This window comes from Crocodylus siamensis, chromosome 5, assembly GCF_052110815.1.
Source record: "Crocodylus siamensis isolate JL-2025a chromosome 5, ASM5211081v1, whole genome shotgun sequence".
NCBI lineage: Eukaryota > Metazoa > Chordata > Crocodylia > Crocodylidae > Crocodylus > Crocodylus siamensis.
In genome coordinates this window covers 63,853,212-63,925,130 of record NC_143399.1, presented here as the reverse complement: position 1 = coordinate 63,925,130, position 71,919 = coordinate 63,853,212, and the positions used below count along the sequence as shown (strand labels likewise).

Here is a 71,919-nt window from a genome sequence, read left to right as displayed (position 1 = left end):
TTTATTATAATGTCACATTTACATGGGAGTTTATGACACTTAGAGGACTGAATGATATTGATCTGGAAACTCGGTTACATTTGTAACTCGTAATCAAGTTAGGGAGAGAAAACAAATATCACTGTTAACTGTTTGTACCTAGCCAAACATGATTGGAGTTTTGCAAAAGTGCCCCGATCACAATGACAATATTAGTATGGAGATTTTCTATTTTGTTTTTTAAAGCACACTTAATCCCTTTAAAATCACATAGAAACTTTTTTACCAGTTACAAAGAAACTTATAGCTTAAAGATGGCAACATTATTATGCTCACATATTGGTGGAAAATGCAATAAATGTGCATATGTTCATTACACTAAGATTTACACGTATACAAATCATTTAGTTCAATATTTTCTGGCCAGAGACTTCAGTAATTTTTTGTGTGTAGATAATCAATTGCAGGGGATTAACAAGAGCCACTTGATCCCTGGTAATGTCTCTGACAGCTAAGAGCTCCTAAATCGACAAAAACACTGAAGAGCACACAGATAAAAATACAGACACCATTTTTATTATACAAAAGAAGAATCACACATACACAATTTTTTTGTTTGTAAAATGATACTTAAAATGATATGTAGGTGACAAATTGGAAAAAAGGGAAAATATTTTAAATTTGAAGTATTTCTAAGCTTTTTCTAAATGTTGAAGGTATAATATGATCTCCTATGATGCCAAGGATGTTCTTAAACACTAAATATTACACGGATGGACAAGGCAGGAAGGAAATACCAGTTTTTGTCCAAAATACTGAACTTGATGAATCCTTGGTTTGATAACATAAGGTAAATCTTCCATTGTTTACATTTGTGGAAATAAATATTACAAACTCAAAAACAGTCCTGAACTGGAAAAAAATAAACCAAGAATAACATCTCCAAAACTGGGCATAAATCTGGATCTGAATCTGAGCTCTGATATGCAGACTCAGCAGTCTTAACTATAAACCAATTTGTTTACAAAAGGTAAGAAAGAAAGCAATGAAAATTTGGCACTTAAAACTGTTAAAGCTGAAAAAAGATTCGGTACCAAAAAAATATCTGGCTATGGTTGAAAAATTTGAAGCGTTAATTCACGTCTAATGAGAGTAATAAGGAATCAAGAAGAACAAGTGATTAGAATAAGACCTACTGAGTGTTGTAACAATTAGAAGTAGAAGAAGCACTGAAAGGTTTCAAAAACAAAACATTGTTGAAAAGAAAATGTGTAAAACTAAAATGACAACATTACTTACTAAATATAAGGAATTTAACAGACAGGCCTTTAACAGAAGTCCTTGTTACACATTAATTTTAGGCAGCTACTGGAGTTCTTAAGCCTGGACTGTCCACTCATTAACACCTGAAACAAGTTTTAAGCCCACTTCAGGCAGCTTAAAGTTATGCTGCTCCAGGGCTGGTTTATTTCTGATCTGTGTTACCCAACTCATGTTCCATTAATGTGTGGCCGCTCCCCACAGATGATCCGCCCAAGTTGCAGTCTTCCAACATCCCAGGATGCAGTGTATTGTCCCCTGTACAAGCAGCCTCCAGAGCACATGCCAGCCTACCAGGTCATATGGTATAAACAGGCCCAGGAGTGGGGGGCATAGGGGGGCTGAGGAAGGGAACAATGTTGGGGGGTTGGATGGGTTTCCCATGGGATACGGCTACTATTAGTGGTGTTTCATTTTAATCACAGAAAAATGTGGGTTTGGGATTATTTTTTGTGTCAGAAAATTTGGGATTTTTTATCAGAGAGAACCAGGATCCCTGCTAATCAGCTCCCCTCCCCACAGACCAATCCCAAATCCCTAATTATTAAAACAAGGAACCATCTTTATTTCTTCTCTTCTTTTAAACTTCTGTTTTTTGTTTTTTACTTTTTATTTTATTCTTCAGTAAACTAACTTCATTTCACCACCCTTCTCCCACCCCCATTTACTTTCCATCTCCCATTTTGTTTCCCACCCACATTCCATTAACTTTCTACCTCCCAGTATCATGTTGCTGTCCCACAACCCATGTCTCACCCCCATGATAGAAGCCTGCCCTGCCTCACCAGCCTTGCAAGTAGCAACTTGCAGCTGTAGCTCCTAGTCAGACCCTGCTTGCCAGTCCTCTAGTGGCAAGTCACAGCTGTGTAGGTGGGAGACGGTCAGAGAAGGTTTTTAGTCTTAAGGTGTGACTGCTCCAAACTCAAGCTAACATTAACACTGATTAACATTTAAGCAGCATAAAGTGTAACAAGCAACAAGGCCCTAAGTGTGGTGTATACTTATTGTAAGATCTCAGGGCCTTGTTACACCTTGTGCAGTATGTAAGTTTTCAGGGCCTTGTGCACAAATGTTAGTCAGTGTTAGGGTTACCATATTTCCAGGTCCAAACAAGAGGACACTAGTCACAGGGTGGGGAGGGATTTATGCAGTTCATGCATTCCCGGAGAATGGCGTACTGGACACCGAGCTTGTCTGGGCCTATGTGCAGTATTCAGATGACTAAATTATAATATTGGTGCCCTTTTGCACAAGAATGTAAACTCATGGCTGAGACCACCTGAAACATAACAATACAGTTAATCTCATCTCTGACTTTGGTATCAAGTACAAAATTCCTTGATCACTCTGATCACTCAAGGAATTTTGTGCATGTCAGTTTCACCCACAACAAGCAGAGATGGATCCAAAAGGCTAACATTTATTCCACAACTAAAGGACAATGACTTCCAATTGTCAGCTTTGTCTGGACCCTGATCTTCAAGCCATCAAGAAAAATATGCTTTGAAGAATGAATATAAGAGAAGGATGGAGCTGGCAGCAAGGCGTGCTCATCTCAGAAGGGGAACACCACACTGACCCATCATAACCTGCGCCCAGCTGATCTCCCTCGGTGACAGAGCCACACCTGGTGAGAGGCTGCAAAGATCATGACCGCTTCCTTGTTCGTGCTGATGAGAAAACTACTATTACGGCTAGGAATACACTGGAATTGATTATGGCTTGTTTTATTTGTAGATTGCAATAACCTACCTGTCATTTTCCTATATAGCTCATTGTTTAGTTAATAAAGCCTTTCTGCTTATTATCAATGGAAGTGTCATGTCAGTCTTCCTAAGCACTAAGCAACCCATTGTTAATTGCAACAGGCACATAAATCGAATTTGCATAAAGCGAACACAGTTTACAATGGAACAAATAGGGATACATTCTCACAGCGGTGAGGGAGTAGGGCTGGGAGTAGGGGAGGGGTGCAGCACAGTGCATTAGCAGTTCCAAGGGCTGCAGCAGGCAGCAAACCAGTGGGAACTGTGAGTGGGTGTAGGGTGCAGGATGGAGGGGCACAGCTCTTGCTGCTATGAGCCCTCTGGCAGGGGTGAGGGCTCAGGGGCTAAGGTCCCCAGATTTTCGTGCAGGATGATAGCAGGCTGCCGCAGCAGGCTGGGGCCAGCAGTGCCACTGGGCTCTTCCAGGCTCTCAGCAGGCAGGTTGTGGGGCTATGGTGAATTTTGGGGTGCTACCACCTCACTCCTGAAAGCAAGGCTGGGGCTGGCAGCAGCACTGGGCTCTTCCTGGTGCTCCAGGCAGGAGGCAGCACTGGGAGGGAGGCTGCTGTTACCTCAAAATTCACCATAGCCCCCCCTGCAACCTGCCCACCAGCAACCCAGTGGTGCCGCTGGGCTCAGCTTGCAGCAGCAGCCTGTTGTCCCACACGCAGATCTCGGGGCCTGCACCCTGCTGGGAAGAGCCTGATGCAGCCCCCCCAGCCCACAGCCCTCCCCGGAGGCACGTAGCAGCAAGAGCCATGCCTCCCCGTCTCGCACCCAGCACCCACTCATAGTTCCTGCTGCAGCCTGGGGCCTCTGCTTCTCCCCGCTCCCCCAGTCCCTGCTGCAGCACCTGCAGGAGCAGCTGATGCCAGCTGCCTGTAGCCGCTTGGCTGCACCGTGCCCTGAACCTCCTGGGGGTCTGCTTCTCCCGGCTCACCCCAGCTGCTGCAGCAGACCTAGGAACAGCCGACACCACCTGCCTGCATCACAGCATGGTGCAGCCCACCCCCAGGCTGGGGTGAGTGGGGACAAGCAGAGCCCCAATCGCGTAAGATTGAATTTACCTCACATATAAGGAATTTTGGGTAGAAAAATGTTGATTGCATATGAGTGAATTTGCATATATAGAACCTGCATAAATCGAGGGAAACCCGTGTATACATTTGTTATAATTTTTCATATATGGTATCTAATTATTGGAGTGTCATTTTAAACGCAATCTCCCACTGCTACAGCTGGGGGGGACAGGAGAGGGACAGGCAGTGGGTGTGGGGGGACAGGCAGTGCAGGGCAGGAGCAGGCAGGCAGTAGGGAGGCAGTGGGGGGGAGTCAAGCATTCTTCCCTCTGCCCTTGCCCTTCCACAACTTGCTGCCCCAAAACCTGCTTCCCCATGGTGCCTGCAGCCTCTCCCTGTTGCTTTTCTCTCCATACCTGCCAGGGTCCCCTGGCTTTTCTCTCCATACCTGCCAGGGTCCCCTGGCACTTTGCCCTCCTGTATCTGCCCTCCTTGGCAGCTCCCCTTTCTTCCCCCCCCCACAGCCTGTACCCTCATCCTTGATGCTGCTTATCCTTTGGCTCCACATCTGGCAGGGCTCCAGCTTGGGGCACAGAGCATGGGGCTGCTCTCAGGCCAGCCTGGTAACAGTTGTTCCAGTGGATGCAGCTTTGGCTGGGCCCTAGAGCCAGAGCTCAGGCCAAAGCCAGAGCTGCTGCTGCTGCTGCTGCTGCTGCTGCTGCCGCCATGGATACTTGGTGGGGCCAGAGCAACCCTGTGGTCTGTGCTCAGGGCTGGAGCAGGACAAGAGCTAGAAGGCAAGTGACAGCAGCAGTGAGTAGGGGAGATGGCTGGGAGGGCAGGGAGGCTGAAGCTGCTGAGGGGGCGGGGGCAGACAGAAGGCACTGGGGTGGGGAAGGCAACAGCTGCAACTCTTAGTCTGACCCTATGTCTGAGTCAGATTTGGAGCTGAAGCAGCAGCTTGCCCCTGCCACAACCTTGTAGTCAAATCTAAGACAAGGGTCTTCATGCATGTTAAATGAGTGGGGAAACCTTGTCTTGGATTTGAGTAAATACCATAACTCAAAATATCTAAAGAAAAACTTCAAGTTTGCCAAAATGTTTTTGTGGTGATAACTGTTTTTAGACCAACTACCTCACTGGGATATACTTAGACAAGCTTTTGAATGCAGTGAATGCAAAGCTTGTCTACATGTATTTCAACCATGCAATTGGTGCAATAAAAGATTGCATTCATAAAATCCTTGCCTCTTCCATATTTCCCAAAACACTGTGGCTACCACATCACTCCAGTGTTACTGAAGCGTGTCTTGATACTTTTAAAATGAAAAACGTAAATTTTCTTGTTAAAAAACAATGTATGGTTATGAAATATAAGATAAGCATAACAAATATGCTTGGGAATAAAAAGGTCAAAATGTAAAAGAAATATTTCCGTTCAAACTGGGATTGGTGGAGAGAACTGACACAAATATCGTCAAGATTTTGACTTTTTTTGCCTACTCAGAAGAGATTAAACTTTTGAAATTTCAGAAACTTCCATAAGAAACTAAAATAATTTCCTGTCCAGATCTACTTCCAGGGGTATCCTCCATACCATGGGTAAATGGATTTAACAACAGTGGGATTTGAATCTGCTTATCACAGGAAGCTGAGCTATTTGAAGTGTTACTGTAAATGGCACTAGTGCTCTAAACAAACTTTGTAGTGCTACAAAAAATGGTGTTATGGGACTACTTCCAAATGGCGGCAGCAGCTGATGGGGTTCTTTCTAAGCTACTAAACATCAGCCCCTACCACCACTGCAGCCTCATCACTGTTGCTGACAGACCTGCTTAGTCTCTGCAGGCCTTTTGACAGCTTCTCTTTGGGTGGGCTATAAGGGGGCCAGCTGCTGTTCCTCCCTCCTTGAGGTGGGGGGAAGAGGAACAGAGCAAGGTGGGATACTAGGGGTCAGAGAGACTCGGCCCTATGTTAAGTTTGTCATGGAAAAGCTTTCCATGACAAAGAAGTTGCTGTTTTCAGTGGATTGAGAGCCGGCCTTAGGGGTGGATGATGTGGATGACTGCCCAGGTTGTTGTGGCCGGGGAGGTGCCACACCCAGCAGCACTTGATCCCGGCCCTACCCCCCTGCCTCCAGCTGCTGTTCAGGAGGAGCCGTACGCAGCAGTGCAGCAGTGTAGGCTGCTCTGCTTCCCCACTGGACTGTGCCCCATGTTCCTGCCCACTTGCCTCTTCCTGCAGAAGTGCTGCTGACCTGGAGAGGGAACACGCCAAAGTACAAGTGTGCCCAGGGCACCATTTTCCCTAAGGCCAGCTCTGAGCAGATCTGCCACTTCATTTAGGATAACAGACATCTTTAAAAATTATTAGTCTTGGGATAAAATAACTACCGTGCTGTAAAAGAATTATTTTTAGTAATGTTTTCACTCAGCCACAAATGCCTAATTAAACAGTTCATAGAACTAAGTTTAGCAGAGCATTACACCTAATAACTTTGCAATAAGAGGTATCTATTTTGATAAATGCAGAAAGATCAGACAGTTGTACAGAAGTAATTTGCACTGTTGTACTGCCATTGATGGTTTCCATTACAAGAAGCCATTATGCTGCTGTCACACTTACACTGACATTTTAGTAACTCAGATGTCATTTCATTGCCACTATGACTTTTCATTTTTTTACTGCTGCTAATATAAATTTTTTAAAACATTGTTCAGTACCAGAGTCAGATATTTGTAATATAAAAACCTTAGCTGTTCATTCATGCACATTAAACCACTAACCAGGTGAATAACTATTATTTTTTCTGGTTATCTTGGGTTAGATAAAACCCTGTTTTAAATGCTGTGAATATTACATATTGCATACTCTAATCTCCATATTATAATGCTTTTAATTGACCTCTTTACATTGATGTGTAATTATAGTTGGCTATATTTTCACAGTTAATTTTTGTAATTGCCACTTAAAACTATAATTAAGGAATCAGATAATCAGTGTCTCATAAACTAAAGATAATCCTGAAACTCTTGACCTCAAGTATAGTAGATGCTTCAAAAATTGACATCCTGCTCATGCTTTTATTTATTAGCATTTCTTTCTTATAATGAGGTAATATGAGATGCAAGCTGTGTAACTATAGCCTCTTGGGCTGCATGTAACTAGGCTGCATAAATCAGAACACAGCAAAGCAGCTCAGATAAATATGCAGTGTTTCAATTACCTTAAAACATCCTATAGTTTCCAAATAATGTGCCTTAAGGAAAAACTGTATTGTAGATTAATATTCATATACTATATTTAATTTAAAATCAATATCATGTACAAGTTACATAGAACACGATTAAGGATGGCTGGCGCACAATAGAATTGCAATCTCCTTTTATGTTGTGAACCACCATGCCTTTCAAACGGAGAAATGAATTGTGATTGCTTGACAACTGTAACCATGTGAAGGTTTATCACAATGGATAGGAAAAAAGGTGCGAGAGCTGTCAAATACCTAGATAAAATCCAGAACTGGTAAACGTAGTGGACAAAATTTTACTCTATTCTAATTCATCTAACAACCATTAGTATTACATATGGATTATTATGGCAGAACATAGAGGTTTAGAAGCTATTATTTACATGTCATCTTACTGTGCTAATTTTTTGACTGAATGGCATTTTCTGCCTTGTTAAATATCTTACAATATTCAGCAATGACAAGCCTTGAGATTTTATTTTTAAGCATTAATGTTTAACTTTAATGAATCTTCAGAATTATTTCTAACAAATGAAAAGTATAGAGTGCATATGTAAGAGACTGAATTATATGCTGATTAACATCTGGCATGATCTTTTTACAAGGCATAGCTAAGTGCTGAGTTTGATGCAAGGTAGTCTGACAGCATATCAGGATGGAGATATATATACAGTAAAAGCTTTGTTATCCAGCATGAATGGGGTAACGGGGGTGCCAGTTATCAAAAAATTCTGGTTATCTGGGCTTGCACATGGAAGCAGCGTAGGGTGGTAGATGTAAACTCCTACTTCCTCCCCCCTCCCCGTGTCTGGCCAGGTGGACGGTGCTTGTGCGGCCTGCAGAGGGGAGCTGCTGCCCTTGCCTTCTCCCCCCTCCAGGCCCTGCTCAAGAAACAGTGCACATGCCAATAGGCTTGGCAAAGATTCCGGCTGCTAAAGTAAGGATTTGTATTGGGGGATATTGGAAATTCTGGTTAATAGAGTATTCCGGTTAGTAAAATGCTGGTTATCACAGCTCTTACCGTGTGTCTGTTTATATGTATGTACACACACACACACACACACACACATACACACACACAAAACCTGGGAGAATGACCAAATGCCTTTTAGTTTAACTGATGCAGAAATTATGTCTTTGACAAATTCATTATATGGTAGCTTTTTGTTGTAAGTATTCCTCAAGTAAGCACCTATTCAATACAATTTCCCCAAAGTGTGATACCACCAAAGTCTGGGAAAACTTAATTTGAGCACAATAAATTATAACACAGTAATAGCAGATTCTCTCCTTTTATACTGTAACAAGGTGCATGGCTCAGGGGCTGGAGCCCAGCGACAGTGAGTTAATAGCCTGCCTGCCTAGGTGTGCTAGGCCAGCTGATGGGGATGATTGGCTGTCCCTAGAGGAAGTTAAAAGCTCCCAGAGAGATGACGCTAGAGGAGAGGGAAGCTGAGAGGAAAGACAGCACTGAAGAACTGTGGTGAAGTCCTTGCCCTGGATAGGATGGGTTATTGATGTTTTGTTTATTCTGTTTAGTTGAGGTAGGAAAGGAGGAAGGCTCCTGGGCCTAGCTGAAGGAATACCTTGGGATGCAAATAGACAGTACAATTAATACAATCCTAATCATCCTGGTCTTTGACATTGATCAAAACAGACGTAGAACAGTCATTTACATGTGTAGTCGTTCCAAATTTCATTGATGCTCCTTTGCTAGTAGTGGTCTGAAAAAGCACACATCCTGGTCAGCTTCTTAGGGAATGACCCTCAATAACCTTACAGACACACAACACAGTGTTCTGGGAAAAAGTGGTAGCACATTTTTATCTCACATATTCAGCAGGACTTGAAGAGGGACAGTGGCCTTTTATGTTTGTAAGGTCCTTGGACAAAACCCTTCCTCCCAGGATAAATGCAATGCCTATTTATAGTGTTGGAGATAAAGTCCTACAACATACAGAGGAATTTCATAGTTCTATAAATTGGCCTAAGAGCATATCTGCACTTCCCACTGCAGTGGAGAGGACAGGTACCCAAACTAACGAATTAAATTGGATACTGGACTCAATCTAGTGGGGCAAATTAGTTAATTTCTAGGGTCTGTCCCTTAAAGCTCCATTCCATTAGCATAAAAAGATAGTTAGCCACATTAGCTAGAGGTCAGGCAGAAGCCAGGGTAGAATTGTACCTTATAGACTAATTTGGTGATGCATGAGCATTTGTAAGCAACAGATCACTTTCAAATTACTCTTTCTGTTTGAACACCTGCTCCCTGTATGTTTTTTCATACCATCTAATGAAGTGAGCTGTTGCTTATAAAAGCTATGCATCTTGGAATTAGTTAATCTATAAGGTGTGACTCTGCTCTGCTTTCTGCCTCAGTTACATTGCCATCTGATCTCAAAATAACTTAATGCCATGCTCCATAATATAGTAGAGAAGTACCAGGTTACTAAGTAGCCCAGACATCAGAAACAGTTTAGTTGCAGTAGGATAGAGCTTGTTTATCTAGTGCAGAGGTATGCAACCTCCAGCAGCATGCCAGAGCATGGCATGTGAAGGCATTTTGCTTGGCAAGTGCACCTCAGGGTGGATGGCACAGAAGGGGCAGGAGCTTTGCTGCCACAAGGATGGGCCCCTCACAGCTTTTCTGCTGTCTGCCTAGAGGTGCGTGTGCACCCACCATTGGAAATGAGCCAGGCCAGGGCTCCACAGACTTTGGGGCAGCTGGTTGTAGCCTCCTGCCACTTGCTGCAAGCAGCCTGAGCTCCCTGGTAGGTGGTAGAGGCTTGCCCAGAGCCCAGTCTGACTGTGGCAGGCTGCCAAGAGGCTGAAGGCCACTGCATTGAGGTCTGTGGAGCTCTGGCCCAGCTCATTGATAGCAGCAGATGGACACATGCCTCAGGGCAGATGGCAGCAAGCCATGAAGGGCCCAATCTTTGTTGTGGCAGTGCAGCTTCGCCCCTTCCCTGCTGTCTGCCCGGAGGCACACATGTACTTGCTGCCAGCAATGAGCAGGGCTGGAGCTCCGCAGACCTTGGTGAAATGGTTTGCAGCCTCACAGATGCCTCCCACGACTGTCTTGGGCCCTGGGAAGGCCCCTGACACCCACCAAGGATCCCAGGCTGCTCACACCAGGTGGGGCTGCAAGCTGGTGCACTGCTGTCTGCAGAGCCCCAGGCCAGTTCATTGCTGGAGGCAGGTACACATATGCCTCTGGGAGGACAGTGGGGACAGGGACAGGGATGCACTGCCGCAGCAAGGATTGCATCCCTTGTAACTTCCCTGCCATCCATCCCTAACACACCAACAACTTACAAGTCGAGATTAGGGTGTTTTTGGCACTGCCAAAAAATGTTGCTGACCCTGATCTAGTATCTCTTCACTAAACTGCAGAGTTCAGTGTATTAAATCATTTTGAGAACAAATGCCAATGGAATGGAGGTATATATCTACGGCAGGGGTTGAGAACATTTTTTGGCCAGAGTGCTGAAAAAAACACAGTGTCTACCTTGAAAGGTGCTGGAGTGCTGACGTGCCGGAGCACAGAGCAGCTGTTTGCAGCCTCCCAGCTGCAGCTGGCCCATGGAGTCCAGTCGGCTTGCAGCAGGGCTTGCAGCCTCCCAGCCACTTGCTGGGAGCTGCCTGGGCTCCGTGGCTGCTTAGAGCCCAAGCTGGTGGTGGTGTGTTGAGCAAAATGGCCTTGTGCACCATGCTTGGGGGTTGCTGACCCCTGATAGAAGGAACAGACTTCAGAGATGCATTTTCTTGCTTGCTTCATCTTTGTTGAATCAGGAACTTATATGCTATCCATGATCTCAATTCCAATTATTATGCCTATTATTAAAGCAGTCAAATTTATTCTCAAATATCAAAATAATTTACAAGTTGGAAGCTTTTGGTGTCCTTTAAGGACATGTAATCCAAAGCTTAAAGTCTTAAATATCAACATGTAATTTTTATCTGAGTTATAAAACACAACAGAACTTTTATCTTTATTACTCTATCACTAGAAGCTGAATAACTGGAGTGTGCCTCAGGTTTCTATATTAATAGTAGTAAATATATTGAAGGTAGCTTATTTTTAATTGTTGCAACACCTATTAAACATGATTTTGGATCAGATTTTAGTAATGAAGCAGATGGTTAGTGTTTAGTTAGTTGACTGGAGCTACGCCAGTGGAATTGACTGAAGACCAGTTTGCAGCATACAGAGTGATTTGAAAAAAAAAAAAATCACTAATCCTTAGATTTAGCTCCTAATTAATCCTTAGGATTAATCCACTCTACCTTTCTTTGGAAACAAAGTAGGTAGAGGAAAAAAGGAGACCAGGATGACTTTCAAGAATATGCCAGAGCACAACAGGCAGCACCAAAGCAGACTGTAGTACAGCCTCAACTTGTAAACCTAAGGGGTGAACAACTAACATTTCCTACTATTCAATAATATAATTGGACCTGTCAGCCAGGTATAGTTCCGGTTGATCAGACAAAATGACAAAGGCATCAGCTCTCTGTTACCCTTCGTTATGGAAATTCTTGTTGTATTATAACAGGGTCTCAGTGCACTGTTCATACCTGCAATTTTTGCAGGTCTCTTAATGTGCAATGCAGTGGGGGGATGCCATGCTCCTTCAGAGCCAAGACATGATTTCTGTAAGGATAGGCCTGGCTTTCATTTTCCATATTGAAAAATGACCTTTCTGATACCAGCAATGAGAGAGCAAATTTCCCAGTGCTGCATAACCTGTAGTGAAGAGGAAAGTGAATATAATCCCTGAATCTACTCTGCACAGCCTCAGTTCAGAGGGAAACTGCAGGAAGGCAGCTTCGATTTATCCTTGGAATCTGACATTCTTACGGCAGCAATCCCAAGGCCGAGCGTTTGCCACATCCCGTTTCTCTAACTCCACCCATGGGTCACAACCCAAAATTGGGTCGTAGTAATATATGAAAGGGTCACGAACAAGCTTTAAAAATGGATTCTCCCCAGAAATATTTGGGAAGCCCTGGCACTTCCCTTGCTGGCTGGCAGAGCTCCAACCTGCAAGGGGCTGCTTGGGGCCCTCCATGCCCCATACGGTGGGGCTGGGACCTGGAGGGGCACTGGGTCGGGACTGGCCATCCATGTTGACAAACGGTACAAAAAAAAGGTTGCGAATTAGTGCCCTAAGTCATCTACCCAGGCCCTGCACTCATCCTGCTGGGCACAAGCCACCCGCGTGGCTGAGGTGAAGTAGGCACAAAGTGACTTGAGAGCTTTCCCCTGGCTGCTGCGCGCGGAACGCACTAAATGAACTGAGAGGAACCAAGGGCCCACACGGGGGCATTGAAGTCACTATTCACTGCCTGCCGTTTATGCTGGACTGACCTCAGGTGCCCGAGCCGCGGACTCTCTCTAGAACTAAAACAGAAGACACCGGCAGAACCGCAGCACGCCCCGCTCGGCAGGGCAGAGCAGAGCAGAACAGAGCTGCGCATGCGCCTCCTTTGCCTCGCTTAGGCGCGATCTTGGTCTGGCTACTCGCTCGTGACGTCACGGAGAGGCCGGGAGCGGCCCGCGCGCACTGATCACGGCGGGAGCAAAGAGGCGGCCCCTGCGAGTGCTGCTGGGACGCGAGTGGACTGTACCAATGGTGAGGGGCGGGCTGTACCAAAGTGCGCTTCGGCGGCGGGTACGGGGGTGGTGGAACCCACCGAGCTGGACCCGAGCGCGGCGCGAGAAGCCGCTTGGTACGGGGGGAGGGGACAGGCGGCTCCCCCGGGGCCCGGCGCCGTTGCCGTCTTCCCCCCCCTCTCCCCGGGTGCGTGGGAGGCGCCGGGCCCGCGCGCTCGGAGCTCGCTCGGACGGAGCTGCCGCGCTTGGTGGCCTGGGTGAGGGGCTGGGCCGGGCCACGGGCCTCCCAGGTGAGCGTGAGCGCGAGGGGCTGGTGCAGGGTCCCTGGCTGCGGGGGAGCGGCGGCCCGGACCGGCGGGGCTGTGGAGATAGGCCTCTGCTTTATGCCCAAGCAGGGAGGAAGGGCCCCGCCCCCTCCCTTCCATATCCCTTTGCAAAGGCTTCTGTGCGCTGGGGAAGGGGTTTGATTCAGAAATGCCCTCCTGAGAGGGGCTTCTTTAACCTAAGTGTTTCTGTATCTCTGTAGCTGGTCCCGGGTAGCATTGGAAACCGCAGGCTTGGGGGCTGCTCGGGGTGGGGTAACTTCTCCAAAATACTGCAGTGTTGCAACCTCCAGTGTAAGAGGAGTAGACCCAAACCCCTCACCCCCACTGCGTTGTGCTATTCCTCTGTTGGAGCAAGGGGGATATCCCTTAGACATGCCCTCACTGAGGTGTTAGGCAGTTGGCAGCAGTTCTTATCTGTTGCTCTCTGGCAGATACTACAGTCATTGTGGCTCTGAATGTCTGGACTCGGTCTGGCCTTTGGATTATGTCTTGCTGGTCTAAAGTGGGGGTGGTAGGTCTTTGGCCAGCTTCAGTTTCTCCATACTGTTGCCTAGGTGCATGCATTGAAGGTCTTGGTGTGGTGGTCATAGACCTTTTTATGCATATGCCATGATCCAGAGGATTGATGGTTGCCTGTATATGCATACTTAAGCAGAAGGGAGGGTATAGTTGCACCTGATAGACTAAATCAGAAATGTAACATACTTTATGAAAGTAGGTATGTAATTGGGCACGTGAAAGATCTGGTCTCCAGTTCTGCTAAACCAGTGGTGCTCAACCCCTGGTCCCACGGGTCAAATCTGGTCTGCAGCACTGTGCCATCTGTGCCACAGGGCTCCATGTAGCTCCAGAAATGTGGTGTCAAGAGAGCAGTGGCACTTCTCCCACACAGTTAAATTTCCAGACCTGTGGGGACTCTCAGGCCAGGCAGTGGTGAACCTAGTGCCCAATCCTGGGATACAGGTGGCTGGGATGGAGTGGTACCAAATCCCCAGGACTCAGTCCCAGTGCATTGTGGTAGGAGGGGGCAGTGCCAGGCTCCTAGGGCCCAATCCCAGCATGCAGGGGTAGGAGGGAGCTGTGCTGGGCCCCAGCGCCTGTTCCTGACATGCAGGGCTCAATCTGGCTTGTCCCATCCTACTCATCTGGCCCACAGGGCCAAAAGGTTGAACACTACTATTGTAGACCATCTGTGGGGAGCTAGTACATAATCTGTGTTTCCCTCTGAATTTCACATTGCAGAACCATACAGCCCTCCTATTCATCTAAATGGCCAACATTTAAATGCCTCCAGACATGGTTACCCAGGCTTTCCATTTTAGCTTTCTGTACTAAGACACCCCTCTTTGCTCATAAGTCTGCTTCCCCCGACTGCCTAAAGTATATGCATCTTACCAGGACCTTTGACCTAAGCAGATAGATTTCTGGACAGCAATACAATGGCGCTCTTTCTCAAGTACTTTAGTCTAGTGGTTAGATTAGGACATAGGAGACCTGTGTTCTAGGCCATCTTCTGCCTGTCAGTAGTTTAAAGCCAACCCTCTTATATCCTAGCAGAGTGCCCTAACTGGCCAAGGTTTGGGACACAAACCTGCAAGCACCTTCTATGCCCATGTCCTCTTGAAGCTGAGTTGCTGGACAACCAATCGAAAGGAGAGCAAGCAAAAGGATGCTTCCCTCTGACCCTAGAGGGAGAGCACTGTCCTGAAAGAGAGGGGACCCAGGTTCTTGCTTCAGCTTCAAAGTTTGTTTATGCATTTTTCCCCATGACCTTTTAATTCAAAGTGTGTTATACAGACTGATGTGTATGTGCAGTCAGTGTAAGTCATGACTAGGGATCTCTGAAAATTTTGGAGGAAGTGCCCGCCATATCAGCTCCTGTAATTTGTTTAATTTCACAACTTGCTTTCCCTCCCCTCAGCTCTGATTGGTGGAGGGACCCTGATGGCCAGGCTGTTTGTCGCTGATCGCTGGGGAAATTGAAAACTGAGGTTTTAAATATGCTATGGTTTTTGCCTCCCTGGTGGTTAGCAACAAGCTGGCAGTGGGGGAGGGCGTCTCTGCAAATCAGCAGTGGGGAGGCAAAAACCACAGCATATTTAAAATTGCAGTTTTTGCTTCCCCAGCAGTCAGCAGCAAATGACCTGGCCAGCAGCAGGGCCTTTCCACGAGTCAGGGCTGGAGGGGGAGTGGCAAAATAAAAAAAATGAAAGAAGCTGCTGTGGGGACATTTAGCTCCGTGATTTATGGAGATTCCTAGTCATGACCCTATTTTGAATCATATTTTAGCAACATGGTGTAGACGTTTAGTGACATCTGCTCCAATGGAGCTACATCAGTGGACCTGACTGGAGACTAGTTTGCAATGTAACAGAGTGATTTGGGAAAAGAAAAATCACTAATCCTTAGATTAGTCCCCAATTAATCCTTAGGGTTAATCTAATTCTCCCTTCTGCAGAAACAGCATGTATGATTAGATGCGTCACAAATGTGTGATTTTAGAAGAGGCTTGATTGCTGGGACAGTCAGCTGGTGTCCCAGAAGATGAAGTGCAACTGTCTCTCCCAAGTCCTCAGCAGATTCTGTAGCTGCTGGTTAGAAAGTGGATACCACCACAACTTCAGTTTAGTGTCAAATTGTTGCAAGTTGTGGTTGCCTACAATGTCAGGGAGTTCTGCAGCACTCTGTCTATGTCTTGACTTTGATACTTTTGGGGAAGCACTGTGTTGCTTTTGAACATGCATAGTAGGAATGAACATAGTTGCGTAGGAGAAAACTGCAGCCATGAATGGCATTTAAGCATGTAAAATTGATTCAAGCTGTTATGCAAGATGAAGTAGAATATTGTTCAGTTGCTAAGACATTGGTTTCTAGACAGGTGAAGCTGTGTAAGTGACACTTACACATGTTATGTGTAAAATAGAATTGTGCTACTTGGTAACAAGAGCAAAGGACTACATATACCATCTTAGGTAAAATCTGCAGCAACATAAAAACATTGGAATGTTCCATTCTGAATTTCTACCTGATGTTTCCTGAAGAAGGGAAGATTTCAAAAATTTGTCTGTGAAGGTCTCATACTTGTAGCCTGCAAGCTCCAACTAGATCCAACTAGAGAGGCCTTCTTGACAACCCCACATATCCCAGGCTGCTTTCACAAAGGGGTTTTATCTCTTCATTCCCTTGGCGTCCCCACTGGCAGCTTGTTCTTGGGATAAGACCTTAGGCATGCTCAATCTTATACTTTTAAACAGAGATTTGGTATGGAAGCAGTGAGATCTCATAAACAGAGAATCCATAGTGCCATGCTTGCATGGCTTTTTTTCAGAGTAGGACTCACTAAATTGATTTTTACCCTTCCCTTTCTCCTCTCTCACCTGAAAACTTTTTTTTAACCTGGTTTTCTTACCTAAAACCAAAGTAGAAACTCATTTTTGCAGTTTGTATACAGTTTAACTATATATGTAATAGAAATCGTTCTTAAGAGCACACCACATTTTAATACAGTAGCTGCCACAAAGGAAATTAGTTTTGTTCTTTAGACAAGTATAAATAAGTGATTGTTTTATTATTCCTTCATGATGTTATTATTACCCTTCAAGGGCAGAAATAATAATGGAAGGAAGGAGGTTTCATATATTTCAAATATTATTTGAAATCTATCCCTCCATTTTAAAAATCTAATTTTATCTTATTCTATGAAAAACAACAGAAAGATAAATCCAAATATACTATACTGAAGAAATCAGTTACAATTAACTATCATAAATGGAAGGATTTAAAATATGTAATGAATGACAGAAGATAAACTATTAAGAAATGCTTCAACCTGCTTCTGTCAGTGCCTGAAAAAACATACAGGTAGTGCTTACCATAGTTCACAAAAAGCTACAGTCAATTTACAAATCACATCTATACAGGAGCCTATGGAAAAAAGCACAGAGTTCCACTAGAGGAATGTTGCTTTCAGAAGAGCATGCCCAGTATTCAGTATCACATGGTCACTAAGAATTAGATCTTTGTGGAGCAGTGAAATGATAGTTAACTGGAGTATGAATATTCTCTGATATGCTGACAAACTGCACCCCCAAGTGGATACATGGCTTGGCCATAGTACATTCATGTGTTTTGTCTGTATATTTTCCTATCTGAAAGCTTTAAAATAATAACAATCTCATACATATTTAATAAAAACTGCTTTGAAACCTTCAAGTGAAAGGCAGGGTATCTACCAAGTATTATTATTAACAAAAACTATACTTTTGCAAAAGAACTTTTGCAAGCACTTTTTAAGATGGGCAGCTGCATTAAGGACAGTATTACCTTTTTTGTATGCAAAGTATTTTTCTTTTTGTACATTAGAAGCCTGCCTTTTGTGGAATTCAGTTGGAGGTTCACATACACATAAATCAGTATGAAATGTGGCCATATATACTACACTAAAAATAGCTATGTGTAACAGATGGCAAGTTTTTATGTGGATTACCCCAATCAATATTTTTTTTGGTGGAAATGGTAAAACAGACTATCTAGACCAGTATTAAGATAGTTTTGTAACTAGATGCTCTCATGATTGTGACCCTGCAGGGTCTGGGTGTGCAGTTTCTTTGCCTCTGTTGCATTAGGTTCTGGTTGTTATCAGTTTTCCATTCAGGGTTAACAATGGGTATGTTGTCATTGTTTCACATTGCCTCATGTGTTTTAGTGGGACCTTGTACCAGTGGTTCTCAACCTTTTTTTACCAGGACCTATTTGTAAATATTGATGGCCAGTCCCGACCCAGTGCCCCTCACTCCCAACCCACTGCCCCCTCTCCTCAGCCCCCCATGTGTAGGGCAGGGGTTGGATGTTTGTGGTAGGGAGGGCCCCAACCAGCACCCTTGCAGGCTGGAACTGGAGTACTGTGTCCAGTTCTGGGCACTGCACTTCAACAAGGACATGAGAGAGTCCACCCGTACTCATGAGAGACATGAAGGGCCACCCGTATGATCAGAGACTTGTGTGGCAAGCCATACAAGGAAAGGCTAAGGGATCTGGGACTCTTCAGCCTGAAAAAAAGAAGGCTGAGAAGGGACTTGGTAGCAGCTTACCGCTACATCAGAGGTGTACATCAAGGGCTTGGTGAACAACTGTTCACCAGGACACCCTTGAGGAAAACTAGGAGTAATGGTCACAAACTCCTGGAATATTGTTTCAGACTCAGCGTTAGGAAAAACTACTTCACAACTAGTGTTCAGACTGTGGAATAAGCTCCCTCCAGAAGAGGTGGTGCAATCACCTACCCTGGAAATCTTCAAGAGGAGACTGGATGGTCACCTTGCTGGGGTCACCTGCTGTCTTCCCTGCTTGGTACAGGGGGGCTGGACCCGATGATCTTGTGAGGTTCCTTCCAGCCTTACAATCTATGAATCTGTGAACTCTGCCAGCCTGCAAGAGAAAAGTCACTGGTTTCCCACAGTTTTCTCCTTTAAAGGAGAATCCATTTTTAAAGTTTGTTGGGTCCTGGCTGTAACTATTACTGTTCTTTTGCAGATGATGAAAATTCTGTCACATATCGATTACAAAGGATCCAGGGCAGAAGCAGGTCTTCACTGGAATTAGTTATTAGCTACTTATGAAGGTCCTGATTTTAAGCTGGCGCTATTGCAATGAAGAAAAGGAGAAGGATCACTGCAAATCTGAATGAGAAAATACATCTTGGCCATGAGAGAGATGCTTCGGATCGGATCCTTGTAGTAGACTGTGAACAAGAAGTCATCACTAAGTCTGGATTGGCGTCTACAGACCAGCTTGAATGCACTCAAGAAGTTCCTCAATCACCAGAACAAAGAAAGCTCTTCAGCTCGCTGCAGTATAACAAAAATCTCCTTAAATATTTAAATGATGATAGACAGAAGCATCCATCTTTCTGTGACTTGCTTATAATAGTAGAAGGAAAAGAATTTAGTGCTCACAAAGTTGTTGTTGCTGTTGGCAGCAGTTATTTTCATGCTTGTTTGAGCAAAAACCCCAGCACAGATGTTGTCACACTGGACCATGTAACACATTCTGTCTTTCAACACTTGCTAGAATTTCTGTACACCTCTGAGTTCTTTGTATATAAAAATGAAATCCCTTTAGTTTTGGAAGCAGCAAAATTTTTAGATATTATAGATGCAGTCAAACTGCTGAATAATGAGGATGTTACTCCCATACAGTCTGAAGTAATAACTGAAGCCCCAATACCAGCTGAGACTTTCAATGACCTGACTAGTAAGCTATCAAATAGTCATCAGTGCACTTTTTGTGGTCGGAATTTCTGTTATAAAAAGTCCTTAGAAAACCACTTGGCTAAAGCGCACCGATCCTTTTCCTTGGAAAAAAAACATGAGTTAAAAATGGTTGAGAGAGCAGACTTTTCTACCAGAAGATCTACCAGAAATCGTAAATGCCCAGCCAAATTTGATAACAGTGATAATGAAAGTGGTGATGTATCTGACAGCAATTTTGATAAAGTCAGTTCTGACAAGGAAACATCTGATAAAAATGAGTTTGATGACAGTGGAAGTGAATACAATGTAGATGAAGCACAGGAAGAAGAAATGTCAGGTGAAGACTCTGAGACTGAAGAGCAAAGTGAAAAAGAACATGGAGCTGAAGAGAGTCCTGAGACAGTTGATTCTATAGGAAGTATTCCTGAAGGGTTAGCTCCAGTAATGATTCAGAGCAGTAGTAAAAAACTACTTCAGTGTCCCAAGTGTGACAAAACATTCGATCGAACAGGTAAGATCCATCAACGTTTTTCTTCTGCTTTACCACGTGGTGGTGCTGTTTAGATGCAAAACAGAGCTGTTTCCAAATTCCATATTTTCAGAGAATTGTTGCTGTGGCTGCAGCTTAGTATGAGATGTCAATTTTCATGTGTAATCAGAAATTACTATTGCTGTACCATTATTTTACAATTAAGACATAGATCAATGAGAATTCTATTAAACTGCAAATGACACTACTTTTCTCTCTCTTACTCTTGGTGCTTAGCATAAGAACAGTCCTGTCAGTCCTGAAAACAGGGAGGTGAAAAAAGCTCTTAGTAATATGTAAGGTACATAGTAGGAAATCTCAAACATGGCTTTGACTTTGTAATCATCTCTAACTGTAGGAGATCAAAGTAGCTGACTTTTCTATTACCACATGAAAGGCCATCAAAGGAATTATTGTTTACAGTAACAGTATTGTCTTCTGTAGTCATGCCTTCTTGAAGATCAAAATGCTAAATTATACAGCTATATAGTTCCAGTTAACATATCTTATCCATATTACTTACAAGATGCATTTAGTTAGTGCAATGCTAATATATTGATTGAAGAACATAATGAGAAAATGATGCAAAATTGATTGTGGGAAACTGTATTTCTTTCATAATGAGCTTTTCATGTTCGTACAAATCCAGTAACTGATTTTATAAGATGTTTCAATGCGTTCTTGTACTTCTTATAGCAGAATCGTACTAATTTCACTTCTGCTTGGAAACTAGGCAGTAGTATATAGCTGTTCCTGTAGTGATCTTAACTTCTGCCTTTGTTCAGATCTAAAATGTTGTTGTGTTACATGGGCACTGGTGATAGCTCTTAGCATAATTGCCTTTTTGACTTACGAATCGTATTCCACTGAAACTTTGTTGTCGAGTTTAATTTTATACCATTTACTTGCAAGATGACTTGGTTAGAATTCTGGTTGTGAGATTAACTTGCTCTGTAAAAATATTTTAATTTTATCTTTTATTTTTTTTGTTATACATGATGAGTGTTTCATACCCTTGTGAACAATGCCGTCTGTACCCAGAGCTTCACTTTGGGCAAAACAGAGCTATATCCCATAGTCTGCCCAAATGAGGATCAGATTCTGCCTATGCTGTTCCCACAAACACTCTCATTGGCCTCAAAGATGAGGATCTGGCTTTGGGCTTTTCTGTTTCTTTCAGCTGGGGTAATAAACACAATTTAGACTGGCTATAGGAGGAACTGAAGCTTTTCAATGATTTTTTAATTCAGAAAAGTTAGGAAAAGACAGCAAAACAGGATCAGGCTTTTTGGTATTGCTACAAGAGTTGAATTGTAATTTTTTTTCATACTGAAACCTCTAGAACTTATAGTGTTACCTTGGGGAGAAGTGATTTGTACATTTCTATACCTGTTGGTGCAAATCAAGCATACCTCTTATGATGATATGTGAATTTGAGCATTAGGACAATGGACTGTTCTAATTTTACAGTATCCTTGTAGTAGCTCACTTGAATATAGCTTACCAAATAATATCATATTTGTTAGTTAAATCTGATAACTTTTAATAGTGCTTTTCATTTTTAAAGCACTTTGCAAACATTAACTAGTTGATCCTAACAACAGCCTGGTAAGTACTATTATCCACATTTTACAGATGGGGATACTGACAGAGGTGAAATGAATTGTCCAAGGTCACAGATTATATAATATTAACTTTCAGCATAAAAAGGTGAGATTTATCTATCTTTGTAATGGAATGTTTAAAATAAGCCTTTATAGAAAATTCTCTCAATTTGACATCTTCCTGTTTTTAATGCCTAAAGGCTGGTGTACAGAGACTAAAGGCGTGTGAAGATTTACCATTTTTTTTTAAATGAACTAGTTTGAGTGATAGCATGTATACAAGCAGATCTGAAACCCTTTTCTCTTGCACTCTTCTAACTTAGAGCCACAGGTTTGTTCTGTTTAAAAACTTAGAAAGGAAAGCAAAAATGTGATAGCTGCTTCTTAAAATATCCCAGTTTCTGTTTTCAAAAACCACAATTTATTTCTTATAAAACTCTAAAACTCTGCTAGATCTGTGGAAAAGTAAAATAATATTAATAATAAAAATCCCTTCCACACTAAAGACATGACCATTTAATTGTCTTCATATGGGCAGACTGTTTGTTGCGTTATCTAAAATTAGACCTTCACTCTACATGAGTGGAAGTGGTAAATAAATTTGGGGTGGGGAAAGTATTATTATTATTTACTTCGCAGCAATAAATAATATCTGATAATAATTATCAGAGAACTCTGGTAATGGCTCATTTATCAGGGTATCTGTCATTTAGTTAGTCTTCAGCCATACCATGATACAGAACTTTAAGTTTTGTCTTTAAGTTGTCGGACTCTTCATAACTTTGCAGGCATTCTTTGTAAGTTAGTCTCTTTAAATGAAGAAATAAACTCATTACGATGGGTGATGAGAAATAAACTCATTACGATGGGTACCTTTACAGTGATGAATTCAAGAGCATATACATCCATGATAGCGACATCCAGAGATGGAGTGAAAACAAAATACTGCCATCTTGAAAGCAGTAAAGATGGGTATATACTGGAGATCCTTTGAGTAGCTGATATAAACATAGTACAGCTCAACAAAAATTAGTGAAAAAATATAATTCATATGTGGAATATGCCTAGATTTTCATAAATTTAGTTTGCATTACTATCAGGAAACCCAAACTTACATGACATTTAAATGAGAACTCTGTCAAGCTTTCTTTAAGATGTACTCCGTTGAGTGAGGTTTCCAATAACACAAAGAATTGACTGAAGGTGATGAATTATGCAACTTAACTTGTTTACTAGCCAGACTGCCTTTCAAGCTGTCTGTAACAGAAGATGCTCTGTTTTATTTCGTAGGCAAATATGAGAGTCACACACGTGTGCACACGGGTGAAAAGCCCTTTGAGTGTGATATTTGTCATCAGCACTACTCAACAAAATCCAACTTGACAGTTCACAGAAAGAAACACAACAGTAATACAGAATTTCATAAAAAGGAACACAAATGTCCATACTGTAATAAACTGCATGCAAGCAAGAAGACCCTAGCAAAACATGTCAAGAGGCAAGTATGAACAGGATTATATTATATATTTCTCTTTAATGTATTTTCCAACCCCAAAACTGTAGTATAAAATCAAAAGAAAACTGTTACATTTTGGTTGGTTTCTGGGAGTGTTTTTAAAAATCAGATCTTTTCAGAGGCCATAGGAAATTACTGTTAGTTATCACAAAAGCTTGTGTGAGGACAGATTGATCATCAGGTATCTTGGTTTCCTCTGTTAAAAAAAATCCAAAATTCTCTGATTTAAAAACCCCAAATCCAAGGTTTTCTGCAATTAAAATGAAACGCCACTATATATATATATATATATATAGGTACCAGTTGAACGCAATATTTTAATTGAAATATTTACAATTTTAAAGCAATTTGGAAGCCTACCAGTGCCTCAATCATTATAATAAAATAAATTCTAAATACCTATATATTTTGGCATTTGATTTCATTGTTTATCATGGAAAATCAGAGCTCCCCCTGTCCCCTTTGCTCACCAGGACATGGGTCCAGCTGTGGCTGTCCCCCCTGCTGCTTTGTGGGGCTGAGCAGCCCTGATACGCTGCAGGGGGGTTGTGGGGCAGGGGGTGTGTAAACATAGAAACATAGGTGATGCTGTTGAGGACATGGGGGAGCATGTACCCCCTCCCAGTTTTCTGTGCCAAAAGCAGGGTTCAGGGCACAGGGCTGCAGCTTGGTTGGACCAGCACCAGGTAGGAGCCACCTCTGCCACCCAGCAGGTGGGACCCGGTGTAGGAGGGCAGAGTAGGACAGGGAGACTTGGCGCTGTTGCAGCTGCAAGCCCTGTGCAAGCCACCAAGGCCATCAAGGTGGGGCAGCAGGCGGGGTGATGGCAGCAGCAGCGTGGAGTTGTGCCCCTCCACTGCAGCGGTGACATAGGCAAAGCATAAGTGCAAACACTGAAGGAAATGAGGCAACTGTAGGGGTAAGCCCCATGCTCCAGGGCAGGGGAGAGGCAGTATGTGTGCAGCAGGGCTGAGGGACTGGGGCTGATTTGAAGGGCCCCGCCTCAAGCATCTGCTGTCAGCCATCAAGCACTGGGGCACTTGGAAGCCCCACATTCCACCCTAGCAGACAAATGGCTTGCACCAGGTGTCCTGGTCCTGTGTGGACTCATGAGATGGTAGTCTGCAGCAGCACAGCAGGGACAGCTTCCAGCAAGAGGTGCACGTAGCACACTATGGTGTGGAAGCACAGGCAGCAGCTGGGGCATCATATGCTGGCCCATGCCACAGGCTGGGGCTGGGGAGGCAGTACAGTGGGGAAGATGAGCAGCAGCATGAAGCTCAATGTAGCTGTGGCCTGGGCCACACTGTGGGCAGCAGAAGGTGGGCAAGAAGCTTCAGGTAGCGTTTGTCCTGCCTGCGGCAGCTACAGTAACTCTGACTTGTGCAGATGGTGATGGAGTGAGTCTTGCCCCAGTGTGGGTTGGAGGGAGGAGGAAGGGATGCCTGGGGCAGGCCCCTGTCCTGGCTAGGACTCCCATGTTGCACCAGGCAGCCTGGCCACAGCCCTCCCTCCTCCAGGCAGCATTTCCCAGTTGCCCTGTCCCTGAGAGCATAGGTACTGGCTCCCAGCATTGCTGACCTGGCCTCATAGCTCCCCGCTGCCTCCAAAGGGCCCCCCCACCGCTTCCTCTATATATTGCAACATGTCATGTGTTCAGCAGATTTATTGGTGAAAGAAGCCGTAAAGATGTTTTGCATATAATAGTAGAATATCTTTTTGTGGTTGGTTTGTATGGAGACTTAAATTGAACATGTGACATGGATGCCAGACCTTGGGCTTCCCTCTTTTATGCCAACAATATAATTACTGGCATTGGGCCCAAACTGTGTGTGTGTATGTAGGGGTGCCCTACCACAAGGCTGACAATCAGCTGATCATCAGCATCAGGACTGGAGAGCCCTGGGTCCCAAACTGGGGTTAGTATGTGGGCAGCCTTGTCCTGTAGTTTCCATAGGGCCTGCAGGCCAAGGCTATACACATGCCGAGTTTGTGGGGAGCTCTGTCTTCAGGATTGGATAGAGGCAGCCCCTGGATCTGGGACATGGTACACCCCTGCCTGATCTCCAAGACTGGGATCAGTACTGACCCCTGCCCTTACTGGGGTCATGGACATAACCATTTTCTTCCTGATCCCTAGAATCAAGGACAGGGCAGCCCCAAGGTCTGAATGGCAGCCTTCCCCTTTTCAGTAGACTGTACCTTATGTGTCTCCTCTTCTAAAGTTTTCTCCCCCTGTGGTAGTTTTTTTGAGACTGTGTCAATGTGTGTTAGAAGTTATACCTGCATTGATAAAATTACCAAGTGTTTGGTTGAATGCATGCAACTCAAAAAATAGACATTTGTTTAAATGAAAGCTGAGTTAAAAAATGTGCTTCACTTAAGTCTGATATGGAAATAAGCAGGCTAGGAGGTGACTAGAGAACAGGAATTTGACAGTATGTAATACGATCATATAAATAATACAGCAGTTAGGTCATAAATGATTACTTGGCTATATTGTCTTTCCTTCTAGGTTTACAGAATGTTAGAAGTGACATAGGACAGGCCTGAGTGTGGGACATGGTTGCCGCCTCCTGATCCTTGGGATTAGGCAAGGCACAGTCCCAGATCTGGATGTGGTTGCCCCCTGGTCTGATCCCTGGGATTGGGCCTGGTGCAGTTCCAATCCTGGTTTGGCCATGGCAGTGGCATGTTTAGCATCTGAGGAATTTTCTGCTCCATCCCAAACATCATGCCTCCTGCCATGCATGTGTGTCATGGTAGGAGGCATAATGTTCAAGACGGAGCATAACATTCCTCAGATTCCATTTCTATTATTATTGTAATGTCTGACAGAGACAATGGTGAACACCCAAAAAAGATACCTGAATTGCAAACTATGGGTTAATTTGAATTTGGACATAAATGTTAACATGATAGGCAGTACTTATTTGGAAGGAAAGAGGTTTTACGGGAATCCTTAAAACTGATCAGAGGAATCTCTATCTTAATTGCTTTCCGTTCTGAAGCTTTGTCTCTTTTTTTTTTAATTTGTATCAGTATGTTAGAAGTAACACCTAATATTAATAAGTAACTATTAACTATATTCTTGTAATTATGTTAATGCATATGTCAATAAGTAATAGACCAGGTGGTTAGCTGAGTGCATGTAACTTCAGAATTTTTCATCCCAAGAAATAGATATCTGGTTTTTACTGTAAATGGAAGCTGGGTTAAAAAAATGCATTTCAGTTAAGTCTGATGGGGAGGTGAGCATGTTGGGAGGTGACTACGGAACAGGACGTTGGCACTATTAAATATGTTAATTTATATGAATGTAAATAACATAGATGTAAGGTCATAAATGATTATTCAGTTGTACTGTCTTTCCTTCTAGGTTTCATCCAGAGAATATACAAGAATTTCTTTCTATCAAAAAGACAAAGAGTGAAGGCTGGAAATGCGATGTAAGCATTACTTTGATTTTAGAAAGATCAGATATCTTGAAGATTTATACTAAGAGTTTTCAAAAAATATATAGAAATTACTTAGTTTTATGGCTTAATGTGCACTATAATTTTATGTTTGCTGTAGATCTCAGTAGGCTGTGCTGGCCATAATGAAGTTTTGCTTTTCTGTCAGTTGAATTGAATTTTATTAATTGCTAAATTTAGGACTTTGTAGCTCTGTATAAAGGACCAAATTTCATTTTATAGGTGGCAAGGGATGTTAATTTTTCACTAAGTCCTCTGTCATGTTTTTGCAGCTATTTCATGTAAAATATGAATTTAGTGTTATGAGTGGCAGAAAACAAATAAAGATAGTATTAAGAAATTAGAAATTTATCTCAATTCTCCACTCACATCCCATAAAATATATTTGCTGCCTTTTGAAAAGATAGAAGAAACTTGTGAGTTAGTATGAGTAAAGTTTTCGTTCATACTTTATTTGGCTGCATGTTCATGCCAACTGATCAGTTAACAGATACCAGGTGGCCTTTTGTGTCCCACAAATGAGGAGGATCCTCTCCTTGAATTCTCTAAGGAAGGCAGGTATCAATGGTATTTCATTTTTTAAAAGCAAAAAGGGAAAAGAAAACCCCCCACCAACAACAACTATACCTGTATGATTTCTCTTGTCAGTTTCTTTAGTGTTTCTGGAATCAGATTTTTTTTTCTTAAGTAATTTATTTTACAAGAAGTGGAACATTTTTAGTTATCCAAATACTTATCCTAACACTGTAGTTGTACCTGCACTCATAAGGACCTGAACTTTTGAACAGATAGCATAAGCATGTTCCTTTATTAAACTTGCTTATTTTATATGTTTTGATATGAACAGTAATTGTTTGGGAGACAGGTAGATGCTTTGGAACTTCAGAGATGCTGGTGTACCTCCCCCAACCCCAAATCATTCTTGACATAGTCACTATCATTGTGGTAGAACCCTTTATGTAATCTTTATGAAATCTTAGATTCTGCAGAACTGACAGTACTTGATTTCAAAGCTTGCATCTGTCTGGCAAGGGAGTAAGTGTACTTGGTAAACCCTGCCTTGTGTACTACTTTTAAAATATGTTTTCCATTTATGTTATTGGTGATCAGTAGTTGATCCTGGATGGCATAAAGAGGAATGTGGTAGCGATGGAGAGAGAACTGCCTATGTGTCCATCTGTTGAGACTGGAGTTCTCAGTGGCGAACGAGAGGGGGAGTATGACCATACTACTGTACCTACACCTTCTCTTGATTCATCCCTGCCTGTGATTTTGAAAGGTGGAATGGTAGTCATTTCTCTTTAGTGACACACATTAGAAATATGGCACTGAAACTTTGAAGCAGGGGTAAGATTTTAACATGTATAACAGGAGGAGAATCTAGTGCAAATCTAAGTTCAAACATTTAGGCTTCAGAATGTTTCTGTGTTTCACCAAGTGATGCGTACCAGTCTGAGGGCTCAGGTGCTGATAGTAATTGTTTGAACATTAAACTTTGTGTGTGTGCACTTTTTGGACCATACAAGAATACCAGGTAAACTTCAATCCCAGAAGTTGGAATTATAAGTGGAAGCAAACAGAACATTCTTGCTTTCACAACTCCTAAGTTGTGAGGAGTTATGGAGTCTGACACTTAGATTTGAATTACATTTATTTGGTCATAATTTATTAAATATGTGGCATTATCTTCTGGGGAAAAAATACTGTAATTCAGATTTTCTCTCAAAATGACCTGTGTGGTGGTGCATGCAGTGACTGGAAGACATTGGCTTATGTTCAGTGGAAATGTAAATACTGGCAACAGTAATTTCCAACAAAATCAGTGGGAGCTGTTTCTCTTTGTAGCATGGTATTAGCCAGTGAATCTGAGACTTAACAACTACTTTAATTTTTGGCATTTGAGAGATGACATTCTTTACATGTAGTACTATAATTGGTTGTAATCTGTTTATATGCAGACACAAATTTCATTGGTTAAACTTTTTTGTTTTGTTTAATCTCTGCTGTTGGGAAATGTACAACTGGAAAATAAGGGAGAACTAATCCAGGTAATTTAATGTATTTAGTGAAATTGGATATATTATGTTGTGCAGCAGTTAGAATTTTTCTGTTTACTGGGTGGAGCTATCATCTGTGTGATTTAAAATGGTCAATACAAATGTTTTTCTTTAAATATATGGTAAACACCAGTTGTTTTAGGGGCTATAAAAAACAACAAACAAAAAACCCCCAGGGTTTATTTCTAGTTGATTAGATGCTTGAACAAATGTTTCTGTCATTTTAGATTTGTAAGAAATCTTTTGCTCGAAGACTCCATTTAGAAGAACATATGATTCTTCACTCTCAGGATAAACCTTTCAAGTGTACCTATTGTGAAGAGCACTTTAAATCCCGATTTGCAAGATTGAAGCATCAAGAGAAATTCCATCTTGGTATAGAAACCTCTTTCTGATTTTTAAATTATAGATTTGAAGTAAACGTGTTCCTCTTGTGGTGTGCATCCCTACCCAGTTAGTAAAATAGGTCTGTGGGCAGAACCAGGTTCTGGACCTGGTGCTTCACCCAAACCCTGGAGGCAGGTAGAGGAGGTGTTATGAGCCCAATATAAGGGAAATCACTGTGCCCCAGACCTTTAAAAAGCAGGCGTGCAGCTGGAAGACCCAGCTGCACACCCAAGAATGCACCTGTAGCTGGGTTGTAGCTATGCTTTTTAAAATTCCCTGGGTGCTCATACCTAAACAGCAGGGAGAAGTTCTCCAGTCTCTGGCTTCTAGTGCCTAAGGAACTTGGAGAGCCTGGCTGTGGGGGATTAAGAATCTCCTGGTAGTGTTTAAATTCCCCAGCAGGTGAAGCTTTGGACCCCACCCCCCAATAGCAGGGAGCCTCCGATTACCTGCATCCGATAGCCTGGCCAGAGTTTCCAGGTTTTGACAATCAGCTAATTGTAGTCTTGGCTCTGACAACCATGGTCTCAAACAGGACCTGGGGTCTCCCAGCCAGTATTTACAATCAACTTGTTTTCAGCTCACTGCATTGGTGACTCCAGCTGGCCCAGATTGGGGGCCGACTATCAGCTGTATGTTGGCTCCCACCACAAAAATCAGCTGATTGTCAGTTGCAGCCCCAGATAGCATAGGAGCTGGTTCAAATCCCCTGAATTCCTGGGTGCCAGAGCTGGCAAGCAGCTTATTGTTCATTCTTTCTGGATCTGCAGGCACTCTGCTTTCAGCTTGCTGGTTCAGCGACGGTAAATTTAGGAACAGATCCCTGATTGTGCCCCCTGCCATGCATATATGTTACAGTATAAACAAGAGAGATGCACTCTTAATCTGTGCTAGGTGTTAGAATTTTACAAATACAGTAAAATCTTTGTTATCTGGCATTTAAGTAACTGGAAATTCTATTAACCGGAATTTCTGGCTGGCTCATCATATGCAGGAGGGGGCAAGAGAAAGCTTGCACACAGCAGCTGCTGCCACCACTCACCACCTTGTGCTGCTGCCACTGCTAGCCCCCCCTTCCCCTCTTCTTCCCCCCCGCCGTTCCATCTGCAGCTGGGTTATTTCAGATAACCAGAATTTTTACTTAACCAGCAATCCCCTTACCCCGGGGATGCCAGATAACAAAGATTTTACTGTATTATATTGGTCTGACTATGGATTCTGCTTTTATATTTCTGTTAGTCAGTACCAGATCTGATGACTTCCAGATCATGCTGAAGGTCTACTTCTTGTCATCTTTTCCTTCTAGGAACCTGAATTTGGTTGGTAGTGGCAATGCTAATTTCCATTTGGAAAAAATTCAGGTGCATCTAAGTTGTTGTTGTATATTGGTACTAAATTTTTGTTTTTATAGTAGTTGCACATGTTTCCAGAATATTCGATTTCAAAAACCAAACTGAAATATTACAGGATAAATTGCCAAAAGAAAAAAATCTTTTACTTGAAATTGCCAAAAAGATTTGTTATAATACATCAATAATGTGTTAGGCCATCTTTTTGTTGCAGATTACAGTAAATGAGCTCATATGCATTACTCACAACTTAATACTGTGTTGTGTATTTTCTGCCAGGACCTTTCCCATGTGATATTTGTGGTCGTGAATTTAATGACACAGGAAATCTGAAACGTCATATAGAATGTACTCATGGAGGAAAGAGAAAATGGACATGTTTTATCTGTGGAAAGTCAGTAAGAGAAAGGTAAGGAGTTACAGACACTTGACTTAGCCTTTGATTTTTTTAATGTAAAAGAAAAGCTTTTGAGGTTTTTAAAATAGTTAACTTCTGGAGGTTATCTCAAAAGTAGTATCTCTGATAGAAGTCAACATACGAAAATAGTTTTTGTTTATATTGAGGTGTAATTGAAGTACTACAGCTTGTATTAAGTTTCTTTCTATTTTTCCTTTAAGAAGAAAATAAGGATAACAGAGAAAGGTAGCAGTCATTTAGTCATATAAGCAAATCTAGTTAAGTGCACTTTGGGCTGTATACATGTGTAATAGGGGGTCCCAGCTCTGTTACTCTTAGAGGGATAAAGAACTAGAGGGGACATTGGGGTCCCTTTAAGATTTGGACTTTAGCCTGGAGGGATAGACCTCCAGATTAGCCAGCAGCCACACAAGCACAAAGCCAGAAGCCTAAGGCTGCAGGGGAAACGTGGGCAAGCTGCCTGCTGTGAGCAACAGGTAGAAAACTGTAGCCAAGTAGTTAAATGAAGCCTGCAGAAAAACTAGATAGGCAGAAGTTGGCAGAGAAGCAGGCTTGTTAACTGATTGAGAAGAAACCCCTGGGCCTGTTTACAAAGACAAGAGGTGGGTGATTGGAATAGGTGAAGTCAAGTAGTGGAGAAGCCCAGTTCTGGCTCCAGAGCAGGCAGTTAGGTTTCCTGATCTTTAGAGGGAAAGGAGTTCCTGCCAGTTTAAACTGTGAGAGAAAAAGCTTCAGACTCAGGAAGATACGTTGAAGGCTGGGATGTAGCCAACAGACTGGAGAGAGGTTTTTGCAGCAGTTAAGACCCAAGGCAGGGTTTATATTTGAGGTAGAAACTAGTCGGTTACTGTTTTGTGTTTTTATATTAACTGGAGGCTTGTATTATAGGCCAGAGTATTGGTAGATTGAAAAAGAGAGAACCCTGCCAGGACCAGGGACCAGGTGGGTGGGTGTGAATTGATGCCCAGACAAGGCTAGAGGATCTGTTGAATGAAATTAGAGTAATACTCATGAGGCATGGGTGTGGCTATGGGGGAGGCTTGAGACCATGATTAGTGCTCCTAAGGCATCGGTGGAGCTATGGTCAATACACTGTGAGACAGGGAGGAGATGGTGAATGCAGGGCACCTTTGCACAGATAGGAATGGGATATTGAGTGGTACAAGTGGGCTAAGCCAAGCATAGATTCATTCTTAGCCCACTTACAAACTCTTGGGACAACCTCCCAAATTAACACACAGATAACATCAAGGCATGGCAGACAAAACAGAGAGGGTGGTGTTATCCTGGGGGACTGGACTGGAGTAGGACTAGATTGGCCACCAGATGGTGCCACAGCTGCCTGAGACAGGGTCTTGTCACAACACTGAATTGAAAACTTTATGCTGTTTGTTCAGATTGACAGTATTGTGCAGGGGCAGGGGGTGAAGTCATCATTAAAATACTAGCTAGCAGTAACAATAAGGCATATAGTAATTACACTGGGCAAATTTTGTGTTTTTCATTAAGCATATGCATTTATTGTGTTTTCAGTAAAACATATTAAGTACCCTTTTCAGAAAAAAATTATTGAAGAATTTTTTTTGTGCTCTTTGTAATTTTGCCCCATGTTTACCTAACATAGTTTGTCAGTGTTAAGGGGATAGAAAACATGCAGTTCCACCAACACTTGTAAATAGTACTAACACCATTCTTAAATATTACCCTTTTATTTATTGCTTTACGCAGAACAACTTTGAAAGAACATCTGAGAATTCACAGTGGAGAGAAACCTCATCTTTGTAGTATTTGTGGGCAGAGTTTTCGTCATGGAAGTTCCTACAGGTAATGAAACATTTTTATTTGGAGAGAGATGTCACCTCTTCTTTACATATGGTGTTCTATGCATGTGTGCGAGATGAACTTATGTTCAATTTCCTATATTTTATGAGGGATAATATTGATAATACTGATACCATTGTCTTGGGTTTTTTCCAACTCAAAAGGAATAATTACTTTAAACACAGTTTAGATTTAATAAATGTTGAACCACTTTGGTGGTGTTACATGAAATCATCTCACTTTTTAATAAACTAAATTTGGGACTCAAATAACATGACATCCTTTTCATGTAATAAAAATAATTTTCTTCATTCCAAGCAAACTCCCAAGAAACAAAAATTAGTATTAGTCTTCCCTCAAATACAGTACAACTTATATTGAACTGATATCTTTGAAGTCTTCTAGACTAAGTACTGTTCATGGAAAAGCCCTGGGAACTAGAAGAACCTAGCTTCTGTGTTTGTATTTTCAAGTGAAAATTATGTTCTAAAAAAATAATTAAAATAACTGCATGGGTCTGTATGTGTCTTGATGATGCACAAAACTCAGCGAAGTTTTGAATCCAAGTAAAAATTATAGTTATCCACAAGCACTGCAAATTTAATTTGGAATATGAAAGTTGATCTGCATTATTTTTTTTCTTGTTTAACGGTTAAAGACTAATAAGTTGGAAATTTAATAATTTAGTTCTGTAAGCGAGAAAAGAACACAGGTGACCTGCAATGCTGTTTTCTTTAAGATGCTACAGTACTTCACAGTCACTTTTACAACCACAGTCATATTACATTGACAAATGTATCTCTGTTTAATACAGACTTCATCTAAGAGTCCACCATGATGACAAGAGGTATGAATGTGAAGAATGTGGGAAAACATTTATTCGGCATGATCACCTAACAAAACACAAAAAAATACACTCAGGTAGGCATTGTCTTTGAAAATTGGCTTCAAATTATCAAGTGACTTAAGATGGTGCGGATAGCCAATTTTGGATACTTATTTTTAATAGGAGAGATGTTTATGCTTGTTACTAATGTTACCTTTATTGCTTTTAGTACTATTTAAATGAAACTGTTATAAATTAAATATCTCTTCAGACATTTGCAAGTATGGAGAGCTATATGGAGAGCCAGATGTTTCCTCCACGTTAATAGAGTTGAGGGGAAGTCAAAAAGTGTAACTATGAATACTTTAAGAAAAGAAAAACAAGCAAATTTGATAAAGGAGGATTTTTTTGAGTTCAGATTTCTTTTTTTTAATAGCAGTTGTGTGAAAAAATTAATTCCGTAACACAGAAGAAGCTGTCACGGTATCTGTCAAAATTTGTACCCTGATCACTTTTAATATACAGTGCAAAGATGAAAAAATGATACTTGTATTCTCTTGGTTTCTGAAGTTCCCTAGTATGGATTGAGAGTCAGAACATAAAGTGTATAGTAAGAGAACTGTGAACGCAGTAAGGTAGGTGAAAAAACAGGAGGAAAAAATTAAAAAGCCACCTGTGTATTTTACACGTTGAGCTGAATGGAAAAAAGAATGGAAAAGTAGTTATCTAAACGACATATTGGAGATTTCTTTCTTCATCCATTACAGGATCCAAAGGAATGTAAGACTCCCTAAAGTGTGGAAATTAGTTTCTGAACTGAAGATATGAAAGTGATCAGAGTCCAAACTTTCTGCTTTAATAAGACAGCTTCCTATTTAGTGTTTGAAATTCTAACATTTGCTATAAAACAAAGAAATCTTTGAAAACTCAGAAACAAAAAAAATCCCCTTTTCTACTCCATATTTGCTTTTTTTCCCCTCTAGAAAGTTACATTCTTTGACTGTCCAAACTCCCTCTACTTACATGAGAAGAAACATTCTGCCACTTTGTGGAGGATCTCAAGATGACTAAGAATCGAGACTTTTAAGCAACAGTATAAAAGATAAAAGGTAAATACTAAAACACCAGGGTGGGAAGAGATGATTGTGTAGAGGTAATACAAAGTTCTGAAAACTAACTACTAAACTGATAATGTAAGAGACATTTAAATTTGAGTTTACTTAAATACTTATGTGTATTTTGAGGTGTTTGGGGCTTGGATTGTTGCATAGGTAGTACTTTGTCTCAAAAAATGTAGATTTTCAGTTATTCTTCTGTACTTGATTCCTAGTCATTAAAAGTAGATGCTGCATTGTAGGGAGAAGAGGCCAGTGGAAAAAATAGTCAAAAATAAGGAGATGGATAAAAATTTAAACTCTTCTTGGACCATCCCAAGGTCTTGAAATTTTAATTTTGGACAATAAATAATCTTTTTTGTGTATGCTCTGAATATGAAATGAGAAAGCTTTAGGTTGGCTGAGGCCTTTGTACCAAATACAGTTATGAGTAAGGAGTTAATTATTTTTGTGAAGCTTTTGAATTCTTTTTACAATTTCATCAAAACATTATTTTCTTCTTTTATAGGTGAAAAAGCGCATCAGTGTGAGGAGTGTGGAAAATGCTTTGGCCGTAGAGACCACCTCACTGTACATTATAAAAGTGTTCATCTAGGAGAGAAAGTATGGCAAAAGTAAGGGGGTTTTTTTGTTTGTTTTTTAAAACATTTCACTATTGTAAATGAAGATTGGACAGATTTTTTCCTGTGAGGAAACTTATGTGGGGAAATGGTTTTATCTGCATTTCTCATATGTCAGGGCCATTTGTTGACCCTGATTCATATGCCAGTTCTTTTATCTTGTTATTTTCTTAACACCCCTTTCAGTGTCTTGACAATTTAAACAAGACCAGTTTTTCTTCTGTTCTCAGTTAGGCTAGTAACACCAAGACTCAGATAGGGTGTCAGTAGATTTAATATGTTCATTAGTGACTAAATCAATGTTGAATGTTGCTTGTGTGTCTTCTATATAATGATGATTTACAGATTAGTCAATATTTCTGATGTTAGAAGTCAGTTCAGAAATGCATAAGCTCTCCCAGAGGTGCTCTTTACAGAACCAGATAGAGACCAGCTTATCAGGGGAAGTTGCAGGGTAGAGGTGCTGGGGGTGAGGAATAGCAACAACAGAGATGTAAACCATAGTGGCAAATTTTCTAGTAGATGAATTAACCAGAGTTTACTGTACTTGAAGCAGTACCGTACTTGGACAACCAGTAGGGCTAAGTATAAACAATCTGAAAGACTGAATCAGTTTAGTTTTTGCAGGTGACTCTAAACTGCATAGATTGAATCAATAAGCAAGTAAACAAAAATTAATTTTTGATTCTGGAAATGCAGCCAGTGCCTGGAGTGGCCCAGGCCAGAAGCTAGGCAGCGCTAGAACCCACCTCCCTGCTTGGCTGGAGCAGACAGCTTGGGCTAAGGCTAGCCTACCTACCTTGTGGGGTGGAGAGGGGAGGCAGGGATTGAGGAGGGGGGTGCAAAGCATCCTGGGCTGCTGGGGGACTGTGAGTTAACTTGAATCTGGAGGGGATCTGGGACAGTTGTTCAGTAAAGCAATTCAACATAAATCATCTAAGTCTGATACTACATCTGTCCAGGTTTATCTTAAACCGTCCATTTTGAAAGTGATTTATGTTCATTGAACTTCAGTTGTGTTACAGATTTAAACCAGTTTCCAATCACTTATAACGGTTTATGTGTAATTTCTGTCCCTAACCTAGCAATGTAGAGAACAGGAAAATGTTTTCAAGCTATTGTATCAGGAAGCAATGTTCCAGAGGTTTAGAGAAGTATCAGCAATGATGATTGATATTTTACAGGTTTAAAGGTTAGCTTCAAATGTTTATTCTGTTTTTGAATAACTACTGTAAATCATTGTAGCAGATTCGAGCCACAGGGGTGGCCATGATGCCCCCTGCTGGCTACGGGGCTCCTGCCTGGCTCGGCCTCTAATGTGGCCCTACCTTAACTGCTCGCCTGCCATGTCTTGATGTTATTAAAGTTAAGTAAGGGAGGCTGCCCACGGGCCTTAGAGAGAGCCTGAGTGCAGTAAACTCATCAATGGGTCCTTCCTGGACCCTGTTAGTCTCAAGCAGCCTTTGTGTTAAATAGGCCCTGTCAGCCTGGGAGTGCCCCTGCAGGGCACCTATAGCCTGAAGGGCCAATTGCATGGCTACATTCCTCCCCTGCATCACAACCCAAGCCTCACAGATGTTACTGCTTCAACAGGTTACTTTCCTTAGCCCCGCTTTGGACTCTGGGTCCCTTCTCCTCTATCTCTGGGTCCTCGAACTCCTAGCCCCTCACACAGTTCCTCTCTGGGCTAGGGAACCCTTTGTACCATGTTCAGCCCCCTCTCTGGACTGGTCAGCTCAGTTGCCTTATTACAACCCTCCTCTGGGCTGGGGAGCCCTCTGTGCCCTGCTCAGCTTCCTTTGGGCTGGCAGGCTCTATTCCCTTTGCCCTCTATCCCATCCAGCCCTTTCCCTGGGCTGGGGACATCTCTGTGGATCTTGAAGCCCATCTCCAGAAGATCTCAAGGCTTCCCAGGTTTACAGAGGCTTTCTGCTTCCCCTACCTTCTTAGGTCCTTCAGGAGTCCTCCTGCCTTGCTGCAGGAAAAACTCCTCTTCCCAGGCTCTCAGGGCTAGGCTATCAGTCCCTGCTCCACCTGGAAGCTGCCTCTCAGGCAGCTTCTCCCCTTAAAATGGCAGGCACACCACAGTGCCCTGCTACAATTATCCATTAAAGCAGAACTATATAAAATAATGACAAGGTTGTCTAGCTTGATCCAAAATATAAAGCTTTCATTTTCAGTTACAGTCTGTCTGCCTGCTGAAACAAATTGTGTTGTTCATTTGTTTACTTGGGCTTATATTCTAGGCTTCCCACTATTTTTAATTTGTTAAATATGACAGCTTTCTATTAGAGAGAAGATTTATTTTTGATGTTGAACAGAGGGTGGACATAAAAGATGGTTCATTTGGGATTCTGTAGGGAAGTCTTGAAATACTGTTTGAACACTCGGTGCATAAGGTTAAAATGAGAAAAGGCTTTAAGGGTGCATTCAGATGTGTGGTTTATGACACCTCAGACCTGTTTGTGGCATCTCAAATTGCACGTGGTGAATGTGCAACTGTGCACCACATTGCAAATTGCAGTGTGGTGCCAAAATTTGATACCAGGATACGTCGGTATCAATTGAAAAAACAAAACAGAAAAACCCTGAAAAAGGCGGCATGGTGCACATGGCAGCAGTGTGCACCAGCCAGAAATGAAGCATGGCCATCTAGAGTCACAGGTGCTAGCCCCAGCCTCCCCTACCCCACCCAGGACAATTTGGCACATGCCGAAGTGTCCATGAAGGGGCATGCCTGAGGCACAAAGCAGTGACACAAATGTGTGCTGCTGCTTTTTGTGCCCCTGGAAACGCATGCCTTGCACGTGGTGACACGCCCTAAGGGGCATTCTTGAAAAGTGGATACCCAAAGAACTTGAACACCTTTTCCAGTTACAAATTTTATATTGCAGTGTAAATGTACAGGAAAATATATGGAAACTTTTATTAAATAACCATTATGCAGTTAGAGATTCCACAAAGGACTTGATACATATTTGAGATGTTATTAGAAAAAAACCTTGAGCTTCTAATCAAAACATGTTTTCTTTTTTCAAGATATAAAGCAACGTTTCATCAGTGTGAAGTTTGTAAGAAAATTTTTAAAGGAAAATCAAGTCTGGAAATGCATTTCAGGACACATTCAGGTATTTTTTTTTCACCATTGCTGGTTATCTTTTCTTAAGAGTGCATTTGAAAAGAAAATGCATCTTTTCCTAACAACCAGAAATGTAGCCAAATAGTTGTTAGTTGGCTCAAGATCAAAACTGTTTTAACTCTTCAGGTTTTAAGACTATTATGAGCAGCAGTAAAAGAATATGAATTGAAGTACCTCCTCCTGTAGATTGCCCCTTTCTGAATGCTGCCCTCTAAAGGTATTGATCGTACCATTCTTAACTGCCCTAAAGGTTGTAGTTAAGGCTGCAAAAGTTCATTGCATCTTGCATCACTCCATTGATTGCTGATGTACATTATATATTCTTATGCTTTCCAGTCATTTTGGTACTCTAGACCAGTGATTCTCAACCTTTTCTGGACCAGGACCCATTTGTAAGCATTCATGGCAAGTCCTGACCCAGTAAATAGTTTAAGTAAAAAGCACAACAGTATTTTGGTCCCAAAATACTTGTTATACACTACAAGTTAAAGCAGCTCAACAGTCTTAATTTTAAAGATCGAAATCAACATCAACAGGAAAACGATAACAATATCAACATATGGCCCTCCATTGCTCCAAGTGACGTTCATCATTGTATAACATGCACAATTCAGAATGGTGGTGCCCCTCACTCCCAACTTGCAGCTCACTGGCCCTGCTGGTGCCCTTCACTCCTGTCCCCAGGTCCCAGCCCCTCAGTGTGTCGGGCAGGGATGGGAGTGTGGGGTTCAGGGAGGGGTGCGCCCACAGCAGGCATGGGGCTGCAGCCTGGCCAGACCAGCACAGGCAGGAGCCACCTCTGTGGTCCAACAGACAGGACCCGGAGCGGGTTGTTGAGACTCACTGCTGTGGCCACCAGGACCCTTATGGCAGCCATGCCATCAGCAGCGTGAGGAATCATGGATATGGCAGGGCCATGCTGCCCTCACCTACCTCACCACCAGCTGCTTGTGCACCAGGCTGCGGCTCTACCTTGCTTCCATAGCCTGGCCACTGTTGCTTCCCTCAGGCTGCCCGTGTTGCCTGCCACCCCTCCTTCCCTCTGGAGTAGAGTCATGGTGGGAGGAGGGGAGGGCTGCAAGGCCTCTGCCTTCCCCCACCAGCACCCCATTTCAGTACTCCTCGTGTAGTCTTGCTGCCCCACTCAGCCCTCCTGTGCTGGGTCCTGCCTGCTGGGCTGCAGAGGCAGCTTGTGCCTATGCTGATCAGACTAGACTGCAGCCCCATGCCTACTGTGGGTGCACATCTAAGAGGGCACATGCCTCCCTGATATGTCATCTGTGTCTCCTCTGATCCCCCCCCCCACCCCATAGACATGACTGTTGGGAGCTGCAGGAGCTGCTCTCTATGCTGTCTGGCTGCCACATGCATGTGTACATGCACACATGCACGTGGCACCCCTTGCCTGATTGCCCTCCTCCTACTCTTCCCCCTTGCCCCAAACAGCCCCTTGCAGGCTGGAATTCTGCCAGCCTGCAAGGGGAAACCTGCAGTTTCCCATTTTTTTTTCCTCCCTTAAAGGAGAAAATCCATGGTTTCCAGTGTTTTTCTGTGATTGTCCATGGCCCTTTCATATATTCTTGAAACCCACTTTTGGGTAGTGATGCAAGGGTTCAGAAATGCTTCTCCTACTTAATTTTAGTTGCTACCCCACCCAGATTTGGAACCCAGGGGAAAGGCTAGTGTCTTTATACATTTTGCCCTACCTATTCTGCTTTGTTCATAAGAAAGTAATCGTCCATTAGCCAGAACTAAAACTAGGAATTTAATTAATGTAATACTAACATCATAACAGCTGGAATTGCCATATTGCCATATTTTCCTTGCATATCACACAAACCATTTCCACAAAAGTAAATACTCCCCTTCGTATACTATAGTGTGTATATTAAGTGGGGGAAGCTGATTTTTCCACCTGGGATAGAAGCACCCTACTTGGATTCCTGTCCACAGTGCAGCAGCAGTTCTGTTACTAATCAGGCAGCTGAGGTAGTCAGTTGACTGAATGGTTCATTTATTTTTCACTCTGGAAGTGTTAACAATTGTATCTCCTTTTTAATAACCTTAATATTCTACTAATTATGCTAACCTTTAGGGCCATTTTGCTGTCTGGTAGTTACTCCGGGTCTCTCTGACTCTTTTCAGGATCATAAATTCACCCATAAACACTAGTTTTTAGTAACAGCTAGGGTTTCAGTTTTAGTTGAGCAGGAAAGGGAAGGTGCATCAGCCAAAGATTAGGGTCTGTCATGACTTTTTACAGCCATAACTCTGGATTCTGCCCGTTTCCCCCCCCCACACACACACACTTTTATTCTGCCTTTTAAAAAGGTGTATTTATATCCTGGGGCATCTTATATACAAGAAAACGTGGCATTTCTTTTTATTTGGTTCCCTTAATGTTTGCCTTTTACAGAAATCCTATGAAGCAGATTTGGGGAAAATACTACACTTCTAAATAATGTTTCTGTTTTTATTAAGTGAATTGTATTTCCCAAGTGAATATTAAACATTAACTTTGCACTGAGTGGAGCTACTTGATCTATGTGTTTATATCAATTAGTGAGAAAACATGATGTCTATATTATGGTACATGGTATATAGCTTTTAAAGTGCTAGTGCTGAGTCTCTTTCTCACTCCTCCTTTACAGGTGAGAAACCATACAAATGTCAGATTTGCAATCAGTCCTTTAGAATTAAGAAGACATTAACAAAACACATGGTTATTCATTCAGATGCTCGACCTTTTAATTGCCAACACTGCAATGCAACATTTAAACGAAAAGACAAATTGAAATACCATATTGATCATGTGCATGGAACAAAGGCTGCAGAAGAAACACTGACTACGACTTCTGAGGAAAAGCTTGTTTCTTTGCCAGTACAGTACCCACCTGATGAAAAGGTTTATGAAACTGAGGCTAAACAGTACATTGAACAGCCCAAAGTATACCAAACAGAAGCCAAAACTATGCTACAGAATGTATCTGCGGAAGTATGTGTGCCAGTCACACTGGTTCCAGTTCCAATGCCTGAACCTCAAGCTGACTTGGTACAGCATACTGCTACTCTCGCATCCCAGTCGCATGGAATTCTTCCTCCACAGACTCAGCAGTCAGATTATCAGCGAGCAACAGATTTGGCATTTCTTGAGAAGTACACTCTTACTCCCCAGCCTGCAAACATAGTTCATCCTGTCAGACCTGAGCAGATGTTGGATCCTAGAGATCAATCATACCTTGGAACTTTATTGGGGCTTGATACAGCTCCAACTGTACAGAATATTTCAAATGAACATTCGTGATCAGACCATAACATTCCACCTACTTACTAAGCCGTTAGCAACTGGAAATTTTGTATTTTATTTGGTCTCCTGAGTCTTTTAAATAGTTTTCTTAAATGCAAAGAAAAACAGATATGTTTGCATAATATTAGACATTTAGACATGCTTTGGATTTGAAAATGCATTTCTTGTGGTTTTATTTTTTTTAAATCATGGAGATAACCTTTTTTTTTTTTTTAAATGGGCTATCAAGTACCTTTTAAAGATATTAAGTACAAAAAAGTTTAATTGCATATCTGTTCAATAACAATAACCAATCCCCTATCAGCGTTTTTCTTTCCAGATAAACCTTTTTGTATATGTTGGAAAGCTTAGAGGTTAAAGATAATTTTTCTAATTGGAGAAAAGCATGAAGCCAAAATGTTTTAATAATCCCACAGCATAAACTAAAATTTAACTTCAGCTGAAAGAAACCATGGCTTCATTTAGTTGCTGTAATAATTTGTTTCTGAATACTGAATTTAGAAATGTGGGACTTTAAGCGTGTTGTTTTTGTTTATTCTTTAAACAGGTCAATCATTCAGAATTTTAAGCACAGTTTCTTTCTTGCTGCTTTAAACTTGGCTCATTCTGTTAAAATGGTATTATTAAATTTCAGGATATGGGATTTATAAGATTGAGGGACATAGTGCACAAGATCATTGAGGCCAGAATCAAAAAGAGCTGAGGGTCTAATTGACATGCTTATTTCCACATTGCTACAATGTAAAGTATTTAAAAGGCTCTTTAGAGTATATTTTAATATAATTAATGAAATTCGTAATTATAAATGTCAATTAGCTCATAAGAAAGTAGTTTTGGTTTTGTATTTTCTATATTTATATATATTCCGTAGGTGTTTAATTAAAAGAATTAGGAGGAATTGGTTTAAAACATTCAGTGGATTCAGTAATTTTCACATTCTTCACTAGTTCCTTTTTTCTATTGTAAAATCATATCAAGATTTTAAAAAACTAGATTAATTTAAATATGAAGCCCCTTGCACTGATTTTTCTTAGGCCCCTGGCATATATTTAGTTGTGTAACTAGGATGCGACAAATTCTAACCCCCAAATTGCCAGATATGAATGGCAGGATGTATGATTCTTTTTGAATTTGGGATAAAATTTGTAAGATCCCAATTTCATGTGGGGAGCTTTGCATCGGGGATCCACTTTGCATATCTAGCTTTTCAAAGGGTATTGTAGGAAGTGTGGCATCAGGGACCAGGTTCCATGTGCACTGGCACATTTAAAGTCCTGCAGTGTAGCCCATGTGCCATGGGTTTACAGGTGCTGGTGCAGAAGGAGCTGATTGGCTCCTCATACCCCAGTATTTGAAAACCTCTGCTGGACGGTCCCACATATAGACTTGAACACAAGGGCTTGAAACATGTTAGTGCAGGGGAGTCCCCTGGCTTCCTCCCCTATGTCAGCACCTTTTAAAAGCCGTGCTGTGTAGCCTGCATGCAGGAATGCATGCTGAGGCTGGAAATGTGCTGGTAAATTGGGAGTCTATTGACTCTCTGTGCTCTGACATCCTTAAATACCCTGTTGTGCAGCTTTGTATATGGGGTTGCATAGCAAGGCCTAACATGCCACCCACTGAAATTAAAATATTGCACAAACTAGCCACAAAGATGTCCCACATTAAATGGGGAACATTTTTGTGGATGGTGTGCCATCTCATAATACATTAATTGGCTGAATGTGTGGCTTGATACAATTTATCATGGGATTGACGCAGTTGCACAACAAATATAATGTCTGCCAGGGGCCTGAGACTTAATTTCCAAAACAATCCTTTCTTTCTAGATTTGGCTAAGCATTTGCCAAAGGAAATATGTAAAAATATATATATATATATACTTGCTTAAGTATACTTCACTAGGGATTGTATTTTATGTTAAACTCTTTCTACTTCCAAAAATGGTTATTTTCTTTTAACATTTTAATAATTTATATTCTAGTTTTTAAAATGTGGGACTGGAAGGTCACTTATGATGAGTTGCTGTTAAATTTCTCTTAAGTGGTCTGAGCACCTAATGGTCCATGAAAAATGTTTTTTTTCAGCACCCTCATACAGACTTGTAGCCGCACTAACTGGTAAACTGCTTATCACTAATGAGGTCTTGAATTCCCTTAATTCTTACATCCTTGCAGATTGCTAAACTATTGAATACTAAGGGCAAAACTAGCTCTTTGAAGCTAGTTACCCATTTGATTCTTACCTAAATATACCAAAGATTTCTGTTAGCTGTTGAATAGTGGTAGAGTACATAGGACTTAAAATGTATCAACAATTTAAATAAGGACTTGTCCAAAGAAGCACAATAGAAGTCCTGGACTTATTGATCTTTAAAACTGAACTCATAAAAAAAAAAGGACTAAATGTGTGTACCTGTTCTGTGTTTATATCTGTAAAGCAAGAATTAGAGAGATGGAAAGAAACTCTGGGATTGTTCAGAGTGATGTGCTGTAAATATATTTGGTGAGAAGCTGAGTAATAATTAACCTACAGCAATAATCAGGCTATTGAATGCTATCTTCTGAAAGGACACTATCTAATATTGTCCCTTGTGTACACCTGTACTCCCTACACTGACAATAAATGACCACTACTCAGTGACTTGAATGTAACACAGAGTTCAAATTTTTCATATTGAGAGGCATTCATTTCCACCTCTGTGCACCTGTAATGTTTGTGGGATATGAACCAATATGACTTCCAAGTTTTTTACTTGTATGATCAAGGACAAACTGCTATGAGTGACGTTAGCACAGTTCTGAGACAAAGACTTTCTAACTTTTTTTTTCAAACCTTTTGTTCTTCGTTATCAGTGAACATATTACAGGGTCATTATTAAAGAGCGACTTAAAGATCTTAGCAGCTAAGAATTCCTTCTTTTAAAACCAATCCAATTAGTAGTGGGAGACACTTAAGTTGTTTAAATGTCAAAATAGGTTGAATTTGGGGCATATGTTACTTGATAATGTCCTTTTTATATCTGTCATGATTGTGCCTTTTTATACATTCTGCTTACTGAGTGAGGCTCTAGATTTGTTTTAGAAAATGTCATGGCCAATATTTTTAAGTGCCTAGTTCTTGGGTATCCTAAAGTGTCCTGTTTTATTCAGAAAGTGATGATCAACCACTCTCTGAGGTTTGATATACAAAATCATTAGGTACTCTTAAAATATATGGCCAAATAATAGTCCTTCAGTGTGTTTTAATCGCATTTAATGAAACTAGTTTGCATCTTTACCTGCTGGTCAGGCTGGATCATTGCCGGTGAAAGAAGAAAAATGTTCATCTAAGAAAACTTAGTGTTAGATGTTAACATGTTTTTTTAGCTGTTTTTTCTTCCTTTTTGTTCTTTTTCTTTAATCATGAGCTTTGATTCATACAGTTTTTGGATATGGTGAATTCACCTGTAAACCAAGAAAATCTCCTTAAGTATAAATAGTTCCTCGCCTGATGACTTTTTGTTATGATAATAGGGCTTGGATTATGAGAGAGAGATCAATCCATCTGAACCATTGCAACTTCAGAGACCAAAACGCTTTAGCTATATAAATTCTATCCATACACACTTGTACATGTACCTAAATAGACCATGTTCTGTGAACCTGAAGAGAGAGTTCAAATTTGGTAAGATTGACTCAGCTGACAATTTACTGTTGAAGATGGAAGAAGGTCTGTTAAAACATTTCTCAAAGCATTATCTTCTGAGCAATGCCAAATTTTCAGAAATTTGATATTTCGCACAACCCCCCAACATTGTGAATCAACATAGGATACATTATCAATACCTGAAAGACTTTGGTAATACTTTCTTAAAATCTCAGGCTCCTATATGGTTCTGTAGAACTTACTTCATTCATCCTTCCTTAAATACTGAATATATTGAAACAAACCAACCTTCTTATTAAGATGATGCCTTTTACTTCTTGGAATGTTGCTAGTATTTCAAGATGGTGATACCTTTAAATGGATGTTATATTCAGCTGTATTTATTTTAGAAATCCTTTCTTGAGCACAGCCACTTTCCATCATATTCCCATGCACTCCTTATTTCTAATGTCAGCTGTAATAGTGATGTTGCTAAATATTGGATCACTTGTATCCAGAAGTAAATATTACTTGTAATTTAGATCATGATTTGGAACTGTATTTTTAAGATAGTTGCAAATACATGAGAGTAACAAAGGATATACATTTAACTTGTGAAAAATTGGAGTAATTGCCCAGGTGACATGGATCCAAAATGCAGTGTTTTGGACAAAGGCAGTAACCTCTTCAGAAGGTACTGGAGCAGGTATGGAGCCAAATAACTACTGGTTAGAATTTCATGTAGAATGATAGTGAATCCTGACAATATTGTTGCAGCTCGGAGGGGTTGGGTTTTTTTTCTTCTAGAAGAAAAAAGTCAGTTTAAAAGGCAATCCTAAACAAGTTTCTTGATCATCACTGTATAATAACTTCAGGATTGCATGTTCTAGATTTGCAGTGCCTGAAGGTAAAAGGCATATACATGAGTATCCTTACAAATATACTGTCATTTTTTAACCTTAATTACAAGGTCAGGAACATTTTGTTTATGTTACCAGAAACCTCTTAAATAAGCAAAAATACTGCCAAAACCCACAAAAGATACTTTGGTCAAGCCCACAACTGTATTTTTCTGTACTTCACAGTGAATATTCTGGTATAAAGGGATTAGATGCATTAATGGTGACAATATTTTCAAATTGTTTGGTATTCCCTCAAATCTTTTTGCTTATTCTCAAGTTTTAATAAAGGTAAAGGTAAAAAACAAACTATTTTGTTACCGGTAAATGAAATCATGTTTTAGTGTGGTCTGTATAGGCTGATGTTTTAGATGGCAGTCTTAAGTACAGTTGTCTTTTTTAAACAAAATTCTCTTTGTTGTAAGGAACAGGAAGTGTAAATGTAGAATATTCAGTCCTCTGTGTAATATTGTTTAGTAAAAAAAAAATGTAAAGTTCTTCTGTCCAAATGTTGCTTGCTTTAAAAAGGTTTCTTGTAGGGGTGATTTCTGCTCTAGATTGAATTGATGTAAGAGCATGGAAGTGCAGTATTCTGCATGTCTCTCAATTTCAAAGATCATGAAAGATGACAAGAAAAATTTTGGCAGTTTTTGTCAGACTTGTGGATGTCTCATGATTTTTCATTTTATTTTTAAACATTTTGTAAATTAAATTTATTTAGAAAAACACCTGGTTTGATCTGATTTTTAAGGGTGGGAAGTCTTTTAATTATTTTGAGGCTCACTTAAAGCTCCCTCTCTCCCCTTTTTCTCTTCTATCCAAATTTAATATAACACTTCAGAACTAAAGAGAAAAAGTGCATATACTTAGCCATGTCTGGCATGTTTTAAATAAGAGGGTGGTGGAAGGGGGTTATTTTTAGTAGTGGTTATGTGAGAAGAATTGGTTTAGAAAGGTGTGGGGTCGTGATGGCTCTTAAGATTTCATAGTATGTCCTCCGGAGGCTTTTGGACAGTTGCTTATCTAATACTGTGAACACAGTTTGTATTTTTTACCCAAGGCAATGGGGTTTTTGGTGTTTATCTTTTACTGGACCAACTGTATTGTTAGGAGAGATGTTAGACAAATTTTCAGCCTTAAAGGCCAGGTACAGAAGTTACATTTATTGCATGGTAGGCATACAGAAAACACTACAGCTGTAACCAAACAGACAGTCAGGGCACATAGTGCTGTAAAAATGGTGGATATCTAAGATATCCCTGGATGGGTATGGTATTAGACTTCAGTGCTGTAGGTTAGAGCACCATAACAAACATCTGTACTAGATCCCATGGTGACTCATGTAAGGTTGTATTCCACTGGCAATCCATGGGGCTTTGCAGCCCCCCACTCAACCTCTCTTGCAAGACAGTGGACTAGCTTCAACTAAGAGCTCAACTCTTTTGCCCAAGTGCTGGGCCAACCCTACCGCCGGGCTGTCACTAACAGCAATGCCCGTCTCAAGGCCCTTGTCCTTTCTCACCATCTGGCCTTTCTGACTCACCATGTAGGTGAAGTCTTGGCAAGGGTGGTTATTGCTCCCACCCAATGTCTTGGCTTGGTCCATTTGCCCCTTCAGACTTACTTCTTTCCCCTCTGTTATCTCCAATTAGGATAGATCCATGCACACAAAGAAAACAGCTTATTGCTAAATTTCTCTTACAGCATGTTGTCATGGGTGCAGGTGAGCAAGTGCTAAATGTGCTTCAGCTCCAATTTCCAGCTGAAAGAAACCAGGGATGTCTCTCCTCATTCTTATCCTGTCTTGATTCATTTGCACTGATTTCTGGCAGTGGGCAAGTTCCCTAATGTGATCAGAGGAATTTCTAGTCTGCTGGACAACTCCCCTGCCTAAGTTGTTACAGTTGATGTTTGGGTGTGTAAGATTTTTCTACTGTATGTGTAGTAGTTTAGTTGAGATGATTCTAAGAAGAGTGAACTTTTATCCTTTGCTGACAAAAGTGACCTACTTTTGCTCTGGAGCATGCATAGTGGCGAGTATCCACTTTTTGAGTGCTGAGTGCAATAGTGGGGTAGCGTGCACATAGGCATTTGGACAGGACATGGTCCAAGGGAGTGTTTAATACAAAGTTAGATTATGGGAATTGTTGCATGAGGTAAGTAAGAATTTGATTAGACCACGGGCAGTGAATTATTTTGGGCGGAGGGCTGCTTACTGAATTTTGGCAAGCCATTGAGGGCTGCATGACCGGCAGTGAGGGGCTGATAAAAAAAAATTTTTACATTTTTTTAGGGGCCACACAGGCCAGATAGAATGGCTTGGAGGGCCGCATCCACCCCACAGGCCACATTTTGCCCACCCCGGGATTAGACAATATGTGGTCCGAGCATGTGCTTGATGCATTCATAGTCCATAAAGAAGCAGAGAGTATTTCTCTGTTCCTATGTTTTAAGGCCGATTTCTAATAATTCTGGTCACTCGAGTAATGGTTTGGAACCATATGCACTTGACATAAAGCTGGTTCAGACAACCTGTTACAGAGTTTGAGGTATGCTGCAGAGAGTACCATAGGTACATACAGAGGGCAGCTAATTTTTTCTGTCAAGCTCCACATTGTTTTATTAGTAGGGATCTGGGTTTTCCATTTGCCACAGAAAAATGTTGGCAAATGTGGCTTTTTCTCTTTTAAGGAGAAAGCTGTGGATTTTCTCCTTTTAAGGAGAAAAACATGGGGAAACAGTGCATTTCCCTTTGCAGGCTGGCAGAGTTGCAGTCTGCAAGGGGCTGCTTGGGGTTTGGGGGAACAGGAGGAGGGTGATCAGGCAGGGGGTGCAATGTGCATCCACAGAGGCACATGGTAGCCAAGCAGCATGGAGAGCAGCTCTTACAGCTCCCTCCGGGTAAGTCTGGGGCAGGGGGAGGATTGAGACCCCCCCACTGAGGGTGGGAGGGAATTGGGCAAGGCTGGGGCAATATGTGGGGCCTGGGGCTGGGAATGCATGGCCACAGGGCCCAGGCGAGGAGCAGGACAGTCATGGGCAGCTACCAGTGAGAGGCTATAAGGAGAGATCCAACTCCCACTGAAATATGCCAAAATCCCAGCTTCCACTGAATATTTGCCATGGTTGGAATAAGCAATAACATGGAAATCCATGTTACCTCTTCCTGCCTTCACTGAACCCGTATTTTCATTATAGGCTGGGATTTGTGTGTTGGTGGGATTTGTCCTGGGGCATGCCTACACGTTTATTAATGTGCTTTAGGTAACGCACATTAAATCTAGTGAGGTGTCTACACATGCAGCAGGTATAGACAAAGGCACTTTAGTGCTTTATTTAACGTGTTTTAGGTTAATGTGGTTTAAAAATGAATACACATGCCATGGCTTCATGCAAGTTTCATGCCTTGCTGTAATTTTGTGTAGTAGTTGGCAGGGGGCGCCAAACACTACATAATCTAATTGCAGTGCTCTGAGTGAGTGGGTGAGTGAATGGTGCAAGCCATCTCCTTTGTTATAAAGAAAAAGTAAAGGAACAGAATAAAAATCCATTTGGTCAATCGTTTTATCATTTTCACAACACCCTCTGTGAAGAAAAAGGAGGAAGGGAGTAAGTGAGCGAGCAACGAAGGCAGGGAGTGCAGATGACATGCTCCTCACTCTGCCATTCCAGTGAGCTCGCTGGGGTGGGGGGAGGGGGCTCCTGGTGTGGGTGCAAGAGCCCCCCACCTTGTGGTCCAGGAACCCCTCAGGACTTCTGCACCCAGGGATATAAGAGGGCTTCTCTGGTCTCCAATGTATTTTCCAGAGCCAGAGCAAGGAGGGGGGTGTTCTCACAGTGAGGACCAACTGGTACTCTGCACCCCATAATGCAGGTTGGGCAAGCCCCTTTCCTACCCTGCACCCTACCCCATGATCACTCCCAAAAAGGGGCCAGTCACCAGAGTCGTCCTCCAGCTGGCCCACCTAACACAACACTGGCAGGCTCACCCCCATGTTTCCCTATACCCAGGAGGCAGGGGCAACAGGGAATACACCCACACCCCACTATCACTACATGGCCCAAATGGGGGAACCCCCTGAAGACTCCTACAGCCCCCCAAGCTGCTGCCTATCAGACCACACTGGGTTCCCATGCACAATGGGGGACTGGGCAATACCCCTTCCCACCAGAGACCCCCAAAAGCTCCCCACCCAGCATTCCATGCACACTTGGGGGAAGTGGGTTTAAACACCTGTGCTCCCCTTCACAGCGAGGGAGGGTAACCCCCTCCATGAGACCACTTCCAGGTGAGGAAACACAGTAAACCAAGAGAAACCCTCACTGGAGAATCATGTGGGGAAGGGAAAGGTGCCCTGCACCTCACACACCCACAACCTGCATGCACACCCCAACCAATCTCCCCCTGACACACTCACAGCCTCCCACAAACCCCATACCCATCTACACCCCACATACCCACACATATCCACATGCTGTCCCACCCCACATACACCCCCCACCCCCATAACCACCCACACCCTCCCCCTCACCCCATATAAACACATACGCACATAAACACACCCAGAGCCCCCCACAAACCCTGTACCCACCCACCCATACCCTTGCTCACAGTATCCAAAAGTAAGACTTCATTTTAAGCTATTACGTAATCACCTCCATGTACACTACACAAATGCGTGTAAATCAGGACAAAAATATTTTTTTAAATCGAATTAATGTATGTTATAGTAGACATTTGATTTTTAGAATATAATTTGATTTTATTCTGGCTTCAAGATGGAAACCCCCTTGCTGAAAGGAGTACTTCCAGGGGCAAGGGGAGGCACTTCTGGTGGCAAAAGTCAGGGGTTAGGGGGCGGTACTTTCAGTCTCAAGATAGTGACCAGGGGATGTGGCATATAGCTCACCAAACCTCATTAAGCGGCCCTCAAGCCAAAATAATTGCCCACCCCTGCTGTAGAGCTAGATAGCTACACCTGGTGGTAGTAATCAGGAGTTACCATGTAGAAAGCCCTTGTAAAATACACATACAATTCAGGTGAATGAGGTGTTTTGACACACACTAACGCATTTCACTTTACATTTAAAAGGCATCCAACCATCTTTAAGTAAGGTGATTTCTGCCACTTTAAAAGCACTCTATATTCTAGCACATGTATTAATTGATTACTTCAGTCCATTCTAAATGGAGAAAATCAAAGACCGAGACAGGCTATTGACCACGGAGCTGCTCCCTGAAGATGGCTGCGAGGCCGTCTGGGATCGGATCTTCCACAAGGACCTCCAAAAGGACCATAGAGACTTGAACTGGCTAACAGTTCCAGTGAAGGCATGGGGATACTTTGAGGGGCAAGGGAGTAGCCCCAGCTGCCCCAGGGAAAGCTGCCAAGGTGCAACAGAGACCATCAAACACTTCTATGGCACTGCGCCATCCCAAGAGGGTGTGGAACAGGGTAAACCAACTTTGCGAAAATGTGACAGGAGTCAGGTTGATGACAAGGGAGGTGGTGCTGTACAGACACCTGACTAAACATCAGGGTCTCTGACAACCCGCTTCAACTAATTTGTGTTCTGTGTGAAGAGTGACCTGGGGAAATGCAGGAACCTCTTGAGGTACAGATGCATGGAACTTAAAGAAACAGACTGTGTTAACAAGTTTCTTGGTGAGCTCCAGTCCTACTACTGGAAATTGGTGGGAGAGGATGGAGCAAATGCAGCCAACTCAACCTGGAAAAGAGACACTTGACACACACTGTTCAAAGGCCCCCCAGGAGGGGGAGTGGACAGGGAGAACAAAGAGGACAGCAACGCAACCAGATCTGGGGACAGCAAGGAAGATAGTAGCAGGATCATCATCAACAGAAGCAACAGCAACAATGACAAGGACAGGGAATGAGCTGAGAATGTAAGCCCCAAATTGGGGCTAGGACAAAGGGACTGCGATTGGGTTAGGGAAAGGGTGGCAGGTGGGTAAGTGGGAGCGCAGGAGAGCGGGTGCATTAATTGTAGTGGCTGCATGAGTTCTTAATGTGGCTTAAGGTGCATGATGGAAAGTTTTTGCTAGATGCTGTATATATATAACTATATTAGTAATAGATACATTTTTCCAATAAAAACCCCAGCAACCCACTTACCTGGCAGGGGAAATACTGTGACCACTAAGGTGGTTTTCCTAGTTACTGGGGATACCCACTTTTCTGGCACAGGGTAGTACCTACGGAGTTAATGTATAGTTAACGTCCCACTTTCGTTTCCAGTGAGAAGATCTTGGCTTCAGCCCCACTTTATGGAAATCGGCAATTCCTCCCTAGCTTGCTCCTGCGGCCATACAACTGAGGGCAAGAGAAACTCGGGGGCATCCAAACCCCAAGCCTCTGGGCTTGGCCTGCACATAGGATGATCGATCGCCAAATGATCTGGAAGCATCTGAAGCCCCGGGTGGTGATGGAGGATGTTTGCTGGTAGTAGGGCCATGTATGATTCTGGGACAACTCATGGATTTGGAACTGATTTGGCTTGGAACACAAAATGTTTTCCTTAAAAATAAAAATCTGGCCTTTTGGCTCAGATCAAGTGTAGTCCAGATTTGCTTTTTGGCCTTGTGTGGGCCAAGATCAAGTGTGGGGGTAACTGAATCCCGAGGCCTCCAGGCTTGGGCTGCATGCAGGATGCCAGCCAATGGATTTGGGAGTTATCTGAAGTCCCAGAGTGAAAGCCTAGGAAAGGCATGGCTGGTGACCTGTGAGACAGGTGGGACGGGTGGAGCCTCACACCTGGAGTGACCTTGCACTGCTGGGCATAGCAGGGCTGCATGGGGATTCCTCGCTGCTGTGAGCTGCACCCCACCACTGCCCTGGAGATACTCTCCTGTACCTGCTGCTGCTTTAAGGAGCACAGCCCCGCACCACTGCCCTCACTGCAGCCCTGTGCACAGGGCGTGCATTGCCAGGGCAGTGGGGGGCAAGAAGCGTCAAGGAGGAGGTTTTCTGTGTGGCTCCTCCACTCCATGGAGCACCAGGTCGTGGGGGGAGCAGCAAGGCAGCAGGGAACAGCAGCATCCTTGCTCACCGCTGTTTTCTGCCACCCTGCTTCCCCCTCTGTGACCCAGCACAGCAGGGAGTGGAGGAGTGGCATAGAAAACCTCCTCTTCGCCACTTCTTGTCCCCCACTGCCTCAGCGACATGTCCCCTGTGTGCAGGTCTGCAGTAAGGGCAGTGGCAGGTGCAGAGGGTACATTGCCAGGGCAGCAGGAGAGCAGCGGCAAGGAATCCGCACGTGGCCGCACTGTCCCCAGCTGCGCCGGGTCTGGGCTCCGGAAGCCCCGGGGCAGAGAAGCAGGACGGGAGCTCAAGCCACAGCCTGCACTTGCCCCGGGGACAGTTCTGGGACAGTCCTCAGTAGTGCACGTGGCAGCAAGGAGCCAGCCCTCCTCATCCCCTGGATAAGCCACCTGCGGCCCCATCCTACCCAGCTCCCTCCTTACAGGGGCTTCAATCCCCCTTTCCCCCACTTACGTGCTGGAGCTGCTCTGCAGGCTGCCTGGGGCCAGTGCATGTCTCTGCATGTAACACCTTGCCTTTTCACCTTCCTCCCAACAGCTCTTTACTCAGGCTGGGGTGTCAGTACAGACGCCCAGCTGCCTGCTTAAACAAATGGTTATTGCAACCCATTCTAACTGGTGAAGTGTTTCTACTGCACATGTGCTACTCGGGCAGTAAGATCGCCCCAAGGTGCTTCCTGCACACACACAACCTTTTCTTGTGTATGCGTAGTGCATGAGCATAATCATGATCATGACATTGATCATCTTGTTCTGAAACTGGTGGGGCAGCACCCCAGTACCCGCTATTGACCGGCCACCACTGGCCTGGGATGGAGGATGCTTGCCAGCTGGAGCGCTGTACATGGAATTCTGCCAGCTCTATCCATATGGCTTTTTGGGAACGATTAAGTGCTGCTCAATCCCTAGGATTTGGAAGCGATTTGGGGATTTTTTGACCTGGATATGAAATACATTAATAACCCACTCCCCAAAACCGGGAAGTCAGTTAAGCCTCCCTGTGACTTGGCTTGTGCATGTGCTGCATCAGTTGGCTGCTTCAAAAATTATTGTACATTTTGTGCCCTTTTACTATTATTCATGTACGTTACACAAGGGTACAGCTACAATATATGCCCTACCGCCCGCTGCCCTCTGCTCAGTGTACTTGACACCACGTAGGACGGGACGGGTCACCCGAGGCCCTCTAGGCTGTATACTGCAACAAGCAGCGCCTGGAGTCCGCTGTGGAGGCTGGGGCTGCGCACACAAACCCTCCAAACAAGAACCGCCATACACTGGCATCTACTAGACATTTAAATAAAACGTCGGCTTCTGATTGGCCCCACGCTCCGTTGGGGTGGGGCTCTGTGTGCGGGGAGAAGCTCCCACAGCAGCGGTTGTTTGGCAGGTTGTTCGGCTCCCTCGCCCCGTCCTGTTCAGAGCGTGGTGACTGGTGGACAGGGGCGGGGCGGGGCGGGGCGGAGCCGCGCTCCTGGATTGGTGGCGGCGCGGGGTTTGAATTGCGGCCGCCGAAGCTCGCGCAGCGGTTTGGTGCTGCGTGTGGGGCTATGGCGGCCAGGGGTACCGCCGCTTGGGAGCTGAGCCCGGGGCGGCGGCGGCGGCGCTGGGGCGAGGCGGAGGACGAGGAGGAGCCCCCCGCCGTGCTGACGCTCAGCCACTTCTCGCGCCCACCCTTCCTCAGCTTCGGGCGCGTCCGCCTCGGCGAGTCCCGCGTACGGCTGCTGGGCGTTGACAACCCCGATGCGGCGGAAGCCGACTTGGCCGTGGACCGCTTCCCGCCGCCGGCCCGCGGCTTCAGTCTGGAGCGCCGGCGCTTCCTCGTGCAGGTGGGCCCGTGGGCGGTGGCTGAGGGAGGGCAGGGGGGATCTCGTGTAGGGACCGTGGCTTGGATGCGGGGAACGGCGGGAGCCGTTCGTACCCTTGCGCCCCACATACAGCCTGGGGGACTCAAGAGGCGACAGCCCAAAGGAGGGGCCGCTGGCACCCGGCCTCGGCCCGGGCCTTCTGAACGAAGACTTGGTGCTGGGGGCTACATGAGCTCGGAGGAGTGGCCTCCGCCCCGTACTCGCCCCAACAGCATCCCTGAAGTCTAGGACAGTGTTTCCCAAGCAGTGCGCCATCAGAAATGAACAGGTGTGCCACGGAGTTTTGCCAGGCAGTGGGCTACAATTGAGGATGGGGGATACCTTAACAGGTGTGCCACGGCAAATTTGTATTAATGTTAGTGCCTTGGGCTGGAAAGGGTTGGTCTAGGAAGAGCTTGCCTCCCAGAGCCTGGGCTGTGCTGGGGGCTCTGTTTTTCAAAGCTTCCTGTGCTTCCAGGGCTCCCCTGGGAATTGATGCGTCTGCTCTAGAAACCTTAAAATTAAGGGCTTCAAGCCTGTCCTGCCAGTGAAGCCAGTGATTCTCTTTGAGGGTGTTGCTGAGAGTGACTTGGTCTCTTGTGGACTAAGATCAAGTGGGGGCATCCAAATCCCAAGACTTCTGGGCTTGGCCATGGTGCCTGGGACGGAGGATGCCCGTGGGTTGTAGTGCCTTATGTGGTGTTTAGAATAATTGCATTCTGCCTGCCTCAAGCAATATGGTTTTTGGAACATTTGGATTCTGATCAATGGATATGATTTGGAAGTGATTTGACCTGGAACACAAAATATATTGTAACTAATAATAAAAAAGCCTTTTAAGTATACCCTGCATGATTTGGGGGTGTTGGTTATAGCCCTATTGGTCTAATGACACAGGCAGGCAAGGTTCTTTGAGTAAGATGTGATCTTTTTATTAGACAATGTAAATAGTTGAAAAAATTCCTTTTCGCAAGCTTTCAGGCACAAATACCCTTCACTGTTGTTTGTGTGGCTTGCAGCTGTCACGCTGCTGTCCGATCGCAGTGCAAGGGACCGGAACGGCAGGGTTAGAAGGGTCGTTTAGCTCTCTATGGGATGGTTAACGCAAGTCCAGCTCATGTTGCCCGATAGGAGGTGGTGAGGTGATAGTCACAGAGGCGGAGAGTAGTTGAAGGTAGAGGTTTATTTACTCATAGTGAGCATTGAGGAGAGAAACGAAATGCAGAGAAGTAGACTGCTAATCATGTCGGGGCAATGAAGTGGCGTTCGGCGGTTGCTAATCGCGAACGGGAGGCGGAAGTTAGGTGATCAGGCTAGCGTCCCTTGTGATAATTGAAGTGGGCGATGAACGACCTCGCTTGGGTGCGGCTGTGCGCTCCCTTATATCACTCAGGTGATGTGCTCAATGGTGAGCTGGCTGTTTTCACCTATCACTTCTCAGGGTTCTGTGTTCGGGCCTTATTTGGCGTTGCAGACTGGCTGACCTCACCTATGTTGGTGACGCTCTGATAACGAAAGTAGTGGTATGGCAGCGTTTGTTTTACCCTTTTGTGATGGTTGCGGGAAGGAGGGCGGGGCTCGCCATCTTGGTGCCTCGCACATCGATGCCACCACTATGGTGTGTGTATGACATGCCCCCTTGTGTGAGGCAGCAAGGGTTGACTGTTTCTACACCATAGCGTCATATTCACTTTCGTTATATGGTGCTTGTATGGCCTCAGTTATTTTGGTCAGCGCTGAGTAAGCGTGTATATACAAAAGCAGATAGGCGAATTAGGCGTGACTTTAGCCACTGTAAGAAAAAACAGAACAAACAACAAATGCCAATACCTATTGTGCAAATAATCAGGGCGGTTAGTGCTAGTTTCTTCAAGTGTCCAAGGCTGAACGTGTCAACCTCCAATCGAGGTTTGACCCTACGTTGCGAGCTTGGCGCGTGAGGTTGAGAGCGATGTCTATTCCTTCTAAAACATCGGTGAGGTTGAAACGTCGATGTGGAATCGCAGGCAACAGTCCGCAAAGTTCTCATGTGGGTTAAGGGACAGGCGAGGGGCAGAGTTGTCATAGATGCCTCCTAAGGTTTAACTGGATTCCATCTAGCGACTCTGGGCAGGACGTGGGACATGTGGCTGAGTTTGCCCATTTCTCTGCGTCAGTGGAATTTAGAATTAAGGGGGCAAAGGAAAGCGTTAGGTCTGCGGACCCCCTCGGAGCTCGGATACAGGCAACAAACGTCCCGTTATGTTGAGTCGTGTTGCCCGCACAATTGGACGAGAGGATGGTAAGGGTGGTGAGGAATGCATTACTCTCGAACTCTGGTCTTTCCTGCAAAACAAGAAGCTATGACAAATGTTTTTCTCGCCGATGTAGCCAGTTGTAATGAGTTAAAATGCAGGCTGTAGGGCCGTTGCACCAGTATGTATTGGGGTATGTAGCGGTCTTGAGGACAGTGGCCTCTACCGGGGTCGAGGGTTGGGGCCCCTTGGGGATCATAAGCCATGCAAGATTTCCCTTAGCATACACGGGTTTCCAGGGGTTTGGTGGCATAAGGGGCTTTACCATCCAGTGTGGTTTGTTGGAATTGAGGTTGGTTAAAACCTCAGGGAGGCGTCTCTCCCACCCCTTATAACTACCCCCTCCCGTTATGCGGAGCGCTTGTTTGAGCACCCCGATGGCCCTTTCAACCACACCATTGCTCTCTGGGTGGTATTGTAGGTGTGTGTGGAGCACAATGCTGCGTACCGAGGCAAACCAGTCTAGCAGTTTACTAGTGAATGGGGGGCCTCTGTCAGTTTGGATTTCGGTTGGCTCTCCCCACCACTGGATGATTTGCTGAAGGGCGCCTTGCACATCCTTGGCTGTAGTGCGCCTGAGGGGAACATATGCTGTGTTGCGGGTCCCAAGGTCAACAGCTACTACACCCTTTGGGTGGCTCTTTGCACCTGGGAGAGGGCCGACGCGGTCGACTTGCCAAGTTTTTCCAGGGCTAAAGTGTGATGAGTCAAGTGCTCTCTTCTCATGGCGCTTGGAGGCGGTGGGTTTATTGGCCTGACAGGCCGCACACCGACGGATAGCGGCTACCCACTGATGGGCTTGCGCTTCTGTTGGTTCGCCTCCTAAACGGCGCCACCGTCATTGGGCTTTTGCTGCTCCTGGGTGCCCCCAGAACTCATGTAACCATTGAATGAGGTGATCAGATGAGGTCGGGCTCTGCTCGAGAACACTGGCTGGGGCAGCTTGGAGTTTTGTGTCCAAGTGTGCATAAACGGGGTCCGTATCAGGGCAGTGAGATTGGGTGTGCTTGATCAAAGGAGCAGGGTGGAGGCTTTCAACTAGGTCGAGGATGGCGGCCCACAGCGGAACGTGTGTGGTGGGAGTTCTGCCACCGGTACACATTTTGTAGATGTATTCAGAGTCAATGGCAATGATGCACGGCTTGGGTTATGGGCGGTCGAAATGTGTTGAAGTACACACAGGAACCCCATTAGCACTAGTGCTTGGGCATTGGTGTCGTAGCCTACATGTTGGATCTCCATCCAGTTGCATGCTTGACACGTCGCTCCATGCTTCTGTGAGCCCTTTGTAGATCCATCTGAGGCCAGCCGTGCTGATTGGGTTGTTCCGTACAGGAGGATACGATCCTGATAGGTGGTTCCTGGGTGAGGGTCCTCCTTAAACTGCCAGTGGCTTCACTTTGCATGGGTTTCGTTGACTAACTTGGCCCAGGTCGTTAAGAGTCCATTGAAGTAAGTGGAGGGCCTGTTTGGGTTGAGTGCTGGGATGGTTTCTGCACTTGGGCCAAGAATCAACCCTTGTTGCGCCGAGAAGGGTTCTGCAAGTCGGACGGCTAGACAAGCTAGGCCTAGTCTGTACCGGTGCTGTTCACCGGCAATAGCTGTGAAGTTGTAGTACACGGGGTGACCTTCAGCATTGCACACCACCAGGGACGGTTGATTGTCCGACCACACGTACTTGATCTGCAGCGTTTCGGATGGGGAGAAACTGGAGTGTTGGTGGGTTGCAGAAAAACTCGAGGAGCTCGTCAAACTTCCTTTCGTCTGACCTGTCCCAGAAACAGGGATGCCAGGAGTTGCCGCACGTCTTCTTCTGGAGGTGTTGGATGAAGGGGTGTAGATGCAAGGGGATGAAGTGGCGGACCCACATCAGCTGACCTAGGAGTTCTTGAAATTGTTTCTTTGTCGTAGGTCGTCGCTCCCTCCAACAAGATAATTGGTCCGGTTTTTCGATCGAAATTCCTTTGGAGGTGAATGTGATTCCCAGAAAGGTGAACTGTTGGCTGGGTTTTTTTATGGACTTTTTCATGTTGATGGTCCATCCAGCTTAAGTGAGGGCGCGGGAGACTTGCTCAGTTGTTTCTTGCACGGCAGTAGAGTTGGGGCTGATTTACGAGGATGTCATCTATGTAAGAATGAATCTGCACAGGGTTCAGAGGGACTACGCTCTTTAGGACCGGGCTTAATACCCCTATCGCTGCTGCGGAGGAGTTTTGGTAGCCTTGAGGGCATACTTTCCACTTGTACATAACTCTGCCGACACACATGTTAAGAAGGCCTTTGTCATCTGTTATGGGGACGGAAAAGAACATGTCCTTTAAGTTGATGGTGCAGGCCCACAATTGCGAGTGCAGGCGTACGTTGTGTAGTAACTGGCTGATGGACATCACTGCTAGGGTGGCAAGCAGTTTGATGTAGCTGTTTGCCACTCGGTAGTCCACAACAAGCCTGGCTTGGGAGGGGTCCGTTGGCTTAGTGATGCCCCATCCTGGTGACAGGTATTTAGATTGAGTAATTATTTCTAGCCAGTCTTGTGTGAGAAGAGATTTCAGCAGTTTGCCTAGGTTGGCTTTTAAGAGCCCTTTCATTGGAATAGGGCGAAATTTCCAAGGATTTGAATGAAGCGGCTCCAGCCGATGTGCTGGGGCATTTACAGTGAACGGGATCGGCGATTGTTCTTCTGTGGGGAGTGCTTGCAATACGGGTCCTTGGAGGTGTAGATGTCATGTTCCGTTCACATCCAGCAGTACTTGACTCCCCAGGATGTCTCGCAAAGGTTTGGCCGCTGCCCTGAGTGGCTTAAACAGTGAAACTAATACTTTGACCACCAGAACACTTTGTCGCGTTTAGTCCCGGAACGAAGACGGTTGCTCCTGTGCGTGTATGAGGTAAGGAGGGGGGGATGACTTTGACTTGTGCGCCCGTGTCGAGAGGCATGTGGTGCAAAGTGGGTATGGTCTTTGGTTCAGTCGGGTGGTGATACCATAGGGGAGCACACGGCTGCTCGTCTCCGGGTCGGGCTTCGGAGCTCGCGGCCGCTTCATGTTATTTTTGGATGCGTCGCTCTTTTTCTTAGACCTCCTCTGTTGTCATGCCAATGGAATCCTAGGGCTGATGCAAGCTTCTCTTGGGTGTCTTGATCTAGGCGGTGTATCTGATGCTTGCTCATCCCTCTTTGGTTTAGGATGAACGCAAACATGGCCCACTTCCTTGGCATCCGCTGTGGTGGTCCTTGGGGCTCGCATTCCCGGCCCTGGTGCCAGGCGTGGTCATGCGGGCGGTTGTGTGAACTGCGGTCAAAGTTATCTGGCTAGGCAGCCATTACAGATAGAGTGGGCCTGCTCAATGGGGGGTCCACTGGCAGTTTGTGGATAGCCTCTGGCTTGTCCGCAGAAAGTATGAAGCCACAGGCGGGAAGTGGGATCGTTGGGCCAGTAGAGGTCGCAGGCAGCGGTAACCCCTGCCATGAGTATTGGGACTGAACCCAGGTCATTAAGGTACCGCTGGGGGTGCACTCCGTGCACTTGGGCAGCCGTGAGTTGTTCCCTTGGATTCATGGTCAGGTCCCAACGGTAGTAACTGAAACCTATGATATAGTTGGCTAATGAGTCCCGTCCCCGGCTTGCTGTAGACCGGGGCCCCTCGTGGACCGTGTGTGGTGTCATTGATAGCGCCATGATCACCAGTGCCAGCAGGGGTATTGGCCAATCGTGATTATGGACCGCAGCGTTCACTCCCCCCCAGTCCGGACGTCCGGATGGGATTGCGTAACATCATGGTGGTTTCTTCTAGATCGACTCGGTCGTAACCATAGTCTATAACCATCCGGCCCAGTCAGACTAGCGGCGGTTCTCCTGGATGGTGTGTGGTGGAAGTGATTAGGTCATGGATCTCTGCCCGGAACCTGCTTCGCCAGGAGGTCGTTGTTACCGGGTGCCCATCTAACCCAGCCGTGACCTTAGTGGTGCTGATCAGGAGGGCCGTGACCAGTTGCGACAAGTCTGGCGGGGGAGGTAGTTCTGGGTAGAGGCTAGGCGGAGCCCCTTTTGATGGCTCTACGTCCTGGCCCCCGTATGGTGGAGGTGGGGCGGACAGCATGGGAGGTGCAGCCTTCGGTGGCTGTGTCTTCTCTGCTGGAGGCACTTCCTCTTTTTCTGTATCTGTGGCTTGCTGTACTGCTGCACAAAACTGCGACTCAAGATCAGAATATGAGCGCACGGGATTTACAAAGTGTTGGTAGAGGATACCCAGACACTTATGTTTGTTCCAGGTTGGACCAGTCCATTTGTGCGCGGTTTTTCCATGCGTCTCCAGGTCGCTGATGAGATCCCCGGCCATTTTGTACCCCCTTGAGCGTTCTTTTACAGGTGGGCAATGGAAATTATTGAACGGTATGGGAGCTCCTAGATCTTTTAGATGTCGCAGACCTCTGGCCCATGTCTGCGCGGGGGTCGGGTCTCCTGTCCCATACCCCTTAACTTTCTTCAAGGACACAGTGTGCCCTTCATCATTTGGGTGGAACAGGGTCTTGGGGTCTGAGAGTAGGCAGCCAAGAGCAGCTGGTGACCCCTTGAAGACCCATTTCTTTTGACCCTTCTTTAGAGTCAAGTACCCTTGACAGTCTTTTGGAGCCGGGCTTGCAGAGTGGTAACTCATATGCGCCCAAAGTTCTGTATTATCGTCGGTGGTACAGCAGCCTCGACCCCAGGGGCAGACAGCGACTAGCGGATCTGTGAATCCTGTTCATGACGCCATGTCACTCTGCTGTCCGATCGCAGTGCAAGGGACTGGAACGGCGGGGGTTAGAAGGGTTGTTTAGCTCTCTATGGGACGGTTAACGCGAGTCCGGCTCACGTCGCCCGATAGGAGGTGGTGAGGTGATAGTCACGGAGGTGGAGAGTAGTTGAAGGTAGAGGTTTATTAACTCACAGTGAGCATTGAGGAGAGAAACGAGATGCACAGAAGTAGACTGCTAATCATGTTGGGACCGGCAATGAAGCGGCGTTCAGCGGTTGCTAATCGCGAACGGGAGGCAGAAAGCTAGGCTAGCATCCCTTGTGATAATCGAAGCGGGTAATGAACAACCTTGCTTGGGTGCGGCTGTGCGCTCCCTTATATCACTCCGGTGATGCGCTCAATGGTGAGCTGGCTGTTTTCACCTGTCACTTCTCAGGGTTCTGTGTTCAGGCCTTATTTGGCATTGCAGACTGGCTGACCTCACCTATGTTGGTGACACTCTGATAACAAAAGTAGTGGTATGGCAGCGTTTGTTTTACCCTTTTGTGATGGTTGCGGGAAGGAGGGCGGGGCTCGCCATCTTGGTGCCTCGCGCATTGATGCCACCATTATGGTGTGCATATGACAGCAGCTTAAGCCCAGAGATTTCTAACAGGGAACCCACAGTGCCAGCAAACACTGTGATTTTTCTTTGGTCTGTTGGAGTTCTTTATGCCTAATAAGTTGCTCTGTTGTTTTCTGTAATCCAGTAATGAGTGAAAGTTCACAAGTAGCACTTTCTTAGGGGTGCTTTGAGTTTTTGGAGGTGTGACTTCCATATAAAGTGGTGAAGCAGCTCTGGGTGGTTGGTGGCAGTAACACCATGATTCCTTGAAAAGTTCTCATAGTTCAGTTTGCTAGGAGGATCATTAATTTCCCTGGTGCGGACCAGGTACTGACAGTTGGTACGAGGTGAATGCTGATCCGTTGCCAACATGAAGCATTGAATTAAGCTGTTAAGTTGAATATGGCTGTTAATAACATCTGAAGTGTTCCCATGCATTAAAAGTTTAGGTGTTTAGTTGATTTGCAGATAACTGATATTTGTTACTGTGTAAGCAGTAAGCAAACCCCGCCCCCCCAGATTAGTAGTTTAGATTATAGATTTTAGGTGAATTATGCACTTAATGCCTAGACATGAAGTACTTGCATCAGATGGGAGGGAGTGCAGGGGCTCAGAAGACAGGATTACAGTTCTCAGTGATCTTGAGAAATGATTTGAAATCAAATGCAAAAAAAGGCATCTTCCTTCTAGCCAAAGAAATAGATACAGAATGGAGATGATTTTGATAAATACACTGAAGTAACTGGCTAGGTGGCGTTACTTTAGTAGAGAGACTGGGGATTATAGTGGAGCATAAGAAGAAAATGATTCAAGAGTTATGCTTTTATTACCCCCCCCCAAATAAAAAAACAATTACATGTCAGTCTGGCCTTTTATTAATAGAGGGTGCAGACAAGTGTAAGAAGAAGTGAAACATTTCAAAGGCCCAGCTGTACAAATACATGCTCTTGGAAATGTTCCAAAAGCAGCTGAAGGCATCTGACAGTATCTCTTTAAATGACATGATTCCTGGATCATTTCACTTCTTGGTATGTTTGCTGGGGTGGGAGAGCAAGTGGACAGCCTGTCAACTATCCAGCTACAGGGTCCCTTGTACTCCCTGCTGGGACCATCACTGCTGCCTGAGCCAACGCTTCTCTCCCCCAAGACTCCTGCTAACTCGTGAGGGAGCCACTGCTTCTGCCAGGAGAGGTTTGAGGAATTTAGAGTTGGGGTGGATTTGATTTAAATCAAATTGATTTAAATCACTAGTCAGGAAGCCTCAGTTTAATCATTGTTTTCTACAAAAAGTGCGTTCTTGTTGGTTGATATCCTTTATTTGCTAACTTCTTTAAACTTTGCACTTTTAGAGAGAGGTAAGGGATTGAACTGTACACAAAACTTGCAGAGACAAGAGGGCTGATGGGTAGGTAATAAGGTTTGTTTTCTGACATCTGTCAGGATGTTAGCTCTGGAGACAAATCCACAGTGTGAGAACTGAAACGAAGCATCACAGAGATGCTTAATGGGATCTTCTAGATCTAGACTGAGCACTGAGTCCCACTGACTAGAGTGGTTTTCTTTAGTCGTTACTAATCTATAGAGGAGCCTTTGGGAACTCCATAAGATTGGGCCCCTAATATAGTACATGGCCTGTTATGACCCATTTATAAAACTTTTCTAAAAGGGTTACATGAATATATTGTCTCAAACAGTATATAATTAGAAGTTATAATCCCTGTTCCATGCTATCTTTGAGCTTTAAATTAAAACCATCTTTATATAGGTTTATTTTTTAAGCATCTTAAAAAATAAAGTAATACAATCAAATGAAAAAATCCAATTTAAATTTTAAAAAATCAATTTATTTATTTATTTTAAAATGGTTGATTGTTATCTACCTCTTTAGAGTTGGAGAATTTATTTATTTGGTTATGGGATTTTGGTTGGTGCTAGGGGATGCTGTAGTGTTTTGAAATATTCGTGAATAGGTGCTGTATGTGTGTCCCTTGGATGAACTGTTTTTTTTTAAACATTTCCAAGCGTGTTTTACTGGAAACATTTCAGTTCCATCTCTGCAACCTGATGCATCAAACATAAGACTTGGGAGGTAATTCATTTGCTCTAGGTACTGGTGAGGCCTCTGCTGGGTTTTATTTTTCAGTTTTGACCAGTACAATATAAGAGATTTGTGAGCATACTGGAGATTATCTGAAGGGGAGCAGCAAGAATAAGTGGCTTAGAAAAAATTACCTGGAAGGATCAGTTGAAGGCATTAGGCTTGTTGTTTATAGAAGAGAGAGAACTAAATGGGAGGAACTGACAGAGTTTCCAAAATGTGAAAGGTTGTCAAAAAGAGGACAGCAATCAATTGTTCTCTGTATCAGCTGAAGGTAGTCAAGCATTGTGCTCTATTAGCAATGATTTTCAATATTATATTAAAAAGACTTTCCTAGGCATTAGGAAAGGTGGATGCTTTTGTTTTTTGTCATCTGTTGTCTGTCAGGGCTGATCATGGGCAGGAAGAGGGACTAGATAACAATTGAGATCCCTTCTGGCCATACTCTCCTATAAACATGAGTCTTGTTGAGGTGCCAAGTGCCTGCTGTGATGAATTTGGAAGTATGTGCAATTAATGAATACCTTAGGAAAGTAGAACTCAAAGGGACCTCCTGGGCCAACATGTTCTTTCCTCTGTGTTCACAGGGGAATTGCCCATAATTGACCCCTTCAGACCTTCACACAAGAGTTCATGACACAAAAGCAGAGATGCCATGAATTTCCTGTAATACACCATAGGTAAAAGCAGGGGAGATGTGCCATGCCGCTAATGCCAGAGATGCAGTTTGTTGAAGTTTAGAGATTCCTAGGAACAGTGCCACATGCTACAGAAGGCAAAAATCCCCAGAATCCTTTCTAATCTGACTTACCAGAAAAAATTTCTCACTGACTCCAACTTTGATGGCATGATTCTCTAACTAGGAATAGCTAGTAGTAGTTATTAACGTAGTATGGGGTGGCCAACTTGTGGCATGGGTATCACAAGTGGGACAGGCAGCATAGCAGCAGATAGGTCAGGGAACAGAAGTCAGAGCAACAGATTGTACAGAAAGCACAGGGCAGAATAAGCTAAGCAGCAGTTTGGGCAGGAGAGGGGGACTGGAGTATTGCTAAAGGAGGGCATGGGACTTAATTTGTAGCATGCCTGCCAAAAATCTCCACTGATATAGAGCTTGCTGCCAGGAGCACAGTGTACCCCCATTAGAAATCCTCAACCTTAACAATGGGTGGTGACCCTGATGCAAAATATTGTGGTTCGTTTCTTTTGGAGGCTCGCAAATAATTCTCAGGCACACACTATTAGCAGCACAAAAGGTGTATTTGCAAATAGGGTCAGAGCAGAGACAGAAAATCTCAGATTACTCCGCCCACTGAGGAAATTCTTAGCTGGCTTTTTATTTCTTTCCTCCTGGGCACGTGTGCAGAAACAGGAACTCTTACAACTCATTTCCGGTTCATACAAACATGTATGTGATTACGTCACTTCATCCATCACATGTATATTATAATTAACTACTTAAGTATGCGGGGCGGATAGGCATATATGCATCAGCTAATTACGCATGCTCAGAAAGCTCTCTAGGTCACCAAGAGTTGAAATTCCCCCCCCCCCCGCTTTCAAGGACACAGTCAGTTGAATTCCAGCTTCTGTAATCTGCATGTGAAAGTCAGGGGGAGTGTGGGGGTAGAGAGTAATTTAGCATTAGAAAAGCTAGCAATGGCCAAGGGAGAGAAATGTCCTTGGCAGTGTTTTTTCTTATCAGGTACGAGATGCAAACTGTGCAGTTCTAACAATATTTCTAACAACCCAGTGGTACCAAGGAAGGCAAGCCTCAACCCTCCTGTCTCACAAGCCAATGGAAGCCCTGAAACCAAAGGGTTTCTAGACAGCTAACCTACTGTAAAAGCATTATTTCTGTACCCCAACATGGGTATTGCAAGTGTTTGATTCAACATATTGCATATGCTCATGTTGACCCCTAAACTGCCTATCTTCTACTCTCCCTTCCATAAGCTTGGTTTTAGTCTTAAAGCAGTTTAGGTTCTTGGCTTCAGTTAATGGTCATTTAATTTTCTACTGGTGGTGTTTTCCATTTTAAAAAGTTCTTCCTCAGCTTCAGTATTTAGTTCACAAATACATGTTAAAAAATAACCGTATCCCTTCCTCATCGCTATTTTGTTCAGTTAAACAAGCTAAGCTAATTTAATGTGCTTATATATGAAAAGTTCTCCATCGCCTTAATGTTTTTACTGGCCTTTCTTTGTACTTGCTTTGATTAAGTTAATCTTTTTGAACACTGATGACTGTGTACAGTATTATAAACAGGGTCTTAGCAAAGCCTTGTGCAATGGTACTACTGTTTCCTTGTCTCCATTGATTGTAGTTGGTCTGTTATACCCTAGACTTGTATTACCTGCATTACCCAGGTGGTTTGTGGTCATCCTACACCCAAGTCCTAGTCTTCTGCCGCTGTGTCCAACAAGTTCCCTGTCTTATAGATAAGATTCTTGTTACTGTTCCTGAAGTGCATTAGTTTCCATTTACTATTGAACTTCATGATGATTTCCATTGTTCCATTCCACAAGATTATCTGGATCTGTATAACAACCTTTGTTAGCAGTGTCCCAGGTTTGTGAAAGCTGAAATTTTCATAGGATACATCTAATTTCAGTACTGAGGTTGTTTAATAAAAATTAAATGCATTAGGTCCTAAGAGATCACTGAGGGACACCTTTGTTTATTCAGTCAGGTAACAGGTTATGATAAAATGTTTTCCTTTGAGTCATCTCCATCCATCTAATATTTGTAGCAGTGATTCTTGTCCTCTCAATTAGGGTCAAAAATTTCACACAATGCATGGTATTAAATATCTTGAGGAAGTGACATCTGCCATATTTTCAGCAATTGTATGAGTAAACATGTTAAACATGTTCCTTGTGCATCCTATCTCCTAAATAAGGAAACAAAATGAGATACTGCATATTGATTTTCCCCTCCCTCTTGAGAGCACCAAAGTATAATGGCATTTTCAGAGATTATATAACTTGAATTTCTGATTGTCACACAGGTACATTATAAAAGCCTTGGTTTGTCTGTCCGTAATGCTGTATTTGCACTCTGGTTGTCTGGAACAGTCAATCAGTTCTCCAAGAGCGTTCCAGACGGGAGGCAGTGGTGAAGCGCCATCATGATGGTGGGGACAGACTGGGGAAGCAAGGCAAACGCTGCTGGCCCCTCCTGGTGGGTGGAGTGGGCCCAAACCCCAAGCAGGGGAAGGGTGGGGAGTGGCCTCTTGCTAGGCGGAGGGAGGAGGAGGAGGCCTGAGCCAAACATGGAGGGGGATAGTGGGCCTGGGCCCGATGTGGTGTGGGGGGAAGGGAAGAGCAGGCTCGGGCCTGATGCTGCATATGGGGGTGGAGAGAGAGGAGCAGGCTTGGGCCTGATTTGGCGGGGAGGGGAGGAGCAGGTCTGGGCCCAATGCAACGAGGGGGAGTGGGGCCCGGTCCTGAATGGCGGGGGTGGAGAGGGCTGGGCGGGGGGCATGGACAGGAGGCTCTGCTCTCCCTTTCCTTCCTCTCCCCCCCCCCCACTCACTGTCATTCTTGATGGGCAATTTTCTAGTACCTTTATTCTCTTCCTCCATTGTATTCACTTTGTCCATTTCGCTGTTTCATTGATTCAGCTATAAAATGGGTGAAAGTACAAAGATAGTCATGTCTAGAAGTACACAGTCTTTTAAATGCTTAGTTTTTACTTTGCTGCTATTGATGGCAGCACAGCAGGAAAACGGAGTGGGGTAGGTCTCCTTGTTTTGTGTATAGCAGTGGCAGTCAACTTTTTTAGCAAGTTTGCCATAAGCTAAGCTCTGTTTCCTCCCTAAATACACTGTTTCCTCCCTGTATACATTCTGATGCCTGCCTCCCTCTTCCTTTCTACTCCCCTGCACTTCCTCTACCTGATAGTTTGTGCCCTGGGGCACCAGAATAGAGGCACTTGATCCTCTGACTGAGAAAGTAGAGGCCAGATTCTGCTGGGAGAGAGGTGTTTTTGTCAAAAGCCAGGTTAACCTTTTTCTGGTCCCACAGCTGCCACAGTATGGCAGAGGAGAATCCAAAGCCATGAATTTGGTGGTGGCTGCAAGGCTAGGAAAGGGTTAAACTACGTCTTGGTCATGACCAGGGGTCTGTGGGTTTTCCCTTGCAGGGGGGCAGATGGAGGGGGCCATGGTGAGGGAGGGAGCAGGACAGGATTGGAGGCTGTGGCTGCCTGGCTGGGGCTGGAATACATGGCCACAGGGCCCAGCTGGGGCAGTGGGACAGAGCCATGAGGGCAGCTGGTTCCCTGACCCTATGTGTACTCCCTGGGAGGGGTTGGGCAGCAGAGGCACCATGTCAGGATGTATGGGGGAGAAGCACTTGCGTCTCCAGATTTGTATATGGAGTGGGGAGGATGCAGGCTGCCCACTGCGGGGCTTTAGGCCCACTGCCCTGCTGCCTTTCCCCCTGGGGGCCTCCATGGCCCAGTGGGTAGGACCTGATGTGGGAGGCCAGGGCAAGGAGACTTAGTCTGTTGCTTCCGCCACTAGGGACCCTGTGCCAGCCATGATGCTAAAGTGAGGTGGCCCCTGCCTGTCTGGGAAGGGGGAGAGGGTACAAATCTGTGCCATCGCTGCTGCTGGGGAGCATGATACAGCTGGCGTGGGGCTTGCAGGGATGGTGGCACTGAGTCTGTCTGGGTCCTGCCTCCTGGGTTACAGAGACCCCAGGGAGGAAGGCAGCAGGGTGGGGAGCTCCGAGCCCCTCGGTAGGTAGCTCGCGTCCTTCCCTGCCCCTCACAGGCTCTGCTTGCCTCTCGTCTCTGGATGTACCTCCCGAGGGGGGCAGGTTTCATGCTCTACTATGGCCACAGTGGTCACTGCATCCTGTGTGGCTGCCAGGGCTTAGGGTCTGTTGGCTGGCTGTGGCTGGCACCTGTGGAGTGGGGAGTGGGTAGGATGCAGCTGCCCGGTCCTGTAGCTCTGGCAGCTAGTGGCCCCCTTCAGCAGGGGTGGGGGGCGTCTGGGGGCTCCGGTTCGGGAGTGAGGGGTCTCGGTGTTGCAAAAATGTTGCGGTTCGTTTCTCGGGAGGCGAAGAACTCTCAGACACGCTATTAGCAACACAAAAGGTATATTTGCAAATAGGGTCAGAGTGAAGAAAAAGACCACACTCTGCCCTCAGGGAAAACTCTCAGCTGGATTTTATCCTCTCTCTCCTGACCATGTGTGCAGAAGCAGGAACTCTTACAACTCATTTCCGGTTCATACAAACATATATGAAATGACGTCACGTCATCCGTCGCATGTGCATTATAATTAACTACTTAAGTATGCGGGGCAGATAGGCTTATATGCATTAGCTAATTACGCATGCTTAGAAAAGCTCTCCAGGTTACCAAAAGTTCAAACCCCCCCCTTTCCCAAGGACACAGTCAATTAAATCATAGCCGTTGTAGTTTACAAGAGTAGAGGCAGAGGAGTTTGAAGGTATGTGTGATTTAGTGTTACAAAGAGATGTCCTTGGTGGTGTTTCTGCTTATCAGGTACGAGATACAAACTGTGCAGTTTTAACAACACTCTATTCACTATACATTTTTAATAATATTTCTATTTTAATAATATTTCTAACATCGGCAAGGACAGGGAAGCTGTGACTCGGGAGTGAGGGGCACCAGCAGGGTTGGGAGTGTGGGGGGCTATGGGTTGGGAGTAAGGGCACTGGCAGGGTTGTGGGGCTGTGGTTTGGCAGTGAGGGGCAATGACATGGGCACAGGGCCGTCCCTGGGTGGGTTGAACCAGAGCAACCACCCTGGGCCCTGCGCTTTGGGGAGCCTCATAGACAGTGCTATACAGGCCCACACACTTGCTGCTGAGTGCTGCTGGCATAGGCCCCCCTCTCGCCTCACCCTAGGCCCTGCACACTGCTAGGGATGGCTCAGTGGGCAGGATACTGGCATATCAGGGCTACTGAGCACCACAAAGGGAGACAGCTACAGCTGGACCCACATCCTGTAAATGAAGGGGAACCTCTGATTTTCTATAATTAAAAAAGTGAAATCAAATACCAAAATTATATAGTTATTTAGAATTTATTTTATTACAGTGATGCACTGGTAGGCTTCCAAATTGCATTAAAATGTTAAATATATCAACAAAAGATTGTGTTCAACTGATACCTATGTATATGGTGGTGTTTCATTTTAATCATGGAAAAGCAGGTACTGTGGGTTTTTTAATTGGATAATTTTTGTTTTATTTAATTTTATTTTTATTGGAGAATTTGGCCGTGATACTGTGACACCTGTTCCATGTGGCTGGAAGCCTGAGTGCATGAGGCTTCAGTGCCCCACACAGTAGTTGTCTGTGTCACTTCTCACATGTGCTACTGGATGGCCACCCCGGTGTTGAATTTCTCCCTGAAAAAGAAAAAAAAAATGTTTTATCAACAAGATGTTTATCCTTCTGACACATTAAAAGAACATTATCCTCATTTTAGTTTAGCAAAGTTGTCTATGCAGAGCTTTGAAATTGGGGCCTTGAAGTGAATGAGAATGAAGTTCATACTACATTTACAAAAGTCCATTTTAAGTATTTTATTATCATTAATTTAAACTCAAATGAGTTTTTGGGCCAGATCTGGACTGTAGGGCTTTGGCTGTGGACCACTACTTCTGTTTCAGTGTGGCCAGTACCCAGCCAATTCTAGGTGCTAACAATGACCAAAACAATAAATTCTCTGGCAGCTTTTAGTTCATGCTTATACTGCAGCTCCAGCAGTCACAATAACAGGGTTGAGTGCAGTGGCATTAACTCCTTGGCTGCTGGCAGCTGCTGCAAAAAACCCCATGGACTGGATGACCCATCTCTGATTTAACATAATGAAAAGTTAATACAGTACATTTTTAATTTTTCTAGTTCACCTTTTAGGTCAGGGCAGGCAAGAATTTTGGGTGGAGGGCAGCTTACCCAGTTTTGGCAGGCCGTCAAGGGCCGCATGGGTAGCCCCGCCCCTTGACAGGTGCCCAACTCCTGGGTCACCATCTTGGGACCAGTGTCCCAAGGCCAGCATTGGTGAGGCCAA

General features: G+C 44.1%; 2 protein-coding genes across 3 annotated transcripts in view; both read left to right on the top strand.

Moving 5' to 3' along the window:
* Positions 1–12,847: 12,847 nt before the first annotated feature.
* Positions 12,848–46,944, top strand: ZBTB41 (zinc finger and BTB domain containing 41). 2 transcript variants are annotated; one of them, XM_090048827.1, is made up of 11 exons: positions 12,848–12,970; positions 18,810–20,039; positions 22,952–23,159; positions 26,557–26,626; positions 28,938–29,085; positions 30,726–30,855; positions 32,593–32,688; positions 33,500–33,606; positions 35,135–35,240; positions 38,286–38,374; positions 41,037–46,944. In XM_090048827.1, the coding sequence occupies exons 2-11, from the start codon at positions 18,926–18,928 to the stop codon at positions 41,687–41,689; spliced, it is 2,721 nt and encodes a 906-aa protein (XP_089904953.1). In that variant the 5' UTR covers positions 12,848–12,970; positions 18,810–18,925; the 3' UTR covers positions 41,690–46,944. The 2 variants fall into 2 exon arrangements, with proteins under 2 accessions (XP_089904953.1, XP_089904952.1); XM_090048826.1 differs by lacking the exon at positions 12,848–12,970 and adding an exon at positions 13,021–13,241.
* Positions 46,945–54,773: 7,829 nt separating this feature from the next.
* Positions 54,774–71,919, top strand: part of ASPM (assembly factor for spindle microtubules) — a 65,437-nt gene continuing 48,291 nt past the window's right edge. Inside the window, exon 1 of the mRNA XM_090048577.1 lies at positions 54,774–55,110. Within this exon, the coding sequence (XP_089904703.1) occupies positions 54,832–55,110 (279 nt within the window). The 5' untranslated portion in view covers positions 54,774–54,831. The remainder of the gene's footprint in view (positions 55,111–71,919) is intronic.

What these genes read in the sequence shown, in the direction of transcription:
- ZBTB41 (XM_090048827.1), top strand. Translation starts at nt 18,926, where the DNA reads ATGAAGAAAAGGAGAAGGATCACTGCAAATCTGAATGAGAAAATACAT. An exon ending in TCAAGAGAAATTCCATCTTG is followed by an intron (nt 29,086 to 30,725) that starts GTATAGAAACCT and finishes ATTTTCTGCCAG; the next exon opens with GACCTTTCCCATGTGATATT. An exon ending in GGAGAGAAAGTATGGCAAAA is followed by an intron (nt 35,241 to 38,285) that starts GTAAGGGGGTTT and finishes TCTTTTTTCAAG; the next exon opens with ATATAAAGCAACGTTTCATC.